Genomic DNA, 72,089 nt, shown 5'->3' with positions numbered 1-72,089 from the left:
CAGTATTATTCAACATACAGTAGTTGAACTCCTACACTCTGTGCTAAAAAATGTGGTGGGCACTGAATATAAAATATACTGTGTACATGTCATCTGTTGTTCTGTTTACTGAATTGATTACTCAGTGTCATCATTATGAACCTAGATTCCTATTCTAGGCTATAATAAAGGGATGACTTTAAAATTGAATGAGACAAGAAGCTCCTTACATTTTGAATTCTTGATCTCTGCTTTTTGTGGTTTCCTGTATTTCTCTGTGTTGTCTCGCTTGTATCAGTGCGGATATCAAGAACCTCTCTCCCTACCTTTTATTTCTGCTTTTTCTTCCCAAAGTCTAGAGCAACACATTTATAATGAAAATAGCACATAAAGAGTAAATAGGCTGAGAATTTTATCCTATCCTTTTAAGGTGGTAGGAGTTCACCACAAAAATAAGATGTGGAAATTTAGTAGTTGCACTTGGGATGCTGAATTTTATCTCCTCACATGCATGTTTTGCTTATGCCATGGTGTTCTATACTTCTGCATGACTGTTGGATACACAGGTTCAAAATAAAGATGTTTTTAAATCTGTCCGTGAGGTAGCTAGGGTATGCTAAGAATTTACTCATCTCTAAAATGCATGTGCCATGGTCACTCATTGAGGTGAAGAGAATGACATGAAGCCTTTTAGGAATGACGATGCTTTATGTCAGAAAAGCTATTTTTGAATTTTAAAAATGTATAGTTATTTGTAGTCTTGTTTTTCCTTTTCAAGTAAAGTTTTTTAGGTCATGTGTCAAGAGATTGCATTTTCTGTAGATTAGTGCAGCATGAAGAAATAAACTTAAAATGAATTTTGTGTGTATTTAACCTTATAAACTTGTGACTCTCATTTGTCTTTGGAAGCAATTAGATGTAGATCTGGAGACAGAGCATGGGAAGGAACCTGACTGTATAAATGGAAGAGACATCTGAAATGCTGAAGAACAAGGACTTCCAAGCTATGAAGTGTTTGCAACGATTTTCTGATCCCTCTTCACCCTGGGAAAAGTGAGCTTGAATGTAAGTGGTTGGATATAAACTGAATTGTGTGTTTGTTTGTTTGTTTTAATGTGTAACATTGAGCAGTGAGAAACTTTCTATCATTATTTTTAACAAACTCTGCTCTGCCTGCCCTGCTCCTCCAATATAAGCAAGACATTGACAGAAAGTTCAGTCCAAGGCCTTTGGGTGAAAAATTCATGAAAAGTCCTCTTATGTTGGTTGGTAATTATATGTAACTCTCGCCACCATTCGTCTGAGACAAGGAACAGACAGGAAAGGAAGAAAGAGGAGAGTGGTCTGCGGCCTCCACAAGCCCCAGCAGTTATTTGCCAGGGGTGGCTAGTCCTGGAGAAGGCAGGAGGGTCACTGGGGGGGAGTCTGAGATAAAGTCTTCCTCCAAGAATAAAATCAGGAAGATGCAAAATGTAATGGATGAGATTAGTTATCTGTGGAAGTGACATACCCTAAGGAACAGCCAAAAAGATTATGTGGAGAAATTCAGAGACACCCTGAGGAATCTGACCGTGGTGGCAGCTTGATGGTATCCCTCTATTTCCAGTAAGAATCTAATCAGGGTAAATGGATGAAGCTGTAACACAATCAAGCAAGAACTTAATCTGTGATAGTGAATAGATTAAGTATTCCAATCACAATCAATTGTACTGTAACCCACCTGAAGAGAGAACATACCAGCAGATGGTGGGGGTGGTGGGGGCGTCTGTGAGAAAGTGGGGAGACCAGGGAGCCAGGATTTGTCTGTGACTCCTGCTCCCTCCAGCGTGAGAAGGGCAGCCTCAGCACTCCACTTCCAAACTCAAACCTCTGTTTCCATAGTAATTTGTATTTCAAAGGCTTTATTCACTTGTGGATTTGCCTACAGGGGCAAGAGCATGCTTATTAGCAAAGCAGCGTTCCCTATCAGTTTGGAGGCCAAAGGACTGCATTTTAGAATTAAAATAAGAGCCAAAGAGCAGTCAGCAAAATGAATAAAGTAATAGGATCCCGTTAATTCAACAGCTTCTATGGAACAACTACTATATTTAAGCCACTGGCCTAGGAGGTGGGGATCCTGTGACAGTAAGAGAAAAGCCGTGCCCACATGGAGCGTTCGTTTTAAAAAGAAAGACAGACATTAAACAATTAGGTACCCAATATATTATTTTGTTGCGATTATGATTATTCATAGGCAGAAAATTCACAGGATTTATTTGAACAGAAACAAACAAACAAACAAAAAAACTGCAAAGGCCCCTGAATTGATCTGAGCTTTAAAGAAAGCTCTTAGGAGATGCTCCCTTTGGTTGATTTATGCTTACAAAGGGGACACTCACCGAGTCGGAAACAACTGAGCAGCTATCACTTGCACTTACAAAGGGGAAAGGGATGGAGGAAAATGAGAATAAATACAAGTGATAGGGACAGAGTGAAGGGACAAAGTAGGTGTTTAAATAGTTAATCCCACTAGGAGATTATAAGTAGAAAAAATATAGGAGACCCCTGTAAGTTAGTGATCACTTGAGAGAGCAGGTTTGCTTAACTACAAAACCAAGCAGGCTTGCTTAGCAACAAAACCGTGCAGCAGAGGAACGAGGCATGGCTCAAAACTGTAAAACAACGGCGGCATGAGACCCACATCTGCCCAGTGAGCTCAGTGAGTCAATGACCCCCAGGACATGCTCTCTGCACACATGATAAACAATAATTTGTGGACGTAGCTTGACCATGAAGGGACAAAAGTACTCCCGTGCTCAACCTGGAGGAGGAGCTGATGATGGAAGCATTTCCACTTAAGAAAGACAAAGAATATCTTCTTCCCCTGCCCCACTTTTCCTTTGATTATAAAACTGTAGCCAGTAAGTTCTCAGGGCATGGCATTTCTCACCCGCCTGCTTGTAAACCTCACAAGGGTCCTATTCTAATAAATCACCTCTTATCTATCACTTTGCTCTCGCTGCATTCTTGTCTGCACTGAGACATAAAGGACTATGCCACCAGGGCTCTTTGGAGTCCCTTTAAGGACACGAAACTATTTCACAAGTTGAGGGAGTAAAATTAGATGAATACTGTGTATATAGTGATGTCAGTAAGTAGCTCAAAAATGACCTGTAACAAAACAATTATCCACAGAGAAACGATTTAGAAAGACTTGCTAATATTTAAGATTGGCTCCAAGAGAGACTTAGATAGTGACCCACATTCCAGAGATAATGTGCTCTCCAGAAATGAATACCTTCCAGTATTTTTAGAACAGATAGCCTTCACAATTTTATATCCCTGGAGTTGACCAGGGATCAGAATTATCTATGCTCACTCCCAAAACAAAAACGAAGATTTCTGGAGACAGCTTCTTTTTGTGTTATTGATGCAGTCCCTCTTAATAGCCGGACAATCAGCTAACAGGAGGTAAGACCCATCTAGGGATTCAAGAGTGGCCGGCATAAAGGTGAGATGACTGCCTGGCGGGCTACAGTCCAAAGGGTCATGGAGTCAGACACGACTGAAGTGACTTAGCATGCACACCCGACTGCAAATAAATGCTGAAAACAGAGCGTTCTGCTCTAATTTCCTGTTCGAGACAGAGAAGGGTTATTGAAGTTTTAGAGCGAGCAAGTGCATGCTTTGAGTGGGTCTCAAGGGCGCTCGAGCAGAAGCTGCATCACCCAGACACGTGTTAGGAGTGGGGGAATTGCCAAACCCTGCTCCATGGAAAAGAAGGGAGAGCCACATGTCAGCTCCCCAGTCAGAAATCACATCAGAAAGGGAGTGAGAGCAGGTGAAGCAGCAAATCTAAACGTGAATCAGAAGCTGCACCTCCTTCCGTGTAGTTGCTAAGTTGTGTCTGACTCTTTGCATCCCCATGGACTGTAGCCTGCCAGGCTCCCCTGTCCGTGGGTTTCTCTAGGCAAGAATACTGGAGTGGGTTGCCATTTCCTCCTCCAGGCACCTCCTTACAGAAATACAGAGAAAATATTTTGGAGAGAAGCTCCAAAAATTGTGAAGAAAACCAGTTTACTGACTGGGGCTAAGACTATACTGAGACAGAATTTAAAATTGTATACCTTAAGCATAAAACCTTATAATAATTGAGAAATTATTTTGTTTGGAGTGTTATGCTAAACATTATGGGGGCTTAACAAATTCTGCTTTTTAGAAGTCTGCACTTTCATAAATGCAAGATTTGGTGCCAAAGCTGCTCAGCAGAAAGAAAATCAGCACAAGAGAAGATGGATAGGTGGAAGGAGACATGGTTGGATGGATGGATGGAAGGAAAGAAAGAAGGAAGGAAAGGATATTCTAAAGCACCATATACATAGGGAAGGGTTAAATTTTTTCCCTGGGTCTCTAGCTTGTGAAATCTTAAGTGAAACATTATTTTCTTCTTATTTTCTACCCCCTGTGAATTGTTTGCTTGACATTCAAGACAGAATATTTCACACTCTTAGATGAAGGCTATTTGTTTTGTTTTCTTCTGAAAGTCTATTGGGTAGTTTTCATCAAGGAGTCTTCATGGAAGTTTTAATATGTATAAAAGAGGATCTTACTTTAAATAACTGTGGAGTGAACCAACCACTGACCCAAAAGCAGGAAAGAAGAAAGAAAAGGTTTAAAAATGATGGGCCAGAAATAGCAGACAGCAAGGGCTGCACTACTTTCAAAAGACATAAGAGGAGAAAACAGTTTAAAACCATCTGCAAAGAGACTGACATGATTAAATTTTTTAATAATGCAAATCTGTTGTTGTTGTTGTTTACTCACTGAGTCATGTCCGATTCTTTGCAACCCCATGGACTATAGTCCACCAGGCTCCTCTGTCCATGGGACTCTCCAGGCAAGAATACTGGAGCGGGTTGCCCTTTCCTTCTGGTGATCTTCCAATCCAGGGATTGAACCCACATCTCCTGCATTGGCAGGCAGATTCTTTATCTCTAAGTCACCAGAGAAGCCCAATAATGCAAATAACAAATGTTAACACTCCTTCAGAACTACATTTTAGACTTGCAAAGGGGTTTTAGAAATATTCCTGTATAACCTCCTTGTTTTTATGGCTGAAAAACCCTGAGGTTCAAGATAAGTCCATAATCTTGGCAGGGTTGAACATTACTTGGTGGTGATTATTGTTACCATTTAGTGGCAGGGCTGGAATTAGTAACCAGTTGGCCTGACTCCCAGTCCATTCATTGTTTTTTTCAACCTTACATCCTCATTCCACTTCAAATTAATTTACCTGTTACAACACACTTTAAAAAAAAAGTTTTACATGTTTATTCTAATTCATTTAGATTAATAAAAATTTTCTGAAACACATGCAGATACTCTGCTCAACAGTGGTTCCCAAACTTAACGTTATAGACAGGTTACCTGGAGCACTGTTAAAGCAGAACTAGCTGGGCCTCCATCCGGGAGAGTTTACTAAGTTCTAACATGATGCTGAGGTTGTAGTACATTTTTGTTTTAAATAAAGTTTTTAAAATTATTTATTTATTTGGCTACTCTGGGTATCAGTTGCAGCACACATCCACATTTTTATTAGCACTTTCCTGAGCACTGGTCCTAGGAGACAGACAATGGTTAAGCAAACCATTCTGAAAAGTTGGATGAGAACAACTGACAATTTTCAATGAGAGAACAACATGGGACTAATTACCAGTTAGTAAAGAATCTTCCAGCAATGCAGGAGACCTGGGTTCGATCCCTGGGTTGAGAAGATCCCCTGGAGAAGGGAACAGCTACCCACTCCAGTATTCTTGCCTGGAGAACCCCATGGACAGAGGAGCCTGGTGGACTACAGTCCATGGGGTCACAAAGAGTTGGACACAACCGAGCGACTAAGCACAGCACAGCTTAGCAGGTGTTAGCTCTATCACCATTCAGAGGTGTAATCAGTAGCCTCTTTCCAGGTCAAATAGGCCTTTACAAACACTTCTCTCTGCCCACAGCCTCTTCCTACGCCCTGCCTGGCACACTCCCCATCCCCAGCCTTACTCCTGGTCTTTCAGATTGTCATGGGAATTCCTTCCCCATCTTCTCCTTGTACCCTGTATCTCTGTCTCACTGAACTGTAATTGTGAGTGATGCTTTGAAGGCTCACTTCCCTCCAAAGACTTTAAACATCTTGAGGCAATATTCTTCATCTACATTTTCAGCACTTTGAGCCTAACACAGCAACAGGTACGGAAATAACATCTGTTGAATGAATGCTTTTATCAATGAGGATAACTCGAGAGAAAATAAATATAATATCCATATGATAGAACTAATTCTCTGTGAGTGAAATGCATGGTTCTCAGTTATATGTTTATTATCTATCCATCCATCCATCCATTTTATCCTTAGCAGGCCTAAAGCATGTGAACATGTGTAAATGTAATTTCACATGATACAAAACATTTCATGCAAGTATTCATCAAGTACTACCCAAAAGTTTAGCACCATTGATGATAATACATTTATTTATTGCTGTACGATCTCCTCTAGAGATGGGATTTTACAATGTACCATCTCCTCTAGTGTCTAGGATTTTACAATGGGAGAAAAAAAACCTTTGATAAAACCTGAGGTCCTTCTAACCACATCCACTCTGGTAGGAATCAGATGCTGAATTTATTTGATGATACTCCTGGCTGGACCTAAGAACCTTACAGTTTACTCACTTCCATTTTAAGAATTCTAATTTTTGAAATTTTGTCTTTATTAAATATATGTCTCTTAGTTATGTTTTCTGGACTTGTATGGAATAAATATGATATTCTTTTTCATATCAGTACCTCAAATTCCTAAAGATAGTCATCATGGTCCATCCAGCATGTTTTCTTTAGTCAGAAAATGGATTTAAAAAAAAAAAGAAAGAAACTGTGTTTTTTGCATTTTTTAAGAAAGAAATACTTATCCAGTACCTTTACTAATTCAAATACAACTATATGTTTACATGGTATATATGGTATATATCACCATCTAGATACATATCAGAATATAATCTCATCCAGAAGGGATATATGGGAATGTGCAAATCAACTTTGAACTAAAAATACAAACAAGTACAAATGATATACACTCATTAAGAGAACTTAACAACCAGATTTCTGTGTTATCCTATTTCAATTTCCAATTTTACAAGAGCTTTTTGGTCACTGGTAGTGTCCCTGCTTCCATTTCTCACTTACAGACTATATTCACTCGAACATTAGGAGCAGCAGCAGAAGAAAATCTGAAGTGGCCATCTGCTATCCAGCCTTAGAATCGTCCTTAATTTTGTTTCATGGTGACACTCCTGCCTGGTTCAAGACATAGCTGACAGACCTCCCTTTCACTTGAAGTCTCCATGTCCGATAAAAAATGGGATACTTGAGTTTATGCAGCTGTTCACCAGCTAATTATCTGCAATCATTTCTGATTACTTAATAGGCCATGGTAGGATGTGTGTTTGCTGCTATGCAGAGTTTACACATTAGGTTTTAATGCGCTGATATAGTTAATTGTTTTGCTCACTGCTGCCTGTTAATAGACCATTCCTGAAAATGAGACCATATCTCAGTGGAATTTGGTTATTTATTTTAAATAAGTAATAACTACAAACTCAGATCCTAGATCCAGTGTTTACCATTTTAAGAACACACTTTTTAAAAATGCTGTATCATTACTAATGTGTTCAAATTATTCAAGTTTGGAGAAAACGAGTTATTAAACTAATGAGTCCATAACTGACTCAAATACTTAGATTTAACATTTTTCCTGCTCTGTTCAGTTTCCTAAATTGTTTTCTGCCATTGATAGCAAAATAAATTCTTTTTAAATGGAGCCAAAAACTGAGTGTAATAATATGAGAAAGATATATGCATATTAAAAGCAGATGAATATTTATTAATATGTAAATGAAGATACCAAGGCTAAGGATTGGAATGAAAGAGACGTGCATTAGGTATGGAATTGTTCTAATGAGACTGCTCCTTTGTTTTTCAGTTTTGCATTTTATGATAGCATTTAGTACAAAAAGCTAGTGCTCAGCTTTAAAAATTTACAAGGCTCTTCTTTTGTTAACTGTCTATATATTTGTGTTTCTGAAAGCTAAAAATGGAGGCTTAGTGTCCACATAGATGCTTTGGGCCTTCTGTTTGTCTTTTCCTTTCTGTTGACAAGATTCTTTTCCTACCATCATTGTTTCATCTCTTTTAACTTCCTGTTATTTTTTCCCTCCTTCAGCCAATAGTATTTGAATAATAAACAGAAAAATTTTCAATCCTAAAACCCTTGGACTCTTGGAGTTTTTCAACCCTAAAACTCTTGGAGGAGGTCGTTATTAGCCCTACCATAAGCCCCACTAAGCAGATGACCCACAAACTGGGAAACAATTAAACCAAAGAAGTTTTCACACTGTTACGAAAGTTCTAGGAACAACAAAAGATTTCTCAACCTGGGGATCCAGCAAAGGGACTGAAAACACCCAGGGAATTTGACTTTGAAGTCCAGGGGACTTAATTAGAGAACTTGCACAGGACTGGGCAAACAGACTCTTGGAGGGCACAAACAAAACTTTGAATGCACCAGGACCCAGGAGAAAGGAGGAGTGATCCCACGAGGGACTGAGCCAGACTTGCCTGTGAGTGTCCAGGAGTCTCCAGCAGCCTGCTGTGGGGTCGGGGCACTGAATGCAACAGTCCTGGGAGTGGAGTGCTGGCATAAGTCCTTTTCAGGGATGTTGCCATTACCCCTAGGTCCTTTAGCCTGAGGCCAAACTACAGGGAGAGAACACAGCCCCACCCATCAACAGAAACTTGGATTAAAAATTTACTGAGTAAACTTAAAAATATCTGGAGTAACAGGCAAATTTGGCCTTGGAGTACAGAATGAAAAAGCTAACAGAGTTTTGTCAAGAGAACGCACTGGTCATAGCAAACACCCTCTTCCAACAACACAAGAGAAGACTCTACACATGGACTTCACCAGATGGTTAATACTGAAATCAGATTGATTATATTGTTTGCAGCCTAAGATGGAGAAGCTCTATACAATCAGCAAAAATAAGACTGGTAGCTGATTGTGGCTCAGATCATAAACTCCTTACTGCCAAATTCAAACTTAAATTGAAGAAAGTAGGGAAAACCATTATACCATTCAGGTATGACCTAAATCAAATCCCTTGTGATTATACAGAGTAAGTGACAAATAGACTCAAGGGATTAGATCTGATAGAGTGCCTGAAGAACTATGGAGGGAGGCTCGTAACAGTGTATAGGAGGCTATGATAAAAAATATCCCCAAGGGAAAAAAAAAAAAGGCAAAATGGTTGTATGAGGAGGTCTTACAAATAGCTGAAAAAAGAAGAGAAAGGCAAAGGAGAAAAGGAAAGATATATCCATCTGAATTCAGAGTTCTGAAGAATAGCAAGGAGAAATAAGAACGCCTTCCTCAATGATCAGTGCAAAAAAATAGAGGAAATCAATAGAATGGGAAAGACTAGAGATCTCTTCAAGAAAATTAGAGATACCTAGGGAACATTTAATGCAAAGATGGGCACAATAAAGGATAGAAACTGTATGGACCTAACAGAAGCAGAAGCTATTAAGAAGAGGTGGCAAGAATACACAGAACTATACAAAAGACATCTCAGTGACCCAGATAACCATAACAGTGTGATCACTCACCTAGAGCTGGACAGGCTGGAGTATGAAGTCAAGTGGACCTTAGGAATATTACTAGGAACAAAGCTATTGGAGATGATGGAATTCCAGTTGAGCTATTTTAAACCCTAAAATATGATGCTGTGAAAGTGCTGCACTCAATATGCCAGCAAATTTGGAAAACTCAGCAGTGGCCACAGGACTGGAAAAGGTCAGTTTTCATTCGAATTCCAAAGAAGGGCAATGCCAAAGAATGCTCAAACTACCACACAACTGCACTCATCTCACACGTTAGCAAAGGAATGCTCAAAATTCTCCAAGCCAGGCTTCAGCGATATACGAACTTCAGATGTTCAGATGAGAACTTCAGATGCTAAAGCCGGATTTAGAAAAGGCAGAGCAACTGGAGATCAAACTGTGAACACCCATTGGATCACAGAAAAAGCAAGAGAATTCCAGAAAAACATCTACTTCTTCTTCATTGACTATGCTAAAGCCTTTGATGACATGGATCACAACAAACTGTGGAAAATTCTGAAAGAGATTGGAATACCAGATGACCTTACTTGCCTCCTGAGAAATCTGTATGCAGGTCAAGAAGCAACAGTTAGAATGGACATGGAGCAATGGATTGGTTCCAAATCAGGAAAGGAGTACGTCAAGGCTGTATATTGTTACACTGCTTATTTAACGTCTATGCAGAATACATCATGAGAAATGACAGACTGGATAAAGGACAAGCTGGAATCAAGATTGCCAAGGGAAATATCAATAACCTCACATACAAAGATGACACTACCCTTATGGCAGAAAGCAAAGAGGAATTAAAGAGCCTCTTGATGAAAGTGAAAGAGGAGAGTGAAAAAAGTTGGCTTAAAATTCAACATTCGAAAAACCAAGATCATGGAATCTGGTCCCATTCCTTCATGGCAAATAGATGGAGAAACAATTGAAACATTGAGAGACTTTATTTTCTTAGACCCCAAAATCACTGCAGATGGTGACTGCAGCCATGAAATCAAAAGACACTTGCTCCTTGGAAGAAAAGCTATGACCAACCTAGATAGCATATTAAAAAGCAGAGACATTACTTTGCCAACACAGGTATGTCTAGTCAAAGTTATGGTTTTTCCAGTAGTCATGAATGGATGTGAGACTTGAACCATAAAGAAAGCTGTGTGCTAAAGATTTGATGCTTTTGAACTGTGGTGTGGAGAAGACTCTTGAGAATCCCTTGGCAAGCCAGGACTTCATACCAGTCAACCCTAAAGGAGATCAGTCCTGAGTTTCACTGGAAGCACTGATGCTGAAGCTGAAGCTCCAATACTTTGGCTACCTGATGTGAAGAGCTGACTCATTTCAAAAGACCCTGATGCTGGGAAAGATTGAGGGGAGGAGGAGAAGGGACGACAAAGAATAAGATGGTTGGATGGTATCACTGACTCAATGCATATGAGTTTGAGTAAGCTCCGGGAGTTGGTGGTGGACAGGGAAGCCTGGGGTGCTGCAGTCCATGGGGTTGCATAGCATCACACAGGACTGAGTAACTGAAATGCTCTGAACTGAAAACCCTTGGCTTTTATTCTGCGACTTCCAAGGACAATAGTGTTGACCCACTTTCTGTGTTTGGGGGCCTTGTTCTGTCTTGTGAAGCATTGGATTCACCTGTTTAAAAATGGATTTCTGCAACTGGGACCCTCTGTACTGCTTGGATTCATCACTCTGGTTGACCTGTAACCCTTGGCTGTCTCTATTCTTCATGAATGATGGCTTTTCATAGTTCTTTCACACATTTTAATCCTAAATATCTGACGTGTAATTGAAAACATAAAACTCAGCCCAGCACCTTCTTCCTGAAACCTTATGAGGTTCCAGACTCCAGCACACCTCCTCCTGCTCCCACACTTCCCTCACCCATCTCCCCTCCATCTGGAGTCCTGCTCTGCCAGTGAAACCCACATCCTTCTCTGAGGCTACTACCCCTGCTACATCCTTCCTCTCTGGGACCTCCCTCAATAATAGCTGTGATGGGAGCAGGAGGGGGAAGATTAATGAAGATAATAAAATGAACTCTCCTGTTCTGATGGCCAGGGACTGTGCTCAGCCCTTCACAGGGATATAGCACTTTACCCTTAAAACAGTGTTGGAGACAGCACCATCATCACCACCACCACCTAACAGGTAAGGTAAGGTAAGACTCAGTACACAGCATCCCAATCCTAATCTTACCAGTTTAGTTCACTCACTCAGTCATTTCCGATTCTTTGTGACCCCATGGACTGCAGCACACCATGCCTCCCTGTCCATTACCAACTCCCTGAGCTTGCTCAAACTCATGTCCATTGAGTCTGTGATGCTATCTAACCATCTCTTCCTCTGTCGCCCCCTTCTCCTCCCGCCTTCAACCTTTCCCAGCATCGGGGTCTTTTCCAACGAATCAGCTCTTTGCATCAGGTGACCAAAGTATTGGAGTTTCAGCTTCAGCCATCAGTCCTTCCAAAGAATATTCTGGACTGATTTCCTTTAGGATTGACTAGTCTGATCTCCTTGCAGCCCAAGGGACTTTCAAGAGTCTTCTCCAACATCATAGTTCAAAAGCATCAATTGTTTAGCACTCAGCTTTCTTTATGGTCCAACTCTTCACATCCATACTTGACTACTGGAAAAACCATAGCTTTGACCATACAGACCTTTGTTGGCAAAGTAACATCTTTGCTTTTTAATATGCTGCTTAGGTTTGTCATAGCTCTTCTTCCAAGGAGGCAGGGTCAGGGATATGACAGGCCTTTGAACTAGCAGTCTGACTTAAGAACTCAATTGTTTTCTAGCATCTAGCAATTAAACACTGTAACTACCATATTGCACAACACTGGCAGAATAGACTCCTTTTCTCCTTTGCTTAGAAGGCCCTCTGATTGGATCATTAACCCAGCTGGGTCCTGATGCACACTGGCTTCTCCTCTGCCATGGGCTCCCTAAGGGGAGAGAGTGACATTTACATCTTTGGAACAAAGACCTGGCCCATCTTAGAAACTCCATTTGTAGCAGCAAAATGGAGTGAATTCACCCTTTACAGATTTTCCCCGTTTTTGCCTTCATAGTCCCTATAATCTAGCCAAACGGGATTCTTTGCTATTCCCCACACTTTCCCTGTATTCTGGGCTATATTTACTGAGATGCATTTGTACATATGCAGATCTGCACCCAAGTGAAATTCCAGTAGCCCTCTGTCCTGAGGCTTATCCACTCGTCAGTCAGGACTGGGCTCCCTGCCTGCTCCCATCTGTCCACACTTTGCTTGAAGAACTACATCCTTCATCATTTCTACTTCACTTAGGTGTTGGTGAGATCTACTTTAAAAATATGTATCATTGAAGTTTTCACATAATGGGTGCTCAGTAGGGATTAACTGAATTAAAAGCTAAGAAATAATTTAAACTGGTTGTCTTGGTTTCCTGTAAAAGGAAGAAGTTCAAACATATGGGCACTGTGAGGAGTACTCACATTTTTTTTCATCTCTATATGTTGTGAAGGATGGGATAGCAATAATGAAACCTTATTTTGATGGCTTCTTTACTTTTTAACAAATATATGCTCTTTGGTTTTTTTTAAATATAGATTTATTTTAATTAGAGGCTAATTACTTTACAATATTGTATTGCTTTTGCCATACATCAACATGAATCCACCACAGGTGTACACGTGTTCCCCATCCTGAACCCCCCTCCCACCTCCCTCCCTGTACCATCCCTCTGGGTCATCGCAGTGCACCAGCCCCAAGCATCCTGTATCATGCATCGAATCTGGACTGGCAATTCATTTTATATATGATATTATACATGCTTCAATGCCAGTCTCCCAAATCATCCCACCCTCTCCCTCTCTCACAGAGTTCAAAAGACTGTTCTATACATCAGTGTCTCTTTTGCTGTCTCGCATACAGGGTTATCATTACCATCTTTCTAAATTCCATATATATGCGTTAGTATAATGTATTGGTGTTTTTCTTTCTGGCTTACTTCACTCTGTATAATAGGCTCCAGTTTCATCCACCTCACTAGAACGGATTCAAATGTATTCTTCTTGATGGCTGAGCAATACTCCATTGTGTTTATGTACCACAGCTTTCTTATCCATTCATCTGCTGATGGAAATCTAGGTTGCTTCCATGTCCTGGCTATTATAAACAGTGCTCCGATGAACACTGGGGTACATGTGTCTTTTTCCATTCTGGTTTCCTCGGTGTGTATGCCCAGTAGTGGGATTGCTGGGTCAGAAGGCAGTTCTATTTCCAGTTTTTTAAGGAATCTCCACACTGTTCTCCATAGTGGCTGTACTAGTTTGCATTCCCACCAACAGTGTAAGAGGGTTCCCTTTTCTCCACACTCTCTCCAGCATTTATTGCTTGTAGACTTTTGGATCGCAGCCATTCTGACTGGCGTGAAATGGTACCTCATAATGGTTTGGATTTGCATTTCTCTGATAATGAGTGATGTTGAGCATCTTTTCATGTGTTTGTTAGCCATCTGTATGTCTTCTTTGGAGAAATGTCTGTTTAGTTCTTTGGCCCATTTTTTGATTGGGTTGTTTATTTTTCTGGGATTGAGCTGCAGGAGTTGCTTGTATATTTTTGAGATTAGTTCTTTGTCAGTTGCTTCATTTGCTATTATTTTCTCCCATTCTGAAGGCTGTCTTTTCACCTTGCTTATAGTTTCCTTTGTTGTACAGAAGCTTTTAAGTTTAATTAGATCCCATTTGTTTTTTTTTGCTTTTATTTCCAATATTATGGGAGGTGAGTCATAGAGGATCCTGCTGTAAATCCCTGGGATAAATCATCCCAGGGATGCAAGGATTCTTCAATATCCACAAATCAATCAATGTAATACACCACATTAACAAATTGAAAAATAAAAGCCATATGATCATCTCGATAGATGCAGAGAAAGCCTTTGACAAAATCCAATATCCATTTATGATAAAAACTCTCCAGAAAACAGGAATAGAAGGAACATACCTCAACATAATAAAAGCTATATATGACAAACCCGCAGCAAACATTATCCTCAATTGTGAAAAATGGAAAGCATTTCCCCTAAAGTCAGGAACAAGACAAGGGTGTCCACTTTCACCACTACTATTCAACATAGTTTTGGAAGTTTTGGCCACAGCAATCAGAGCAGAAAAAGAAATCCAAATTGGAAAAGAAGAAGTAAAACTCTCACTGTTTGCAGATGACATGATCCTCTACATAGAAAACCCTAAAGACTCCACCAGAAAACTACTAGAGCTAATCAATGACTATAGTAAAGTTTCAGGATATAAAATCAACACACAGAAATCCCTTGCATTCCTATACACTAATAATGAGAAAATAGAAAGAGAAATTAAGGAAACAATTCCATTCACCATTGCAATGAAAAGAATAAAATACTTAGGAATATATCTACTTAAAGAAACTAAAGACCTATACATAGAAAACTATAAAACACTGGTGAAAGAAATCAAAGAGGACACTAATAGATGGAGATATATACCGTGTTCATGGATCGGAAGAATAAATATAGTGAAAATGAATATACTACCCAAAGCAATCTATAGATTCAATGCAATCCCTATGAAGCTACCAATGCTATTTTTTCACAGAGCTAGAACAAATAATTTCACAATTTGTATGTAAATACAAAAAACCTGAAATAGCCAAAGCAATCTTGAGAAAGAAGAATAGTACTGGAGGAATCAACCTGCCTGACTTCAGTTTTCTACTACAAAGCCACAGTCATCAAGACAGTATGGTACTGGCACAAAGACAGAAATATAGATCAATGGAACAAAATAGAAAGCCCAGAGATAAATCCATGCACCTATGGACACCTTATCTTTGACCAAAGAGGCAAGAATATACAATGGAGAAAAGACAATCTCTTTAACAAGTGGTGCTGGGAAAACTGGTCAACCACTTGTAAAAGAATGAAACTAGAAAACTTTCTAACACCATACACAAAAATAAACTCAAAATGGATTAAAGATCTAAACGTAAGACCAGAAACTATAAAACTCCTAGAGGAGAACATAGGCAAAACACTCTCTGACATGAATACATGCTCTTTGATCTCATTAGTTTTTGCCTGTCTATGTGTAAGCAAATTTCTATCAAATGCCAATTTTTTTTTCCATTTAAATTACTAGAAAGATTTAACAGCTTTTAGACACTAAGGAATTTCTCTTTTATGATAAACCAGTGAAACTCTTTTCAATGACATTTAAGTGCATTATGTTTGAATAGTGGTAACAAGGTTAAAAATGTTCCAACAGCATGACATGATATTAAACCTTCATCTATTAGGTTCAACAAATGTTTACCAAGCTTCTACTGTGTACAGGCACAATCCTTGGTAAGATTCTGTGAAGAACAAAGAAGGATTACACTCAGTCCTTTAGGTGAACATCAGTAAATGCAGACAAGACAAGTTATACGACACAAGGGAAACCCTAGCATATGTTCCAGAAGAAATGCAAAGTGCTGAAAAGATATACAAAGAAAAAGGAGGTTAATTTTTTTGAAAACTCATTAGAACATTTATTCTTTCATTCCACACACCAACTTGCTAATAATGGTAGTCTAGAATATGTGATTGTGGGTACAAATAATGGATTAAAAAATTAATATAAATTAAAATTTTAAAGTAATGGAAAGTAATACGCTTAAAATCAATCTATAGAAATTTTTAACACGACAAATTTAGTGAAAAAAATGACCATAATTTTATTATCACCTCACAATTATTTTCATTTGTATATGTTAGATATTTGTATATACTAATGACACACAATTCTGGATACAGCCACTTTAATTCATGGACAGGAAAGAAGCATATCCGCATGTTTTAGCAGTAAGCAAACTTCAAACCACAGCCTGTGTGACACACATTTCTGAGTTAGCCTATAGCAAGCCAGCTTTCTTAAACTGGAAAACTAGAAATAATAGGAACAGATTTCATGGGGCAGTTAAGAGGATTAGATAAAATAATCTATGGAAAGTGACAACTGCTGTCACCACATAAAAGTTCAGAAACAGCAGCTCTTAAAATCATCATTTTACCTTCTATCTCATTTTTGGCTTTCCCTGAATTATGAAAAGCCTTTGTATTCACAGTATAGTGGTTTGAAATATCAAGAAAAAGGCAGATAAACTCCAAAGGGATGAACAGTAGCAGACCACACAGCAGCTTCCAAAGATTCAGCACAACGATACACCAGTGTAGGACCTGAAGGCTGACTGTCTGGTTCTGGCTTGGGTGATGTGGGAACCCATGCTGTTGATGGGGACAACAAAAACAACAGTTCCCTTCACCCGGTGACATGAGGAGATGCAGGGGCAGTGGCTCCTGCCCTCTCCCCTCTGAACAAGATGTCCCAGAAACACCAGACAGCCCAGGGATCACCTTTTCTGCCTACAGATAGCACCAGAGGGCTTGATGAGGACTCAGCAAATCCAGAATAAAGCAGGCCAAAACTGGACTGAAAGGGCTCTGAAAGTTCATCTGCCTCTGGGAATAAAGCCCAAAATTTAAGTCAGAAACTACACACTCAGCTAAACAAAATGACTGCATGTCCTATTTACAGAGGACCAAGTCTCCTAACATAATAACCGAACATTAAAGAGTCTCCAAACATTAATAACCAAATACTTTTTATACAATTGAAAAATCATCTGTCCTGTTCTGAACTGAAAAACACACATCTGAAGGAGAAAAGATGCTCAGCTGATGGACATTTTAGGATAAATCAAGTATTGGGATTATCTGACAAAGATTTTAGAGCAGATACCATAAATGTGCTTCTGGAATCAATTATAAATTATCTTGAAACAAATGGAAAAAAATGGAAAAACCTCAGTAAAGAAACAAAAATCATAAAAAGAGAACCAGGTAGAAATACAGGAATGAAAAGAAAAAAAAAACTGAAACAAAAATTTTAGCTGGACGATCTCAACAATAGAGTGATGACCAAAAACAATAGTCAGTGAACTGGAAGACAGATATGTAGGGTTTACCCAGTTTGAATTAGTGGAAGAAAGAAATAAACAGAGCCCAGGAGTCTGCGGGATAATAATAATGCAATGATCTAATATTTGAATCATCAGAATCTCAGAAAGAAGAGTGTGAACTAAAAAAGTACTCAGAAACAGTGGTTGAATATTTCCTAAGTCTGATAATAGGTATCACACACACACAAACATACACTTTTCGTAATTAGAATTAATATGGAACCATTCCACACAAAATGTAGAAAACTCACAACTGAATAGCTCCTTTGATCTCTTTGGGCTATCATCATGTCTACATACATTATAAATCTTACAAGATTATATTTTTGCTTTAAAAAATCCCATATATTATAATGAAATTAAGAGACAAAGGAATACTTTTTTATTCAGATATTTGCCATTTCAGAGTTTCTCTATTGCTTCTTGAAGATTTGAATTTCTACTTGGCATCATATCCATTTAGCATTTACTTCACTGAGCAGAGTTGTAATAGCTGCTGTAAGATCTTTGGTGGGTAGTTTCAACATCTTGGTCATCTTGGAGTAGGTCTTGGGTGCTAAATCTTTTCTCTGAATCTGGGTCACATTATTCTGTATCTTCTTATGCTGTATAATTTCTATGGAATAGTGAATGTGAATAAGAAGTGGTGGAATCTGGATTTGGTATATTCCTCTGGAGAATGTTGACTCTTGTCTAAGGCAATTGATTTTATTGGATTCAAATTGCAAATTCTCCTGGGCGGTAGATAAAATCTTGGTTCAGTTGGTGTATCTTTAGCTGCTCTATACATGAATGTTGTTCAGGGATCATTCAAGGTCATGGGCAGTTTAAACACAGAACTTAGGGCTCCTCATCTCAAAGTGTCTTCTGAGATTTCGCCTTCTCAGGAGTTGTTGTTGCCCAGACTGCCTGCTGGCTCTTCAAGACAGAAAGATAGTGGGTTGAAACTGACTTTGTCCCACTCTCAGGATAAAAACTGTTTACCTCCAGCTAGTCTCTTCCTCCAAATTTCACAGCCTTCTAGAAGCTGTCTTCTTTTGTTCATTCTCCAGAATGTTTTATTCCAGAATCTAGAGCTGGGTTCAGTTGGAGCTTACGCCTCAATGGAAGCAGAAACCTCCCTGAGGTTTTCATGGGAAATTTCTTTAAAACTCAAAATTAAGTTTGGAAGAATGACCTTTTTTAAACACCCATCCTTTTCAATCAAGATGCTGTCTTGTCTAGACATGTTTCTTTGATGTGTCAGTAAAATTTTCTTCATATAAATCTTGCACATTTCTTACTAGATAATCTCTAAAATTACTATTTCATTTGCCTATATTTCCTCATAATTAGTTGCTTTGGGGGACTAGAATTTATGGAATCCTGGTTTGCAATAGGCCTTACCCCTTGTTGTTGTACAATTAACATGTAGTTACTTTCTGAATGCACACCTTGTGTCCTTCACATCAGTCACTAACACCATCCATGGCCCAATTGAGCTCTAAAATTACCCTGTTACACGATTAAGATGAAGATCACTGATCTTAGGTTGGTTCTGTGTCTCTTCAGTGTAAAGTTTAAAGCACATGGTGATGAAATATGCTCTTTCCTTGTTGGTAATTTTGTATGCTGTTAACTTCCAGAGTGCTGCAGGGACTATTTGGTTTTAGAAGGGGCGTGAGGTTCCAGCCATCTTCCACGCTATCCTTTAAAATAGATTGAACCAGCTCTGAATGGAATTTTCCATAAACATGCAGAAATGCATTGAGATTAATATTTTTCTTTTCTTTTGGGAAGTAATTATACCTAGACTAAATATTTTAAAAAGAGGGGAGTTAAAACTAGAAATTAAAAAAATAATAGCACATTAAGCTTTTGAAATGAACTTAAGCAATTAACAGGTATTAAATCACGAGCAGAAAAGTTTAAACCAACTTCTCTTTTAAAGATATACAGATGACTTCTTTTCTTAAATGTTACTTTTATATTCTGAATCCCCATAGCTTTTCACGAAAATGTGTTTGAAGTTATACATGTGTTCGGCATGTCTTTAGCATCTTGAGGAACTTGATGTTTGTTGAATAGAATAAAAAGAAAGAAAATATTTTCTATAAAGAAGATCCCATTTCTTACATTTCACTTAGGAAAACAAGAAGTTCCTTTAATCATATATTATGAATAGTGGTGATACATGAGAAATTATTCATCACAGACAGAATACCACATTATTTTATTGAACTGCACACTCCTCTCCTGAAAGAAAAAAAAAAAAAAATTACTGCTTCCCTAAAGAAGTTAAAACAGACCAAGAGCATATTAAAAATACTTTATTGTCATAACTAAATAGGTTAAACATACATTATAAATGGAATATATTGTATATTTGATGAAACATATAGCATTCATCAAGCAAAAAAAGAAATATACACAGCTTTTGAATGGAAAGATGACACACTTAAATGAATAGCTCTCAAATACTAGAAAATTAGCAACCTGGAATAATGTTTATTCCTGGCCCATTTTGTGCCCACTGGAAAAAATTGCACTGTTTTTCCTTCCCAAGAGGGCATACAAAAAAATTCTTTCCATTATTTGGTCCAATCTTCAACACTGTTCTCATGATGGAGCGTTTGCCATGGATGCAGAATGGGAAGGACAAATCCGCCCACTAGAGAGAAACAGATTGTAAAGTTTAGATGCAGGTAGACTGATGAGATGTACTTGATTAGTACTTTGTTGTTTCCACTCCTTTTCCTACTAATCTGACATTGTAAGATACATGTAAGTCATCAGTTATTGCCCTTTAAAAGCTTTATATCCTATAAGTAGCTTCTCTAACAAATTTGCCTGAACCACACGAGAAATTCTCATAATTCCAAGTCTCCTTCTTCCAAAGGCTTACTTACAGAAGTTCCTTCACTTTTTTGAAAATCTCACTGTAAAGCAAATCAGCAATGTTCCTGCTATAGATCTGTTTCAGTTCAAGCTATTAAGATCAAAGATTTATTATGACTTTAATACTAAACTTTCTTACTCTCTTAGGAAAAGAATCCAATACAGAATTACCCAGACTAATTACTACCAGATTCCACTGTATTATTCTTATCGTTATTAATTTTGGCCTCAAGAGAGTTACCAAGAAGACTGTGATGAATATTGTTAATATTTTCTCCAGTAAGTCTATACAAGCTTCTAGGGGAGATGTGTACATTGAGTAGGATGGAGTCACATCTCCGGCAGGAGCTAGGCTCTGAAATCATGATCACATCTTCCCTGGGGAATTCCTTAGGAAGGCACCACACTGAAGACAGATAACTCCTCTCTCAGTAAGCCCAACCAGCAAACTTCTGCTCCAGCACTGAAACAGATTCGTCTTTTCTTTCTCCAGTTTTTCATCAGATAAAGCAGTTGGGGAGAATACGTATCTTTAAACCTTAAGATGACAGTCAGCAGCATGAGGCTCACAATGAGGAAGGAAGCAAGACTGACCTAAGGGACCCAGGTTCCTGGCTTCTGTCTCATAGTCATTCGGAGGGACAAACTCATAGACTGAAAGGCTGGGGAACCACCTACATCTAAACTGTTACTGTGTCATCACTTTTTTTGGCTAAGCCTGTGTAGTAGGAGTCGCCAAGCTTATTGTAAACCCAGGGCGTGTAAATTTGTTTCCCAGGTACCTCTACTCAATGCATAAACCAAAGGTCTGGATGTCACTCTGCAGTCAGGAAAAGCAAATACCTATCTTGGATTATCAGTCCCTGGCGACTCCATTACTTTTCTCTCTGTAAACCAAGGGATACTTCTTCCTGTACTGGTGGTTACAAATATACTCTAATAATGGAATAGCTGTCATTGAATTAATTTTTCCTTTTGGGATGAACACCTTTGAATTTTAACACCAGTATAGCTTTTATATTTAAAGATAAAACCATAAATGGACAGATATTTGCTACATATTAGTGGCCTAAGTATTCAGTGACACAATCATTGAGCTTGATGAATCATACACGTACTTCAAAAAATCCACATTGTGCTTCTCTTGCTAGAGGACAAGCATAGAAGTGCCTGCCCTTGTTTTCTCCACTCTTCCTCACCACTCGGAGAGCGCAGGGGCGGCCGTGTTTACTGCAGCGGGGACTGCCGGCATTTAACAAGCAAGGACCATCTGTCATACTGCTTTGAAGTTCACTGTAATGACAAGTTAAAAAATAACTGCAGCACGACAGGGCTAAAAGGGATCATTCACACCACCTCACCTCCACATTAGAATCCCGCCTGTACAGAGAAATGGTGCCAAAAAGGGACCGTGGTCAACTTCACTTAATTACATACACTCCTGCTGCTGCCGCTGCTAAGTCGCTTCAGTCACGTCCGACTCTGTGCGACCCCATAGACGGCAGCCCATCAGGCTTCCCCATCCCTGGGATTCTCCAGGCAAGAACACTGGAGTGGGTTGCCATTTCCTTCTCCAATGCATGAAAGTAAAAAGTGAAAGGGAAGTCACTCAGTTGTGTCTGACTCTTACGTCATTCTAATTCTTGGTTTTCCCAGGTAATTCTAATTTACTTCCAAAGGTACCTATTTATGCAAATTTAATTTAAATTAGACATATAATTCACATTTCTCAAGAATAACAACAGCTGACTTGCACATCCAATCTTCTTAGTTTTCATTTGTGACATTTGTTTATTTTCTTACCCAACATGACTGGGTGGCCACTTTTATTTCCCCTAAAATATTCTCAAGTCCAATAGCCCCCTGACCTACAAACGAGCAAGAGTCACAATTTTCTCTAATTATTTTCTCATGGGTAGCAGACTGTCATCAATGGCTCTGACAAGGCCAAAGAGATCACTCTTTCTACTGCCCACTCTAAAGATAATTTTCTATGCTTTGCTTTGATCAAGGCTACATAATAGTTGCAATCATATTTCAGCAGGCTGCTGCCAGAGCAGAAACGTGTATTCTGTAAAGCTAGCAAGGAAGCTTTATTCTTCCCCATGATTAGATCACGAGCAGCTGGAGGTTATCCCAGCATACAGTGTATAAAGGTCAGAAGCTGGCCTTCCACTGTATGTGGAATTTTCTCTTCAAAAAGGAGCTTCATGATTTAATTTTTATACTTTGCATATTTTTAATAATGCCTGTATAACAGTCTTTTTAATAAACCAATTGAAGAGAAAAAGAGCCCTTATTAAAACCAGAAGCCCTTTCCCTAATAGCCCAATTTTTAATTTTTAAATGATATAGTTCTTCCTTTAGTTAATTTCTGAACAAAATACCATTCTCAGGTGATTTTTTAAAAAATACTTATAAATCCTAAACTATATGCTTCACATACTCGTTCCTATAATATCTCAAGGCATCATATCTAATCAAAATGTTCAGAGTGTGAGATATTTTTTCCAGTTTCAAGTGAGATATAATTGACATACAAGGGATCTTTAATTTGTGATGAAGTTGGTCTACACTTGTTTATAAAAGACATTTAACTATATTGCTTTAAATGGACTCAAACATCCTGAGGGTAGTTTCTGAAGCTGTTTGTGCAGCGGCATCTATGAGATGAAAGCAGCTGTGGGCATTGTGAAGAAACTGTTATTATGAAATATTCCTCCAGCAGGTATTTTGTTGGTAGCACTTTCAGTGTGGGGGATGGTGGCTTATCATTTAGAATCACAGGGAACACTAACCAGAAATAAAGAAGGCGAGGGCAAAAGACTTCTCTTTTCCACCTCCTTTGGTTTCATCAGTGCCTCCCAAAGAGTAAATATTAAAATGTTAACTCCAAGAGAAGCTAAACATTTGGATAGTGGTAGAGACGTTGAGTAAATCAAAGCAAGAGGGCAATAAACAATGCTCACAAAAAATTTAGAGGAGGAGAAAATAAAGTTAAAAATCTTAACAGAAGGAAATAAACTGATGCTTTCTTTAAAAAAGTACACACATGCAAACGTAATTTTATTATTTGGAAGGCTGGGGTTAACAATCAAGCATTTTTGAACCTATTTGCTTCAACCTAGAAATCTCCAGCTTCACAAATCCAGGGAGAGGTTTAGATTCCCTTTCTTAAAGCTATTTTGGAGAGGAGCATGGTGGAAGATAGGATCAAGGTAGGAAGGAAAGACTCCAGTGTCTCCTGTAAGTTCCTCATTTCTGTCTTCCATTCCCTTTCTTCCTTAGTACAAAGATAAATTAAAAAACACCATATGCTATCTTATCCCGGCCCTCTGAGTGTGGTCCATTGACCAGAAGCATCAGGATTACTAGGCAGCTCCTCAGAATCATCGGCCTCTACTCCAGATGGCTTGTAGAATCAGAACCCCAGAGACTGAATATACACACACTACATGTCAGAGTACCGAGTTACTGCGACCAAGAACACACAGGCTCCAAAGACACATGACAAATCTTCATTTCATGATAACAAACATTACCCAGAATAATTAAATGTTCTGATTAATTGAAGATATTTCAGTTTATTGAGACAATTAAACGTTTCCATTAACTGAGGACATTCTGGTTCCTCTTTCTTTCCATGAATCATTACTTTAAAAAGTCTCAATAATGTAGCAAAGCGTTTTCTTGGGTAAACAGCATATGGAATAGTTTAACTTGTTTTGATAACTAGGACTGTTATCTTAAATATTAATATTGGATTACAAATGGTCAGTGGAGGAGGGCATGGCAACCCACTCCATTATTCTTACCTTGAGAATCCCCAAGGACAGAGGAACCTGGAGAGCTACAGTCCTTGTGGTCGCAAAGAGTCGGACACAACTCTACGCCTAAGCACGGCATAAATGGTCAATATAATAGATCAGGGTTGGTGAATTTTTTCAGAAGGGACATACTTTTAGGCTCATGGGTTTTTTGGTTTCTGTTGCAAAATATTCAAGTCTGCTGTTTTATCATGAAAAGTAGCCAGAGAGAATATGTAAACCAACCAGAAACGGGATTGTCTCCATAAAACTTTACTTATTAAAACTGGGGGTGGGCTGTCTTTAGCTCTGCTCATTGTAGTTTGCTGAGGTAAAAGTCATTAAATCAAGTGTAATGCTTATAATGCACAGTAGGTTCTCAATAAATACTTAATAATAAACACTGAACATGTTCAATAAGCATTGTTCAAATAATATTAAACAGATCAGAGAAAAACTATTATCAAGAAGGAGGACATTACCAAGCACAGGTTTTAATTTTAAAGTGGGTATTTTTTTCAATGACCAATTTATCAAGATTTAACTTATTATACAGATCAGGTGATTATAATAAAAATATTATCTAATTTTTTTAAATTAATCAGCCTCACTGAATGTATATTTTGTAGTTCAGTAGTATTTCAAGGCAGAGAAGGCAATGGCACCCGACTCCAGTACTCTTGCCTGGAAAATCCCATGGATGGAGGAGCCTGGTGGGCTGCAGTCCATGGGGTCGCTAAGAGTTGGACACGACTGAGCAACTTCACTTTCACTTTTCACTTGCACGCCTTGGAGAAGGAAATGGCAACCCACTCCAGTGTTCTTGCCTGGAGAATCCCAGGGACGGGGGAGCCTGGTAGGCTGCCGTCTATGGGGTTGCACAGTCGGACACGAGTGAAGCGACTTAGCAGCAGCATTTCAAGGATCACAACAAACAAACAGAGGTTAAAGGACTCATCCTGGATGTTCCCAGGTGACTCTGACATTCTTGGGGACTGAAAACCCCAAAAGGTGACCCAGATGCATGTATAAGGTGTCAGTGCTTCACTGGTGATTAGAGGTAGAATTTGGCAACGCTGATGGCAGCAGACTGATTTTATTCCATTTCTCTCATCTACATGAGCCTTTGTATCAGCTCAGGAAAAACTTCAACCTAAAACACATGTATGATTTCTTTGAAGTGGTATCACTGTGTTTTGCTCTGTATTTACAATAATTGGATCAAAGACTTAAAACTGTCTAACAATCATTCTTAACTGCTTAAAAATTGGTTCAACTATCTAATTTATAATCCAGTAGCTGGATTCAATTCAAATCTGTCTAAAGACCAATTTGAAATCTGAAAATATGCCCTGTCAACATAGCATGTATCATGTGGTGATGAGATCAGTAATTAAAAGAACAAAAGGCAAATTAATTACCATATAATTATTAAAGAAAAAATGAACTGGCTATCACTTCTCTGAGTGGACCACCTGCTTTAATCCTATTATGTTGTGAGCTTCTGCTCAGCATCTTGTCCACAAGATGAACACTGTAGCTGTCAGACAAGGAGAAAAATGAAATAAATGACAGTAATTTGCAATTTATTCCTTGTAAAGTAGCTGGGTGCAGAAGGGCTGCTGGGTGAATGTATTTCATCACTTGACATTTATTCTGCTAGTTGATCTTGATTGATTTTAGAGTCGCATTCCTAGGGTTCTTATATTCAACACATTCGCATGCAGCAGTGTTTCTAAGTAATGCTGTGTGCGTGTGATTAATCATATGACCCTATTACTAATGGCTTATGAAGAAATCATTTAAATTTAAGGTTACATTAATGTTTTTTAAATCCCTAATTCATTAGTTAAATTGTCTGAGATTTTCTACAAAGCACTAAGGAAATAAAAATATGCCAAGATACTTCATCTGAGTATAAAAACAGCCACAATATTTTTAAACAATCACATCTGCTTCTTTCCACTTATGGGACACAACAAAAAAGGCTATTCAAAAATTATTTTCTTTCAGGAAAGCCTCCCAACTCGGACCCTCTTAACTAGCTCCTTCATGAACTTTCATCATGAAACGTTAATTAGCGTTAAGTGAAGAGATGGTGTACTGAATGAGCAGTTAAAAGTTTCCCCTCCATAACTTAACTCAAATGTCTCTATTTTATGAGTATTACAGACAAAAGTCAAACAAGTTATAATAAGTGGTTAGGAAGAACAACAAAAAATTAGCTAAGAATAATTTATCAAGATGAACTGGTGGTAAATTTAGAACCAGTATGGGGAACTGGCGATTAAAGCATCTATTGAGCAAAAGTCATCTCAGAATTCTGTTATGAAATAAGTTACAAGGACTCCCGCAGGTTACTCTAGGTGTGTGCACCGGTGGTCCTTCGCCTCACTACCCAGAGGAAGAATCTTTCCATCGGCAAAGACACAGCTAATCAGAGGAGAGGGTGGAAACCAGAATCCCTCCTGAGATTACTTCAGAGCCCACCCACAGCAGCTCTTCCCCTGCTCATCTCCCACTGGCAAGAAGACCAGTGGGAGATGAGCTTCACTTCATTTAAAATACTCTTCCCTTCATGCAAAGATGCTGGATACACAATGTCTGCTTTCTGAAGGAAAAGAAAATTGTGGAGAAAAGTCTCTCCCTGACGGAGTTATGGTCATCAGGAGCCCCAGACAAAATATTAAATAAGGCTGGAGAAGAACAGTAGGAGGAGCTGCCAATAATCATTAAGGAACAAGGATGACATTGTTAAAGTCACTGTATCTCTGGTGACAGCAATTGGTGTCTTCTCCTGAATGTAGAGCTAGTAGTCTCTTAAAAACATATGTGGTCTGGTAGTATTCATTAACTGGAATTACAACCTTTTAATTTCATGTCCAAAAGTAGTACACATGCTCTTCAAGCCTTTTTGGTTGAAACAATGACTGCCACTCTCCTTGGCTGTTTGAAATACAGCCACTTTCTTTAGCAGAAATGTCACTAAAAATGTCTCAGAGCCCTCTCCTTTAGAACAGAGGACATTTACTAAATGAACAGTTTCCCTTTTAGAAGAACTATCTTTCATTGGAAGAAAAGTTAAAAAAAATAAAATAAAACACTGCTAACAGTGGAGACTGATAACCAGTATGACTGGGGGGGATTTAATTATTTGTATTCATACTTTCCAATATTTCCAAACATTCTGTATTAAGCATGTATATAGTTAAGTCAGAAAAACCAAAACCAAATTTCCTATGGATGGAGGAAATTCTGTTTTTCATTCCCTTCCCTTCTGTAGTATTACAAGCTAGAGGAAGAAAGGGATGCAAATTATTGAATACTGTAAAAGTCTTTCTGGGTTTGATTTACATTTCCAAGATCAATTAGGCTTCCTTAGCAACGGATGATTCTTCTTCATCCTTAAGACTTAATGCAAATACCTTAAAGACCAAGGTGAGAAGCATCATACCTGTTAGAAAATCCAGGGTTGCAACTTTTAAGATCCGGTGATGAGTAGTGGGTTGTTTTTAATTTTTTATGTGCTGGACTAAATAATTTATACTGAGAGCAGACTACAGGTGATATATTTACTTTGTCAGATGGTTGACTTCTACAGTTTGTTCTCTCCTTGGAGGTGTTCAGTGTATCACTACCACACACGTTAGGAGGAGGGCTTGGAAACTCCCCGTCCGGTATATGACTGTGGCTTTCTTCTCTTTCCAAAGCACTGTGTTTATTGCTGAAATCTGTCAAAACAAGAGCTGTAGTTCCAAATGCAGTTTTCCTGTTGATCTTCACTTTTGCCTTTGATTTTCCAAAGCTATTACAAGGGTATTTCATTAAGTTGTTAAAGACAATAGGATTTCCTTCATTCCTGAGTACTGAATCTGGAAAAAGAGACAAGTAATTCTATAGTATTCCTTTAAATACACTGACTATTTGAAACATCTTTTCATCTGATTAAAACATTCAGTTCATTTATTACAGTGACTTAATGTATATAACTAATAATACAAAGTTAGCTTGAGCAATCCAGAATTAGCCATCTTCTGATTAGGAAATAAAGTATTACATGAAGTGCAAAATTTCAACAACTTCCAGGGACTCAGAGGTGGGTTTAATAAAGATTTATATTTATTATGCTTTATTTTGTGTTTTAGCATTTAAAGGTTATTGAGCTATCAATTTTGCAACTATCAGACCAAATATTAATGCAGTGTAATTAAGAGGGGACATCCCACAAAGCTTTAGATCAGCAGTTAGAGCCTGTATCTAGATCATCAGGAATGTGTCTGTGAATGACAAGAACAAGTGAAAGGCTCATTACAAAAAAGTAAAGATGAATTACAAAGATTTACATTTATTAAATATGTTTCAAGAAAGCATCTTAAAATTTTAGAATATGTACTGTAATTTGTTCTAAATTGCTCTTGAGATATATGCCTTTCATATTCAGAAAAAATAACAAGAAAATAATTAAGATGTGTAAAGGCATTTCAGAATGTCAAAATAAATGTGAAAATCTAAGACTGTGATTTTCTGAGGGCTCTCTGTTGAATGATACTGAAGAAGGGAGGGCCAGAAATAGGAGACACAGTTCCTTCTGCTCCCAGTGAAGCTCTGTAAGGGGTGATGCCTGCCTCTCTGGCCCAGAGAACAAAACACAATATGACAGCTCACACAATGTGGGGTCCAGAAGTCAAGAATGAACTTTCTCCTCTCTAATTGAAGAAAGAAAGAACACAATAGAAGCCACATCAATGAGATGGTTCTTAATCACAGGTTTCCTCTGAGGTTTTACATTCTCTGAACGCATGAAATTGTGAGCTATGAAGAGTTATTTTGAAGGATTTGAATGAAATCAGTACAATTGTCTGGGTAAAGATTTTAATAACAAGGGGTAGGAGGGATAAAGAAAGAGGAGAAAATTCAGCATTTTTCTATTCCACCTGCAAAGATATTCTTACAGAAATCCTCCCTTTCAATTTATGAACCACTTGGACTGAATAACAAATTCAAAAGTTGCTGAAATCTGCATAAAACAAAGCTTTATTGAATAATTCATTAGAAACAGAGAACAGATGTGATCGTCTCAGTTTTTTGAGATACAAAGTCACATACCATGTCTTCCCTCCCTGTTTAAAAAAAAAAAAAAAGCGCTCAACAGAATATTAGCATGGTTTACATGCAAAGGCTGGCAATTCTTTTAAACCTTTCAGAAAGAAGGCATTTTAGTTAGTTGTGAAATATCAAAATGGAACAAGATATATACTTGACTTTGTGTAATTTATCCTCTTTGAAATGGCAGGAACTCAGAATCAAAATTCAGTCTTACCTGCAGGCCTTGAAGTCAGGCAAGCATCACATGTCTTAGAAGATGGCTTATTTATTAGAGTACAGACCTCACATGTCCACTGCTCTTCAGATTTCTGGGCCACACAGTCCATAAGATGACGCTCTCTACTAGAAGGCCAATTGACTGTGGTGTTTCTAACTGGCAGCATGCTGGAAGAGAATTTGTCCTAAAGTTAATCATTAACACTTTTATTACGGCCTTGTTCTTATACATTCTGAGTACCCGAAACAATTACAGAACCACTAATACCCAAATGCTACACGCTTACTATTGGTTAGAAGTTCTATGTCTCAGAATGTTTTCACTTGGGTCCTGAAGATTGCTGTTAAAGACAGAACTAACAAAAGACTTACAGTCAAAGAACTGTATGTGTGTATGTGTGCTTTTAAACCAACTAAAAGCAGTTGACCTAACCACTAGGGAGCATTTCTGAACTAATTTTTAAAGTAAGTGGGACTCTTCCTGAAGCAAAACTATCTTTATCCAACCAAATTAGGGAGGGAAAAAGTTATGTAGAAATTAAAGCAATGACGGTTAAGATGAGAAAAGCTTCACATTTACTTTGTGTGCCTCTGGAATTTCTCAACAATGTCTACTCAGCACTGTGGCAATTAGTTGATCTACAATCTATTATGATGGGAAAGATATCTATACTTAACGTTATTTCCCTTCACATAAAACTCTCTCATGTTGATATCTAAGAGATTAGTAAGCAAACAGTAAAACCAACCCCGATTTTTGCCCACAGACGTAAACTATGACTCTCTACCCTGAATTCCTAATTGACTCTGTATCGTTAAAGGAAGGGCCTTTCTAAGCTCTGATATAGTCCTGCTCTGTAGCACGTTTCTGGGTCTACAGAGCACATCACATGGCTTAGCAACCAAGGCAGTGGCATGGATTCCTTTCATGTGTCCAAACATTAATATTGAACAAAAACTCTTCCAGTAAAGGCTTTGTACCTTACATTTCACAACATGACTTCTTTGACTTTCAAAGGTAGCCAGCCTTGTCTCCTGTAATATATTGCTCCCTACATATAATTATAACAGGTTTTAAATTCAGACTTGTCTGGTAAAATCATAAATAGCATAAGAAAATCTGAAAGTGAGACACATCTCATTATGGTTCTTTTATCTTTACTTACCTTGACTTTTAATGCTATTCAATATTTCTTATCCCTCTAAATCAACTATAGTTTAATAAATTTAAAAAATATTTCTTATTCCTATACTATATCAGACCTTCTAAAGAATTTACTTGACCTAATCCCTGCCCTCTACTGACTATGAGAGGCAGCAGCATCATGCATTTATTCATAATTAAGTAAAGCACAAAAAATTTAAATAACCTTCAGATTTTTAATGTGCTCCAACTTTTCACCATTTTCATTTTCTATCCTATAAATTTACCATAAGAGGATATTTATTGTTACATACAGAAGCTTTGGAAGCATTTTCTCCTAACTGCTCCATGTCTTAATAATCTAGTAATAAATTATTTTCAGTCTCCAGTTGGACAGTTCACCAGAACTTCAACCTTAACATGTCTGCAGTAGGCTGAATAATGACCTCCAAAAGATTATCAGAGTGATCTCTTAATCCAAACACAAGTGTCCTTAAGAGAGAGTGAGGCAGAGGGAGATTTGATATATGCAGAACCGTCTAGTCAAGGCTACGGTTTTTCCAGTGGTCATGTATGGATGTGAAAGTTGGACTGTGAAGAAAACTGAGCGGCGAAAAATTGATGCTTTTGAACTGTGGTGTTGGAGAAGACTTTTGAGAGTCCCTTGGACTGCAAGGAGATCCAGCCAGTCCATTCTAAAGGAGATCAGTCCTGGGTATTCTTTGGAAGGAATGATGCTAAAGCTGAAACTCCAGTACTTTGGCCACCTCATGCGAAGAGTTGACTCACTGGAAAAGACTCTGATGCTGGGAGGGATTGGGGGCAGGAGGAGAAGGGGACAACAGAGGATGAGATGGCTAGATGGCATCACGGACTCAATGGACGTGAGTTTGGGTGAACTCCAGGAGTTGGTGATGGACAGGGAGGCCTGGCATGCTGCGATTCATGGGGTCGCAAGGAGTTGGACACGACTGAGCGACTGGACTGAACTGAACTGAAGGGAAAGATAGAGACTGGGATCATGTAGTCACAAGTGAAGGAAATTAGAATTACCAGAAGCTGGAAAAGGCAAGGAATGGATTCCCCGCTAGAGCCGCTGGGCTAGGGGTGCACAGCCTGCCCACATTGTGACTCTGGCCCAGTGAGAATAATGCTAAACTGCTGGCACTCAGAACCATGAGAGAATAAACTGCTGCTGCTTTAAGCTATCCGGTTACTGGTAACCTATTACAGCAGCCACAGGAAACTTATACAGATAAAAGTCCAGACCCCCGCCCCCAATCTGCAATCCTGCTGGTTTGTCACATCTCGGTAAATGGCATCACCATGCACTCAGCTGATGAGGCAAGAAACCTGGGAGCCGTCTGTAGCACTTTCCCTCATACCCAGTGTGTCAACACATCCTGTAGGCCCTGCTGCAGAGGCAAATCTGCCAGACACTCAGAAAGCTTCCGTGGCTTGCTGTGTGGTCCTCTGTGGAGGGGGGAGGGGAGCGTGGAGGATGGAGGCAGTCATTCCAGCGGCACGAGGTGGAGGGCACTGTCTGTGGAGTCAGGCCTGGGGTTCTCTCTGGGCAAGGCCCACGTGCTGCCAGCACCACCGTGTATCTGCTCAGTGCCCAGGGACCACATGCCCTGGTGATGTCAGGGAGCAGGTGGACTGTCTCAAACGTCCAATTCAAGAGATGCCGCTCCATTCTTTGCTTAGGGGATGTCATGACCGGGGCTCCAAGTCCATTCAAACATGAACCATTCACCAGTTACCCAGGAACAGCCTGGTAGAGGGGCAGCTGAGGGAGACCTAAGGGCTGGTGGTCCTCAGAGAAAGGAGCAGCAGCACCATGTGGGAACGTATTAGTCACAGAGTTACTATTCTATTTTCTCTGTGCTATCCCAGCACCTGATGTATGGCAGACCCTAATAAAGTCAACAGCAGAAAAATGAAAAAGTGAGAAAGAAATTATAAAGACTCCAGTAAAGTCAAAGAATAATGCAGTTTCCCTTCATGGAAACAATACTCACATACACAGGTTTTGCTAGTTAGTATGTAAAGAAGAGCCAACAATACACGCGTACAGGTATGCAAAGTACGGTGTGACCAACAGACTAGAAAATCTGGGTAGGACTTCAGGAAGGACTGAAGTAAATTTTTAGTGACTGAAGGAACACAAGAATTTAGATCATTATGGTGGGGACTTTTAATATTTCATTTGAATTTGAAATGACTTTGAAACAAAAAAAGTTTCGTCAATATAAAATGTGCTCAAATGCTCATCCAGACAATGACTAGAATATACTTACTTGTAGAAATCTCTAAGAGTGGGGCAAATATTACTTGTTTTCAAATGCTTTATTATGTACACACTTATTCTGCAATAAGTCTTCAGCTGGCTGCCAACATATAAAACAGAACCAGGTTAGGAGGAAGGGACTTGAGAGCCCAGGACATGTCCAGTGCACCATGCCTCTACAGCTCACAGGTGACTTCCAAGACTCTTTCAGGGAACCCTTGAGGCTTTGAATCCTAGTTTCAAAAGGCCTTTGCTTATTTGACAATCTGGAAAAATGTGAATTTTTAAAAATTTCAAAAGCTATCAGTTCATAGAAAACAAATACATACGGAATATTAATCACTTATTCAGTAGACGAATATATATTGAACGTCTTCTGCCAGAAACTCTTATACGTTTTTGATCGAATAAATGTAATATTAAAAATAAGAAACCCCTATATTTGTGTAATAAAACATTATCTAACCATATTTCAGATCTCTGATAGTAAAATGGGGTGAGGAAGCTGAAAAAAAGGGAATATAGCATGGTTTAGAGAAAAGTAATTGTTAACAAAAGGTGATGAAGAAAATGAAACATAGGAACAAGGAAGAAAAAACAAAAGACAGCTGGAGACATACTGATGGAGACGTAATGGGGACCTGGACCACATCACTCCCGTCCCAGGGCCCTGAGCTCCCCAGACAAAACGGTGCCTCCGCCCTCCCAGGCCTCCTCACAGACGTGTATTTCCCTGCTTACCCTCCTGTCTCCAACCACCGCATCCTGTTCCCTCTCTGCCCCTTTCCCTCCTACTGTGTAGTTAGGGATACCTCCAAAGCTCAGACCTTGCTTCTTTTCTCTATACTTTTCCAGGGAATCAATCCTGTGTTAATACTTCCAGCAACAACACAGGTGTAACCATCAAGCCTTCATCATCTACCATATATGGATCTGGTCCACATATCCAAAACTTGATTTATCTCTTCCATTCCACCCATCTTTCCCAGTGCTGTAAAGTGAAAATTTCTGTTTGGGGGCTTGGAACTTTTTGCATTACCCCACATATCAAATCTGTCATAATTCTTGCTGGCTTTAGGTGACTATTTTTTCCTCCATTTCCAGTGTCTTGACCTCAGGCCTAGTAACCATCTCTTGCCCATTATACTACACAAGCTTTATGTGTGTTTCTTCATTTTCTATCCTAACATTGCTATAATCAATTAAAAAGTCTTTAATCTACTGATTTAAGTGAGACATGAACCATTCCTAGTACTACTGGTTCCGACCGGTTATCCCCACCCTAACAGTAAAACTAGCTTTTCCTATTTAACAGCGTACAGTCTTCACGTGGCTTGGTCAACGTTACCATCAATGATTTGAGGTTTGTGGCAATGCTTTTCCAATTAAATAATGTCTGCTTGCTCATTTACTTAGCCAAAATTATATCTCTATAAGAAATATCAAATTACACTTTTTCTACGAGATTTTCCCAAGCTTTTGTGTACCTATAAACAGCTAACGTCCCTGCACTCTTGTAGCACTTAATGTGCTTCATGTCTGTACTGATTATTCTGACTTAAAATCACAAATCCTGCAGCTCCTTTATATGGTTAATATTTCACCCAGCCTTCCCCAAAGAGACCTAAGGTGTCTTACCAGGGTAAGTGTACATTGGGGAAGAACTCAGCAAACGTTTTGCAGACTACAGGACCCTAATTCTGAACTGACACCTACTTCAGGAGGCCCTAAGTACCACTGTGCTCCACGGGTCAGAGCAGGGGCTTTTGCAGGTCAGGAGATCAACACAGTTTTAGCTCAATTCTCTCAGTGGAGCCAGCGGGTCCTTGAACCCACCCAGTGGTGAGTTCCCTGCTCTGGAATGCAGAATGGGAACAGACTGACTCAGCCACTGGCTGAATCACTGCGTCTATGTTTAATAAGTAGTTGGTTGCTTCACCAGGAAGACAGCAATTCTGTAAAGAGAGTTTGCTAATGTTTTCTACTATTAATTAAGAACTCTGGAAAGTAGTTGCATTTTTCCAATTATTGACAAAACTACACTTCCCGGTAATCATTTTATAAATGAGACAAAAGCCAAAGCCTGGATATTAACATCAAACTTACAGCTTTTCTGCAGAATCAGAGAAGGCTCATAAGTCATCTCCAGCTCATTCTGGTTTTTGGATGATATTATTTACTATTTTCTTCCAAGCCTTCACATACTTGTGAGTTCTGTTCTGTTCTTAATAGCCTGATAGCTCTTCAGCCGTGTTCTCTTATTAATAGCCCTTTTGTTAAGAGAAGTGGGGCAAACAGTACACTTTAAATTAGATTTCTCACCGTATGTCAACATGCTGAGGATTTTCCTTCTGACAGTGAGGACAGAAATATGTCATTCTGTTATTCTCCCCTAAGCGACACACAGTTATTTTGCAGCAACACTGACCACAATTAGGACGCTTGTAAACCTTATAGTGTTTAGAGAGAGCAGATCCCACTTTGCAGCACTAAAAACAAACAAACAAAAAAACATTATGTTATATACAAAACAGTGTTGATATATTCTTGAAAGTCATTTCTAAAAATGATTTGTTAAAAATTTACATATGTTTATACATATGTCCTCATAATCTTTCTTTCATCTGAGAAAAAGATATTGACAAGATTCGGCAACATTTGTCAAATAAGATTTGTTTGAAGTAATTAAGCCATTATTTTATAACTTATTAGTATTTAAAATTGCTCTTTGCATGGCTTTTTACCCTCTTATCTAAATAGGATACAAAAGTACTATAATTTAAAATGTCTTTCATGCTTTTAAGGTTTTTATAATTAAAAATAATTATGTGGTTATAAGAAAAAGACTAGATTAGCTTTAAATCTGATTATTTTTAGAACACTGAAGCTGCTCACTTTGTTTCAATAGCCAAAAAATTTATTTCTACAGGGTAAAGCTTAATAAGATCATCTTCTTCGCTGACGTGAAAAGGGGCAGTTGTTTTTAATCTTACAGGTTCAATTAAAAAGAAGAAAAATTCAAATGCCATTCTAGCAGCAAACATGTTCCATTTGGCATAAATTCTATTTCAAAAGACATTGATTATTCTCTGTCACAGTTTTATTCTACTCACATACACATAAAGCTCCTCTAAAGACAATGTTTGGGATTTATATCAGCAGTGTGAAAATTTAAAAGCTCAGAAATACAGCAAATAATAGTACAAGCTGAAAATTAAAAAAACAACCCATAATAATTTAAGCCAAGTATTGAAATACACATCTTAACCTGGGCAGAAAATGGGTAGTTATTTGGAATCATCTTTCCCTAAAAGCACAAGTGGGCATATATAATATTAAAACAGCCACGGATACTTAGGACAGGTATATAAAGCTAAAGACTCATTAACACTTTAGGCCAACTAATGAAGAATCCTAAAATACCTGACTTTGTAACAATAGCAAAAATAAACATTTTCAACATAGAAAATGGAATGTAGAGAAAAAGGGACATATTTATGATAATTTGTTTAAAGATAAAATATGTTTCTGTTTAGTTGCTCAGTCATGTCTGACTCTTTGCAACCCCACGGACTGTAGCCCGCCAGGTTCCTCTGTTCATGGGATTTCCCAGGCACTGGGATTGCCATTGCAAAGGGTTGCTATTTCCTTCTCCAGGGGATCTTCCTGACCCATGTCTTCTGCATTGTCAGGCAAATTCTTGATGGGTGAGCTACCAGGGAAGCCCATGCCTATATACACAACTTTCAAAATTTACAGTTTAGTTAGGACTTATTCTCAAAACAGCCTCTGTGTTAAGACAAATATTATCCTATTTTATAGATAAACTAAACCTAAATTAAGTAACCTAAATAATATTAACCACACAAATGGTAAGTGGCAAAATGTGATTGAACCAAAGTCTATATTTATCCCAAAGTATTGACTCTCTCTCTAGACTACCTACCTTTTACTTTTATATGCCCAAAATTAGAACATGAGTCTAAGTAACATGCCAACATACCTGTTCCCCAACTTAGTATAAACATAATTTAATGTAATTATAGTTAGTTGGGACTAACCTTTGACCTAAAATCTTAAGATGTTAATTATGCCCACAACATGTCACTTCTTCCCACTGTGCTCCTACGCTCTTACCCTTAGACGGCTACATAGAGCCTTAACATTTTTGGTGTAATTAAAGGGAAATAAGCAACATTTTGAATCGTTGAAAAATGTTTGCTCTTACCCTGTAAAAAAGGATGCTGAAATTACGTATCATTTTCACAAGGTGATGGATCTGTTCATCTGTTAACTGACAAACCTTAAAACAGAAAAACTGCTCAGGACGGTTTCATAATTTGTTCATTACTGTAGACAGTAGTACGACTTGCCAGTTCTAAGAGTACTATACATAGATTTGAAATATATGCATCTCTTCTAAAACTCATGTATCTATTTAGTGTTCTTAACAGCATTGACCATTTCAAGCACAGATAAATAAACACCATTCTAGAACTTTTTTACAAAACAGAAATGAACTCAGAGACATAGAAAACAAACCGAAGGGGTATAGCAGCAGGGGTGAAAGTGAGTGTTAGTCACTCAGCTGTGTCCGACTCTCTGTGATCCCATGGACTGTATCCCGCCAGGCTCCTCTGTCTGTGGGATTTCCCAAGCAGGATACTGCAGTGGGTTGCCATTACTTTCTCCAGGGGATCTTCCTGACCCAGTGATCGAACTAGGGTCTCTTGCACCGCAGGCACAAAGGAAGCTGCCAGTGGTGGGGTGGGGGAGATAAATTAGGAGTTTAGGATTAGCAGATACACGCTGCTATATGTACAATAGACAATAAGGTCCTACTGTATAGCACACAGAACTATATTCAGTATCCTGTAATAATATATAGTGGAAAAGATGTTGAAAAAGAATATGTACATATACGTGTGTATAACTGGACATGGTCAAGCAGGAGATGGTAAGAATAAACATCGACATCCTGGGAATCAGCAAACTAAAAAGGACAGGAATGGGCGAATTTAATTCAGATGACCATTATATCTATTACTCTGGGCAAGAATCCCATAGAAGAAATGGAGTAACCATCATAATCAACAAAAGAGTCTGAAATACAGTACTTAGGTGCAACCTCAAAAATGACAGAATGATTTTGGTTCATTTCCAAGGCAAACCATTCAACATCACAGTAATCCAGGTGCCAAAGAAGCTGAAGCTGATCACTGCTATGAAGACATAGAAGACCTCCTAGAAGTAAAACCTAAGAAAGATGTTTTATTCATCATCAGGGATTGGAATCCAAAAGTAGGAAGTCAAGATATACCTAGAGTAACAGGCAAATTTGGCCTTGGAAAACAAAACGAAACAGGGCAAAGGCTAACTGAATTCCGCCAAGAGAATGCACTAGTCATAGCAAATATCCTTTTTTTAACAACACAAGAGACAACGTTACACATGGACATCACCAAATGATCAATACCGAAATCAGATTTATTACATTCTTTGCAGTCGAAGATGGAGAAACTGTATACAGTTAGCGAAAACACGACCTGGAGTTGACTGTGGCTCAGATCATCAGCTTCTCATAGCAAAATTCAGGCTTAAACTAAAGGAAACCAGGAAAAACACTAGGTCAGCCAGGTATGACTTAAATCAAATCCCATATGCATTCACAGTAGAGGTAACAAATAGATTTAGGGGACTAGATCTAGAAGAACTATGGACACAGTTCTGTAATATTGTACAGGAGACGGCAAACAAAACCATCCCAAAGAAAAAGAAAAGCAAGAAGGCAAAGTGGTTATCTGAGGAGACTACAAATAGCAGAAGGACGAAGAGACGTGAAAAGCAAGGGAGAGAGGGACAGGTACATCCAATTAAATGCAGAGTTTCAAAGAATAGCTAGAAGAGACAAGAAGGCCTTCTTCAAGGAACAGTGCTCAGTAACAGAAGAAAACAACAAAAGGGGAAAGACCAGAGACCTCTCCAGGAAAACTGGAGACTTCAAGGGAACATTCCGCCCAGAGATGGGCACAATAAAGGAAAACAATGCTAAAGACCTAGTAGATGCTGAAGAGATCAAGAAGAGATGGAAAGAATACATGGAAGAACTGTATAAAAAAGATCTTAAAGAACTGAAGTACTGCGATGATGTGGTTAGTCACCCAAAGTCAGATGTTCTAGAGTGCGAAGTCAAGTGGGCCTTAAGAAGCACTGGTGCAATAAAGCTACTAAATGCAATGAAACTCTAGCAGAACTATTCAAATCCCTAAAGGACGATGCCATCAAGGTTTTGCATTCATTATGTCAGCAAATCTGGAAGACTCAGTAGTGGCCACAGGACTGGAAAAGGTCAATCCTCATCCCAATTCCTAAGAAGGGTAGTAACAAAGAATGTGCCAGCCATCGAACAATTGCACTCATCTCCCATGATAGTAAGGTCATGCTTAAAATCTTGCATGCTGGGCTTCAGCATTATGTGAACCAAGAGCTTCCAGATGTCCAAGCTGCGTTTAGAAAAGGAAGAGGAACTAGAGACCAAATTGCCAACATAGCTGGATTATAGAGAAAGCAAGGGAATTTCAGAAAAACATCTATGTATCATTGATTATGCTAAAGCCTTTGACTGTGTGGACCATGACAAACCATGGAAAGCTCTTGCTGCTGCTGCTTCTGCTAAGTCGCTTCAGTCATGTCCGACTCTGTGCAACCCCATAGACGGCAGCCCACCAGGCTCCTCTGTCCCTGGGATTCTCCAAGCAAGAATAAATGGAGTGGGTTGCCATTTCTTTCTCCAATGCAGGAAAGTGAAAAGTGAAAGTGAAGTCGCTCAGTCGTGCCTGACTCTCAGCGACCCCATGGACTGCAGCCTACCAGGCTCCTCCATCCATGGGATTTTCCAGGCAAGAGTGCTGGAGTGGGTGCCACTGCCTTCTCCAATGGGAAGCTCTTAAAGAGATGGTAATAGCAGACCATCTTACCTGCCTCCTGAGAAACCTGTATGCAGGTCAAGAAGCAATGGTTAGAACCTGTATGGAACAACTGATTGGTTCAAGATTGAGAAAGGACTACAACAGGGCTGTCTGCTCTCACCTGCTTCTTTAATCTGTATGCTGAGCACATTATGAGACATGCCAGGCTGGATGAGTTACAAGCTGGAATCAAGTTAGGAAGGAGAAACATCAACAACGTCACATGTGCAGATGACACCACTCTAAAGGTAGAAAGCAAAGAGGAACTAAAGAGCCTCTTGATGAGGGTGAAGGAAGAGAGTGAAAGAGCCGGCTTAAGACTAAATACTAAAAAAAACTAAGATCAGGGCTTCAAGCCCCATTACTGCATGGCAAATAGGGAACAGGTGGAAGTAGTGACAAATTTCTTCTTCTTGGGCTCCAAAATCACTGCGGACAGTGACTGCAGCCATGAAATCAGGAGATAACTGCTTCTTGGCAGGAAAGTGAAGATAAACCTAGACAGAGTGTTGAAAAGCAGAGACGTTACTCCACCCGACAAAGGTCCGTATAGTCAAGGCTACGGTCTTCCCAGTGGTCATGTACTGTTGTGAAATCTGAACCATAAAGAAAGCAGAATGCCAAAGAATTGATGCCTTTGAACTGTGGTGTTGAAGAAGACTCCTGAAAGTCCCTTGGACAGCAAGGATATCACACCAATCAATACTAAAGGAAATCAACTCTGAATATTCACTGGAAGGACTAATGCTGAAGCTGAAGCTTCAGTATTTTGGTCATCTGATGTGAACTGATGACTCATTGGAAAAATCCCTGATGCTGGGAAAGATCGAGGGTAGAAGGAGAAGAGGGTGTCAGAGGATGAGATGGCTGAACGGCATCACCGATGCAATGGATATGAACTTGGGCAAACCCCAGGAGGTGGTGAGGGACAGGGAGATCTGGTTACTGCAGTCCACGGGGTCGCAAAGAGTCGGGCATGACTGGGCGACTGAATAACAACATAACTGAATCACTTTGCTGTACACATGAGACTAACACAACATTGTAAATTAACTATACCTCAACTTTAGAAAAAGTGAAAATTAAAAGAAAAAGAAAAAATACCATTCTTATTTATAAACTTTAATCCTAAGTTCAAGTATTTATTGAATATCTACTTTGTATGGACATCTTCAAAGCCCCAACATTGCCTATCACAGCCACCTTGAAAAGTTTTGCGGGGGATAAAGAGGAAAAGAAAAAAAAAAAAGACCACAAAGAAAGAGGGGAGGGAAAAACAAGCAGAGGAGTAGATGACCACCAAAGTCACTGTCAAGTTTTAAAAAGATATGAATTTATAGACATGCATTAATACTAAAGTACTTGTTAATACATGGAAGAACTCAGAAACAGACTTTACTGAAGATTTTTTTTGTGCATAGCCTAGTATAAATCTCCGGGTTCCCCTTGTAGAATTAGTTATCATTTGGCACATGTAGTTTCAACAGCAATTCCAGAACAAATTCTTCCTGATGACTAACTTTTGTTGTGTGTAATGAATACATTTTTACACAATGGAAATAGATTTATCAGTGCCTAAAATCTAAAACTGTTTAATCAACAAAATCCTTCTAAAAGTAAATATCTATTTTTTCATTTATTTAAAGCTTAAAACATATGTATTATACTTCTCAAACTCATTTATTTTTTACCACATCTTATGTACTATGTTCAGTCATATCTTAAAATGCTAAACTATACTTTTTCAATCATTATACATATACTTTTAGGGAACTAATAGCTTACCATTAATTTTTAACCTACAGGCATTATGGGCAAATGATCTCCTACTAGATGAATAGCTGGCTAGATATAGTGATAAAAAATAAATTGCCAGTTTATCAAAGATAATAACAATGCTCTGGATAAAAACACTCAGTTCTTTTTTCAAAAATATTTTCCATAGAGGTCAAGGTGATTTTAAAAAACTCATAAACTCATTCCTGTTATAATTCTGTTTTGTTATTCTGAATTACAGAAATTTGACTAGCTTGTTCCAAGGGTCAAAAAACAAACTGAATCTATAACAATTATTAACTAGTTTCTCTGAAAACTTATTTCCTACTTATTTGGATTGCATAAAACCTACCTGGGAAGAAATCACCTAAAATAAATAGTTATCTTGGGAAATATGTAAAAGATGGTTTAGTTAATAGATACTACTTGGGTCTGGATAAAAGCTCTAATGTAACTTTCTTCCCTGGAAACTAAAATGTATGTATCCTTCCACCTGGATTTGAGTTCTAACCTCTCTGACCTTCTTACAACTTGGCCTATTAATCACCATTTTATTTTTTTTAACCTCTCCCGCTCTGCCAGTTTCACCCCTTGCCAACATATAAATAAGTTCACATCACTTCAGTTGAAGAACAAGGAAAAAAAAACACCTAAAGACCCAGTTCTTATCCTAACATCTCCCTCTGGCAGTCAAATATTTTCCCTTTGCTCCAATCTAAGCAGAAGGCAGTGGCACCCCACGCCAGTACTCTTGCCTGGAAAATCCCATGGACGGAAGAGCCTGATAGGCTGCAGTCCATGGGGTAGCTAGGAGTCGGACATGACTGAGTGACTTCACTTTCACTTTTCACTTTCATGCATTGGAGAAGGAAATGGCAACCCACTCCAGTGTTCTTGCCTGGAGAATCCCAGGGATGGGGGAGCCTGGTGGGCTGCCGTCTCTGGGGTCCCACATAGTCGGACACGACTGAAGTGACTTAGCAGCAGCAGCAGCAAGTTACCTTAACAATTACTCTAAATTTTGCTTCCATTTCCTCACCAATCACTTATTCTTAGTCTTTGCATCCTGACTTCCAGTCTTACCATTCCATCAAAACAGCATTTTCTAATGTCACAAATAGCTATACTGAGTGAGTGCAGAGTATGAATTTAAAATGCCAGATACTAAGAGAAATTGGTGACCTTAGTTCCTTTATACATTCACCAGATATTTCTTTAATGCCTTCCATGTGCCAAACACTGTATCTAGACACTCAGATATGTCATTGAACCAAACGGACACTTTCCTCCTAAGAGACTGTATTCTAGCAGAGAACAGATCTTACACACTATATATGTAACAAGTAAACATCAGGCTGTATTTGAAAGTGATCAGTCATATGGAGAAACAAAAATGCAAAGCAAGTTATAGAAGACTCGGGGGATGAAGTGGGCACAGCCAACTTTAAAAAGAGTGGCCAGGGTTGGCCTCACAGAGAAGCTGACAATGGGCAAACATGCCCTGACGTCTGTTGGGGAGAGTGTGCTACTGACATTCTCTCCAAACATGTCAGGCCAAATTTAAGTGTTCCTCGTCGAGCCCTTCACAATATTTAAAAATATAAAATTATTTAAAAAATACTTAAAACCTACTTTGACAGAGGGATGGAAACCACTGTCAAAGAGAGCTTCATTTTTGATGATGTTTCCCACCCCAGGCAACACTTTCTGATCCATTAGCACGTCACATAGCATCCGTCCTTTCTGCTTTTTCACTTCACTTTCTGCTCTGGAGAAACTAAATCTAGGTGAACACACATCTAATTCTTCCATCACTCTTATTCTCTGTTGGCTTTCTGTTGAGTTTCTAAAGAAAGGAATAGACAACACATTAATCATGGGCCTGGTTACAATCCACAGAGTGTCATTTTAAATGAGCTTGATATAAACCCTTCACATTAACCAGCATAGAAAAGTTCTATAGCCAAACAATGAAGATCCTATCAAACTATGTTATTTGAAGACTCTTTTAAATAACTTTTTAAAGTTATAAACCACTTTTTAAAAATTTGTGTTTATTTTTTTCATTTCCACATGTGACATCCCAAACCCAACTGCAGAGCCAACTTTGCAGTTTTGCAGCAGAAGCATTTTCTAACTTAATTTTTTACCTGATTTCTACTGATGAGTCAAAGAAACAAATCAGATCTTTGGTGAGCTGTACTTCAAAAACAGGAGAAACTCCATTCTTATTTTTAGACTCAAGTGGATTAATCACGAGGGAGCCTTTCATTCCAAAATGAATCCTGGAACAAAATCAAACCCATTTTTGAGCAGCAGGAAGTATATTGTGCATTAAATTTTTGTTTCTTCATTTATTGAAATATAAGCAAATACCAGTCACAATAAACACTCAAGGGCACAAAATGATAGCTAATAGCACATATTTTTGTTGTTGTTGTTAATGGTTTTGCATCCTTATAAAACAAGATATGGCAATCATTTTTTCAACCCACAAATAAAATAACTTCCTAGAGAAATAATAAGACCCTGACAATAATCCCAAGAAAACATCCCCCCGTTCTCTTTTCTTGTCAGATGAAGTATCTTTTTTATTCACACAACAGTCTACTGTTTTCTCAGCCTTTTCTGAGATTCAAAGGCTTGGGGTGAGATAAGGCTAAATTTAAATTGCCTACAGTTGGTGTTTTTATGAATTCTACAAAGCCATGAACACTCACATTTCTTAGTTCTAGCCACAGTGGATTGGAAATGTTCCCACTCCAAAATGAGATCTATAGCTTAAGACACTTATTCTTTTTTAACCCCCTCCCCTGCTTTGGGATAACACAATGAAACAATTTTTTACAAAATCTTTCAGATCAAAAGAAAAGAGAACAAGTCAAAATACCATTGTCTTAAATTCTTTTAGATTCCTTCTACCTTCATATGTATTGGGAAGAGGGGATTTATAAATATTTACAGTTAACTTGAAAGCCATAGTGCAGTGATGAAAAATTCATAGTCTTTCAGTTTTTATAGGATTGATTAGTATGTCCAGTTAAAAAATAAAGAAAAAAAGTGGTTCTATGAGACTTCTGATGATGAAGATCAGAAATGATTCTCAAGATGAAATATTGTGTCCTGCCTTTCAAATCCTTCTCCTTATAGCTTTGTTGAGTTAATAAATATGGCTTTTTTGGCAGCAAATGTTACCACTCTATGCTTCTAATTCCAAAGCACCATGTTACAGTATTGTACAAGGTTAACCAATCTAACTTTAAAAATGTGGGTTTTAAACTCTGTGTGCCCTACTATCAATCATATATGCATTTTACATGCCCCATAGTTCTTGACAGGAAAAATGTGTGCCTGTAAGTACTCTATAATTTAGCTTATGGAGGTTCAACCCCAGTGAAAGGTGTACAACTGTCATGCCCAGAAGCCATCATACCTAAAATCTTTTCAGCTGCATGGCTCATAAAGTGGATTCTAAATCATTTTCTATAATGAAACTGCATCCACATATAAAATCTCAAAGGTTAAGACCCAATTCAAAGGCAGGAGTAGTCTCAGTAAGAACCCTGGATCAAATACACATACGTATACCTTTTTTTGGTCTTACGAATCTATTTAGGGAGAAATGTGCATAAAAATAACTTCTTATAAACAAATTTTAGTTAATTTTTATGAAATAGCAAACTGTTGTGATAACCACACCCCAAGAAAACAAGTTTTGTTTATTGTTACATACCCTTTGTCTAAAACTAAGAAAAACTTAATAGTATCATGAAAATTTTCAAGGCATAGTAAATACCTGTACTGTTACTACAATCGTCATACTGATGTCTTATAAACTAGGACATATATCCTTATTGTATTTGCATTCAAGAGTCAGATTCGTTTTCAAGATTCCTCATTGTTATCAACCCAGTTTAGGAAAATTTGATTAGATCGTTATTTCTTGACATCTCAAGTTCCCTCCACCCCAATCCAACTGGTTTCTTGAGCTCATTCACTGTGCATAACATGACTGCCTGCCCACAGTGGGCTCCAGGCCCCACCAGGGGCAGTCTCTGTCCCTTCCTCTGATCCCACACTTTTGACACAGTTGATTCAGGAATGGACACCTGAGTCAAGCTGGATTCATCAGAGTTCTCCTGACAAACTTATTTGGGACAGAGAGAGATCAGTTTCTTGTTAGGACTGGGAGACCTGGGAGACGGGAGCTGTCTGTGATATTACTGACAGGGCACTGGGCACCAGAAAAGCCAAAGGAGGCCTGTCTGCACAGACACAGACTGTAGAGAATTTCAGAGGAAGAGAATCACGGAATGCAGAGTCCTCATAGCATTTAGTCTTTGCTTCCAGTTCTACCTCAAGGCTGACTCCATTATCTTCAGGTATTAAAAGACACTCATATTCTGATAACAGATAATGATTAAAATTGTTTAAATTGACCTGCTGCAACTTACAACCAACATTTTAATATGAAAATTGTGTCCAAACTAAAAGCTGAAGTGATAGTAAGAAAATTGTATATTTTCTGCAGTTACACATAAAACCATTACGGTAACTAAAATAGAAAATAAGTTACTGCTTCAAAACCTTATTTTTCACGAATTAAGAACTTGCCGATGTACAAGCTGGATTTAGAAAAGGCAGAAGAGCTAGAGATCAAATTGCCAACATTTGTTAGATTATAGAAAAAGAAAGATAATTTCAGAAAAACATCTACTTCTGCTTCATTGACTATGTTAAAGCCTCTGACTGTGTGGATCACAACAAACTATGGAAAATTCTTAAAGAGATAAGAATACAAGACGACCTGATCTGCCTCTTGTGAAACCTGTATGCAGGTCAAGAAGCAAGTTAGAATCAGACATGGAACAACTGACTGGTTCAAAATGGAGAAAGGGGTACCTCAAGGCTGTATACTGTCATCCTGCTTATTTAACTTACATTCAGAGTACATCATGAGAAATGCTGGGCTGTATGACTCACAAGCTGGAATCAAGATTGCTGGGAGAAATATCACCAACTTCAGATATGCAGATGATACCACCCTAATGGCAGAAAGTGAAGAGGAACTAAGAGGCTCCTGATGAAGGTTAAAGAGGAGAGTGAAAAGGCTGGCTTAAAACTCAACAATCAAAAAACTAAGATCATGGAATCTAGTTCTATCCCTTCATGGCAAATAGAAAGGGGAATAATGGAAACAGTGGAAAATTTTATTTTGGGGGGTTCTTAAATCACTGCAGACAGTGATTGCACCATGAAATCAAAAGATGCTTAAACCTACGCAGCATATTAAAAACCAGAGACATCATTTTGCCATCAAAGGTCCGTACAGTCAAAGCGACGGTTCTTCCAGTAATTATGTGTATGGATGTGAGAACTGGACCATAAAGAAGGCTGAGCACCGAAGAATTAAGGCTTTCGAACTGCAGTGTTGGAGAAAACTCTTGAGAGTCCCGTGGACTGCAAGGAGATCAAACCAGTCAATCCTAAAGGAAATCAACCCTGAATATTCACTGGAAGGACTGATCCTAAAGCTCAAACTCCAATACTTTGACCACCTGATGGGAACAGCTGACTCACTGGAAAAGATCTTGATGCTGGGGAATACTGAGGGCAGGAGGAGAAGGGGATTAACAGAGGATGAGATGGTTGGATGGCATCACTGACTCAATGCACATGAATTTGAGCAAACTTTGGGAGATAGTGAAGGACAGGGAAGCTTGGCTTGCTGTAAGTCCACGGGATCACAGAGCCGGACACAACTTGGCAACTGAACAACAACCCATAGATACTTTAATGATCAGGTTTCTTAGATTGCAAGTGACAGAGACTCAGCTCAAAAAGTTTAGGCATTAAGGGATATTTGGTAGCTCATGGGTCTTCCCAGGTGGCTTAGACGGTAAAGCGTCTGCCTACAATGCGGGAGACCTGGTTTCAATCCCTGGGTTGGGAAGATCTCCTGGAGAAGGAAATGTCAACCCACTCCAGTACTCTTGCCTGGAAAATCCCATGGATGGAGGAGCCTGGTAGGCTACAGTCCATGGGGTCACAGAGTCGGACACAACTGAGCAACTTTCTTTCACTTTTTACTTTCATGGCTCTTAGGAAGGCTGAAGAATCAAAGTGCAGGAAAGCTGGATCTTAGGGACAGAGGGAATAAGGGATGAAGATGCCTTGGGGACTCTCTGTTTTACAGAGACTGGCTGTATCTTCCATCACCTTGTCTTTCTGGACAAGCTAGTGGCCACATACAAGTCCTAAGACCTCGCATCCCAGCTTCCCTCCATCACAGAAGCTAACTCTCCTCAGCTCCACTGGAGAAAGTTCACAAAAGAACTCAGATTGACCCAATCAATTGTGATACGAAAGAAATGCTAAATTCAACTTGAACTCTCTAGTTATTGTGACCAGATAACCAGTTTCCAGAAGAAATGCTGTCCCCAAAAGTTAAGAGGGCAGACTGGACAAACAGAAGGTATTTACTACTCTAAAGTGTAAAATCTGGAGTCGTCCTATCACACTCCAACTTTTCCTAACATGTTATGTAACAGATTACAAAGCTACATTTAAGATGTAAAACCCTCTTATATGCAGCATATCATGGATTCCTTAAAGATTTTCCAGCAAGCTAAAAAAACTATCACATTATCTTTTGCATTTCTCCAATAAATTACTAAATTACAAAACTGATAATGCATAATGCTTCACTAAAATGGCAAAACATCCAAAGTATTTCAGATACAGGTTTTGGTCTCTGAGTATGTATGTAACTATTATTGTATGTATGTATGTATGTAATAATTATTCATATAAACCACAAGTTAGAAATAGCAAATTCTTTTTGGAAAAGATACCCATTTAAAAATATATTTACATACAGGTTAATCCACAATATAAGCTGTATCATTTTGATTGAAAATAGCGGCCTGAAGGGTGGGTGAATAGATTTACAGATACACACACACACAGCATCGGCAATATATGCACCCACGGTTAGTAGATATTCTATTCAGTAGTGGGATTGTGAAAGTATACATTTATTCTTATTTGTTCATTATCCTTAGTTTGCTCTAATGAGTATTTGATACATTATTTAACAAAAAGTTAAACATGACTTTTTTTGTTACCTATTAAAAGCTTCTAAAAAGTGTTTAGAAAGAGTATATGTATTAATCACACATAACACAACTGTGCTCCTAAAATGAATGTATGTTAAATCATTTTTATTATTTTCTGGTACTGTTCCAAGTGCTTGAGCACTTAGATACATCTTTTAGCAACAGAAATAGTATCTAATTTGTACCTTTCTGAAGGTACAGAGGCCTAGGCCTGTATTTTACTTTGATAACAAATGACTCCCAGGAAGACTCACAGCCTGACCTATAAGATGCATCAAAATCCAAGGGCAGTTTTAATTGTGAGATGCTGCCTATGGAGGGAATACTGTAAGTGGTCATTAAGCACGTTTCTAGCTATGGGCTTTCGAAAGAGCAGACCAGCCTGGTGAGGAGAAAACAGGTCAGAAGTGAAGACAATGTTCCTATCTCACACTCACAGACGTGCAGCCTCACACAGGATCCCATTTCTCTGACACAGTCATCCATCCTCCTGAGCAGCTTAAGTCAGGAGAGCATTTCTGTAACTTGTGTTAAACTGTGAAAGGGAATACAGTTGAATTTAGGTTGCTTACTTCATATTCAAATAGCTGATCTGCCAATGACCTTGAATTGTCACATTAAATAGTATTTGAGGCTACAGAAACTGCAAAGAAATAGGGACCATGCTGCTCCTCATTCATAAGCTGAGACGCATACCTGCCAGGGATGGTACTATGTCACTGAATTTGAGGAAACAACTGCACTGGTTGAGAACTTCAGTGGACACCTACGGACAGCCTTTCACTGAGAAATGATTCCCCTTATCAGTCTAGGGGAGAAGACATGATAAAAACCTCCCTCTCATTCTACAGAAATAAATCTGCACCTCACACCAGAGAATCAATAACATACCAATGTTTTCAACTATCTCACATGGATCCCATTGCGTCCTTCTCTGTTCACAACAAAGAATTTTCAATCACATCAATCAATCTACTACCACAACAATGCAGCCTGCTCCTACATGAACTGAGGGGTTATGTGATGTTATCAACTCCAGACGAAGAAAAACCATGAAGGGACAGTGCTCTCTAAGGACAGCAGCTGCTGACAATGCGAGAACAACACGTCAAAGGAAAAGCAACTAGGTAAACTCTGAGGTACTCAAAACAAGCAAAAGATGAGATGCAATAAGTAACAATCATGTAGTCATATTATCTATGACACTATTCATCTTCACGGGGTCCAACAGCAGAACTTTCAAGAAGGTGAAAACTGTTTAACATCGAAAAGAAAAATGTTTTAAAGTTTAAAGTTTACAGTTTGTGATAGCTTAGGCTAAACTCCAAGAAGACAAAATTGACAGACGTATTATTTCATAGGACTTTTTCATATTTTTTGCAAAAAACCAGGTAGGTGACTACATACATTTCAACACCTTTATCACTAAGTCAACCTGTAAGTTAGCAACTAATTTCCATAAGCACTGTAAAACAGCAGAGAACCAGTTACTTCTGTGGAAAGTTTTTGAAATGTATAAGTAAGCTTCCATTTCTGTACAAGCCTTTGGAGAAAGAAGGAAGAGAGAAAAATATACAAATCTGGAGAGACATTCAAATCAAACTAGGAGGTGTCATAAAGAAAATGATGTCACTAATGCAACAAACATTTGGTAAAAACAGAGGGGGAAAGGGCACCACAGGGAGTTTGGAGATGAGCAAAACAGAGATGCGTTGTTCTAACAACCTTTGGGAAACCTTGCCAGACTTTTTTTTTTTTAAGAAATAAATTGACTAGCTCTCCAAGTAATGATGACATCACACTTTATTCTACTTGCTGCTTTCCACGATAATTTCAAAAATTTCAACCTCTTGTAGTAGAGCTCTCTTAAAAGTGGAGTACTTTCTCTGTGATTAAATGTGACATGTAGCAAACCGCAAGAAAGCCTTCTGCAGATCTTTAAACATAGAGAGGTCAGAGGTATTGTACAGGTTTATCTTACCGTAAAGCGTTTGGCCCAAAGTACATGAAGAGCTCCTTCCCCAAAGTTTCCACACCACTGTAACCATGTCCATTAAACAGTCTCAAGAAATCATGACTGGAATTTTTATTATTATTCAGTGCAGCAGCCTAGGAGAAAATACACATGTGTAAACACATAAACTTGAAACAAAAATCGTAATTTAAATCTTAACATTTTTATATTACTCCATGCTCAGGTGCATCCCAATGAGAAGAATCATCTCCAATAAGTCGAGTAATGTAAATAGCTGTTTACATATATTTTGTTAAATTACTAGGCAGTTATTTACAGAGAGAGAGGCCAAAAGAAAAAAAAAATTAAGTGGAAAAAAAAGTCATTAGCACAGAATCAAAATGAATTTCTCCCAGGACTATACTGCTCTGTGCATGTGAAAATAAGGCACAGGGAAATGACATGAATGTTTTAAAGTTAAAAACTAGGGCACAGAGTCTTTCATTTCCAAAGTACAGCCAAGGTCCTTGGAAAAGCATTCAGATAAAAACATCTAAATGTGGTAAAGAATACAGGTAAATAGTATATTTTGGTAAAGAATAAATTTTGACCTGTGATGATGGACTCATAAACCAGTAAGGAAGAAAAAGAGGGCAAAAGCCAAGTAAAAGTGAGAGAGAACCCCAAAAGTAAGGAGCCAGATTTTACCAGAAAGGCATTTACTGGACATTAAGACATGAGACCTCTGGTTTTCATGGCTCTGTGGGACACAGAGGGTCAGAAGTGGAGTCCAGATCACCCTGGGGAGGGGACTCTGACTGCAGAGCTGCTCCTCTCCTGCTCCCCAACTGTAATGTTCAGAATAAAGGAAAAAGAAACCTAGTACACCTTCCCCCATCAGCATGGAAACCAAACAACATATTGGTAGAATTACAACATATATACTGAACATTATAAAAAGGACCAAGGTAATTACAGATGTAAAATATCAGGACTCCTGTGGGTGAAGGGAAGGAATGCATTGAGTTTACATATACCTGAGAAGCCATGTCAACTAACCATTTTATTTTTTAAAGAAATAAATTGACTAGCCTTCAAAGTAAAAATGCATAATGACAGAGAAAGTGATGACAGATATAAAGCTTTTTTCAGAAGCTGAGCAGTATGTATGCTGTGATTATAAAACTATAAAACAGTTCAGATACTGTCTATGAACAAAAGGAGACAGTATGTCACTAGAGAAGAGTGGAGAAATAACTCCAGAAACAATGAAGAGACAGAGTCAAAACAAAAACAACGCCCAGTTGTGGATGTGACCGGTGATGGAAGTAAAGTCTGATGTCGTAAAGAACAATGTTGCATAGAATCTGGAATGTTAGGTCCATGAATCAAGGTAAATGGAAGTGATCAAACAGAAGATGGCAAGCGTGAACCTGGACATTTTAGGAATCAGTGAACTGAAATGAACTTGAATGGGTGAATTTAATTCAGATGACCAGTATATCTATTATGGTAGGCAAGAATCCCTCAGAAGAAATAGAGTAGCCCTCAAAGTCAACAAGAGTCCAAAAGGCAGAACTTGGGTGCACTCTCAAAAAACAACAAAATGATCTGCTTGTTTTCCAAGTCAAACCACTCAATAACACAGTAATCCAAGGCTATGCCCCAACCAGTAATGCTGAAGAAGCTGAAGCTGAACGGTTCTATGATGATCGACAAGGCCTTCTAGAATTAACACCAAAAGAAGATGACCTTTTTATTATAGGGGACTGGAATGCAAAAGTACAAAGTCAAGAGATACCTGGAGTAACAGATAAGTTTGGGCTTGGAGTACAAAATGAAGTAGGGTAAAGACTGCTAGAGTTTTGCCAAGAGAACACACTGATCATAGCAAACACCATCTTCCAACAAAACAAGAGACAACTCTACACATGGACATCATTGACCAGATGGTCAATACCCAAATCAAACTGATTACATTCTTTGCAGCCAAAGATGGAGAAGCTCTACACAGTCAGTAAAAATAAGACTGAGAGCCGACTGTAGCTCAGATCATGAACTCCTTATTGCCAAATTCAGACTTAAATTGAAGAAAGTAGGGGGAACCACTAGACCATTCAGGTATGACCTAAATCAAATCCCTTAGGATTATACAGTGCAAGTGACAAATAGATTCAAGAGATTAGATCTGATAGACAGCGTCTGAAGAACTATGGACAGAGATTCATGACATTGTACAGAAGGCAGGGATCAAGACCATCCCTAAGAAAAGGAAATGAAAAAAGGCAAAATGGTTGACTGAGGAGGCCTTACAAATATCTGAGAAAAGAAGAGAAGCTAAAGACAAAGGAGCAAAGGAAAGATACACCCATCTGAATGCAGAGTTCCAAAGAATAGCAAGGAGAGATAAGACAGCCTTCCTCAGTGATTAATGCAAAGAAATAGAGGAAAACAATAGAATGGGAAAAACTAGAGATCTTTTCAAGAAAATTTGAGATATCAAGGGAACACTTCATGCAAAGATGGGAACAATAAAGAACAGAAGCAGTATGGACCTAACAGAAGCGGAAGATATTAAGGAATGGTATCAAGAATACACAGAAGAACTATACAAAAAAGATCTTAATGACCTATATAACCACAATGGTGTGATCACTCACCTAGAGCCAGACATCCTGGAGTCTCACGTCAAGTGGCCCTTAGGAAGCATCACCATAAACAAAGCTAGTAGAGGTGATGGAATTCCAGCTGAGCTATTTCAAATCCTAAAAGATGATGCCGTCAAAGTGCTGCACTCAATATGCCAGCAAATTTGGAAAACTCAGCAGTGGCCACAGGACTGGAAAAAGTCAGTTTTCATTCCAATCCCAAAGAAACGCAATGCCAAAGAATGCTCAAAGTACCACACAATTGCACTCATCTCACTCGCTAGTAAAGTAATGCTCAAAATTCTCCAAGCCAGGTTTCAGCAACACATGAACTGAGAACTTCCAGATGTTCTGCTGCTGCTACGTCGCTTTAGTCGTGTCCGACTCTGTGCGACCCCAGAGACAGCAGCCCACCAGGCTCCACCGTCCCTGGGATTCTCCAGGCAAGAACACTGGAGTGGGTTGCCATTTCCTTCTCCAATGCATAAAAGTGAAAAGTGAAAGTGAAGTTGCTCAGTCGTGTCTGACTCTAGCGACCCCATGGACTTCAGCCTACCAGGCTCCTCCGTCCATGGGATTTTCTAGGCAAAAGTACTGGAGCGGAGTGACATTGCTTTCTCCGTCCAGATGTTCAAACCTCCTTAGAAAAGGAAGAGGAACAAGAGATCAAATTGCCGGCCAACATCCTTTGGATCATAGAAAAACCAAGAGAGTTCCAGAAAAACATCTACTTCTGCTTCATTGACTATGCCAAAGCCTCTGACTGTGTGGATCACGACAAACTGTGCAAATTCTTAAAGAGATGGTGATACCAAACCACTTTACCTGACTCCTGAGAAATCTGTAGTAGGTCAAGAAACAAGTTAGAACTGGACATGGAACAAGAGACTAATTCCAAATTGGGAAAGGAGTACCTCAAGGTTGTATACTGTCACCCTGCTTATTTAACTTCTATGCAGAGTACATCATGTGAAATGCTGGGCTGGATGAAGTATAAGCTGGAATCAAGACTATGGGAGAAATATCAATAACCTCAGATATGCAGATGATACCACTCTAGTGGCAGAAAGCGAAGAGGAACTGAAGAGCCTCTTGATGAAAGTGAAAGAGGAGAGTGGAAAAGTTGGCTTAAAGCTCAACATTCACAAAACTAAGATTATGGCATCCAGTTCCATCACTTCATGGCAAATCGATTGGGAAACAGTGGAAACAGTGACAGACTTTATTTTCTTGGGCTCCAAAATCATTGCAGATGGTGACTGCAGCAATGAAATTAAAAGACGCCTGCTCCTTGGAAGAAAAGTTATGAGCAACCTAGATAGCATATTAAAAAGCAGAGACATTACTTTGCAACAAAGGTCATCTAGTCAAACTTATGGTTTTTCCAGTAATCATGTATGGATGTGAGACCCGGACCAAAAAGAAAGCTGAGCGCTAAAGAACTGATGCTTTTGAAGTGTGGTGTTGGAGAAGACTCTTGAGAGTCCCTTGGACTGCAAGGAGATCCAACCAGTCCATCCTAAAGGAAATCAGTCCTGTGGAAGGACTGATGTTGAAGCTGAAACTCCAATACTTTGGCCACCTGATGGGAAGAACTGACTCATTTGAAAAGACCCCGATGCTGGCAAAGATTGAAGGCAGGAGGAAAAGGGGACGACAGGATGAGATGTTTGGATGGCATCACTAACTCAATGGACATGAGTCTGACCAAGTTCCAGGAGTTGGTGATGGACAGGGAAGCCTGGGGTGTTGCATTCCATGGGATCACAAAGAGTTGGATAAACTCTAGCACCAGTCAGTGGTTATGAAGTACTGGCACAGCAAGCCTGAGTACTCAGTGAGGGAAAAACATTGTTTCACATTTGCCTTATTTTTATAAATAAATCACTTAGAACCCTAAACTGAGAAGCACCAAGAATTTGATATTTTTCTACTGAATAAGACTTTTTGCTGTCTCTTGCATACACTTCAAACCAAGTGTAGATTACAACAGTAGTTTTGAGGTGGGTTTCCATGACAACCAATTAGTATTTAAAAATTCTCATAAATTAGCCCAGAGACTTTGAAGATGATGATTAATAGAGCAGATATAGATCAGTTTTGAATAACCTTTGCCTCAACATAGACTAGGTTTTATATTTTTCAGGATTTTGGCCATAACGTCTTATGACCTTTTAAACCTTCCTTTTCTAAATTAATGGTTCAGGGGCCTGTGTGTCTGTCACTCTAGAGCCAACAGCCTCTTATCTCTCCCAGTATCCTTTACTAGCAACTGGTTTTACCCATGTCCTCTGAAGTCCTCTGACTTTTGTTCGGGTTCCCAGTGAAGAAGGCTGGTGGGAATCTGGCCCTGGTTCACACGCACAGCCCTGGACACCACAGCAGCATCCCCCACTTTTTGGTTAGGAGATAATGTGCTATGACTGTCACCCCAGTGTTTGCATCTTCCTTTAAGCTTTACAAGTTAAATCTAAAACCCATCATCTATCCCATATGCAGGAAAAGGTCACCATGCCAGTCCGCACACCCTTCGCCCTGCCTTGAACCTAGGATACTTCCTTTCTGGGACATACAGAACCCTCACAGCCTGCGCTTGATTCCCTTGTGAGGGAGTCTCTCCCTGTTCCAGGTTGAGTGCACATCCCTATGTTTCCCTAAGCACCTGTGTGCACCATGACCCCAGTGTTCAGACCTCCTGTTCTCTCCTTGATCTGGCTTTACCAAGTTCTGTAATGGCTCCTGGCAGAGACAGAGACGATAACCTTGAAATAGACAGTGGTGTTACCATATCTAATAAAATAGTAAATGGGTCCCTAATGTCTCCCTGGACGGAGAAGGCAATGGCACCCCACTCCAGTACTCTTGCCTGGAAAATCCCATGGACGGAGGAGCCTGGTAGGCTGCAGTCCAGGGGGTCGCTAAGAGTTGGACATAACTGAGCGACTTCACTTTCACTTTTCACTTTCATGCATTGGAGAAGGAAATGGCAACCCACTCCAGTGTTCTTGCCTGGAGAATCCCAGGGACAACGGAGCCTGGTGGGCTGCCGTCTATGGGGTCACACAGAGTCAGACATGACTGAAGTGACTTAGCAGCAGCAATGTCTCCCTGGAAGTCTGCTCACAGAACTAAATTAACCATTTTGCAAGAACTTAACACCATTTAGTTTAAAATTATCAGCCAACAGCTACCACAGTTCATGTCACTCACTTGGCTATCTACAACTTTGACATCCTCTAAGGATAAAGATGGCAGGTGGCATCTGGACACACACCCTCCACATAAAAAATGTACCATTCAGGGCTGTTGAACTGGATTTATTCATTTTAGAAAAGCTTGTTGACTTTCTACTATGTGTGAGGCCTTGCAAGGCCTTATTCTAGATATCTGAAAACCAGATCATATTCTGGGGAAGTTTCCCACTCTGTAAGGATAACTAACTGCTCACTGTTCAATGACTAGACTGGGCCATCTAAAACCTTCCCATTATCAAAACACCCAGATGTAATTCAACAGTAACACATCATTGGGTTTTGTTATAATTAGCTAAACAAAATCTCTGAGTACAATTCATATCAAAAAATTTTGTGCCACATATTCTTAAACCACTGTAACGTCCATTTCAGAAGGTATAAATTAAAAGAAACCATAAAACCCTGGGGAAGGGGGAAATATGGGTTCTTAATGAAAACCTCTACTTTTTCTTGCTCAAAGTTAAATGCCAGGGTTCCTAATAATGTCTATTAGGAAGAAATCCAAATCTAGCTTATCCTGATTTTTATCCTAGATTTTCCCTGGGAAATTTCTAACTCTGTGCTAGATATTCCTATTAGTTCCTACAGTCCTGAGGGAGTTTGGTTCCATGTGTAGCTAACGGAAAGCACGGCTGAAATGCCCTCTAGATGAAGATTGAGGGGCAGATTAAAAAAAGAGCTTTTCCATATAGTATTAATCTGCTAAGACATCACAGGCTGTCCTGGAGTATGCATCTACATGCTGTCCAATTACTGCCAACCATCAGAGGTTTTAGGAAGTCTAATGGATCTGACCATGGGAAATGTCTCTCCAGCCAAAGGAGGATTCAGCAGAAGGCCCTCCCAAATGTTAGGGTTCCTGGACCACTTACTAACAAGATAAAGAGGAGCATGTGCCCTTAGACATACATTGCTTGTACATAGGAGGATGAGTCAAAAAACACAAATGCCAATATACTTAAAATGCATGACACCAGTAAGTCTCTTCACACAACTGTCCACGAGAAGTGAACCATGGTGTCCTGATGGACAGAGCCGCAAGGAACCAGAAGCCAAATCTTCACAGGTGTGCTGGTTTGTACTCTAGTCTCTATAATCAAAAATAACACAGAATAGGACACCAAAAACAGAATGTGGAAAGGGATGATATTAAAGTCTCTACAAATACTGAAAAAAGATGTTTTGGGCCTGATGAAGGTGAAGGTGACTATGACAATACAGATGTCAGCAGAGGGCAGGTGGGGAATGATCACAGGTGGAGAGGGTGGAGCTGTGGAAACACACAGACCTGACACCGTCCGGTGCCTTCTGTGGCACAGCCTGCTCCAGCTCCAGACGCCGCGAGCCCTTGGCTCAACTGTGTGTCAGAATTAGTTTTTTAATACTTGATGAGGTGCTTGGGAATTAAAAAGACATGTTAGCACAACCTCTTCCCTGCTCACATACACGGTTTGTCACTCGCTATACACTCCAGTACACTCGCTGGGACTAGAATTTCCCTGTCTGGGAAGCAGAATCATCTTGAGGCTTTCTACCTGCCAAACCCAGCACAGGGCTTTCTACAACCACTGCGCTGGCACTTACCGACTGAACAAGTGTCTGAGACTCGTGTTTCTCCCTTATTTGTCTGCGAGCTCCTTGTGGACAGCAGCTATGGTGTTTCCTTATCCCTGGGCGCTTCACACGATGCCTGGAGCTCAGGAAACATCTGTGAACCAGATCCCTCCCTCCTGCCCTCTTGGTATTCCCCACCCATCATCCCCATCTTGCTATACCTTTCCCAAGGTTTCTTGGCAAAAACTTCTGTTCCACCAACTGTTTTAGCTCCTTTGAGAATTATTAAATCCTAGTCTCTTATTTTCTAATTATCTTCAAAGAAATGAGGCTTAAATATAGGAGTACCAAGTTACTACCAAAAGCTAGGTGGATGTAAAATATTATAGTTAATCAGAATTTCCCATTAAGTAAAAAGAAATTTACGGGAAGGTTTAGGATTTCAGCAAGCAGTCCCAGCCTGCCCTGGTTTTTACTTAAGATGTTTACTTAGCATTTAAATGACTGCTTTGAAAACATCTATTCTAATACCTTATTTGGGTTCTGAGGGAGATGATACAAACTGTCTATCATGTGGGCACTTGACCCAAATCATCTGATCCCCAGTACACTATCATTTCTAAAATAATCTGCTCTAGAGAATATACTCCAGGCAAAATAAAAATTTCAACTTATAACTGACCATCTCAAACACCTGCATACATTTTTAACTATTTTTTTTTCTTTTAAAACACCATTTGAGGGATAAATTCTTATGTACCAGTGATGGTTTGTTCCATTTATTTTGAGAGCTCTTATGTACAAATGGGGCAAGGCTTTTGCAATAAACCTAAGAATTACAAGAGATTCACTTACCCTACTGTAGAACCTGGGGTTATCACCTCTTCAGACAACATTCAACAGCCCATGCAAATTCAAAAATTAATCCCCACAAGCCTATTATCTTTGCTGTAACTGTACACAATTGTCCAATATATACCTGACTTTCTCATTTTGACCGTTATAAACTTGTTACTGTATTATCTGAACATTTCATTCTTTTTTTTCCCCCTGAAATAAGAGAAGAAAATATCCTTTGCCATAATTTTAAGTATGATTGAGAAGGGTTCACCTTCCCATTTTCAAGTGGCTTAATAATAGGAAATCATCAAAACAACATATATCTTTGGAGACAGCACATGATTTATTGTGCTGATTACCATTTATCCTGCCTATCCATGGGTGAACAAGGAAGATGAACTTTTCAGAACAGAATAAGACTTCCACAGATAAACGGTTCAACTCTAGCACAGTTACATATTTCCCCTAGAGAGGAAAAATATATCATATTTATAATCACAGTCTCTCCTTTTTGTCCCCCACATGCTTTTTACCCCCAATACAACAATACTTTTAGTAATCACAAGCCACTTATCTAACCATTTGAACTATCAAAAAAACCTAACTTTAAAATGGTCTCTAAGCCCCCCAAAAGAGGTCTTTACGTAAAAATCTGTTCTACAATTGTGTAAGAGCAGAGGCTGTTATGCTTACTTACACTAAGCACTAACTCTGAGGCTAAATGTTTTATACACAATATGATTACACCAAAAGATTCAGATCAGATCAGTCATGTCCGACTCTTTGTGACCCCATGAATCGCAGCACGCCAGGCCTCCCTGTCCATCACCAATTCCTGGAGTTCACTCAGACTCACGTCCATCGAGTCAGTGATGCCATCCAGCCATCTTATCCTCTGTCATCCCCTTCTCCTCCTGCCCCCAATCCCTCCCAGCATCAGAGTCTTTCCCAATGAGTCAACTCTTCGCATGAGGTGGGCCAAAGTACTGGAGTTTCAGCTTTAGCATCAGTCCTTCCAAAGAAATCCCAGGGCTGATCTTCAGAATGGACTGATTGGATCTCCTTGCAGTCCAAGGGACTCTCAAGAGTCTTCTCCAACATCACAGTTCAAAAGCATCAATTCTTTGATGCTCAGCCTTCTTCACAGTCCAACTGTCACGTCCATACATGACCACAGGAAAAACCATAGCCTTGACTAGACGGACCTTTGTTGGCAAAGTAATGTCTCTGCTTTTGAATATGCTATCTAGGTTGCTCATAACTTTCCTTCCAAGGAGTAAGCATCTTTTAATTTCATGGCTGCAGTCACCATCTGCAGTGATTTCGGAGCCCAGAAAAATAAAGTCTGACACTGTTTCCACTGTTTCCCCATCTATTTCCCATGAAGTGGTGGGACCGGATGCCATGATCTTCGTTTTCTGAATGTTGAGCTTTAAGCCAACTTTTTCACTCTCCTCTTTTACTTCCATCAAGAGGCTTTTTAGTTCCTCTCCACTTTCTGCCATAAGGGTGGTGTCATCTGCATATCTGAGGTTATTGATATTTCTCCCGGCAATCTTGATTCCAGCTTGTGTTTCTTCCAGTCCAGCGTTTCTCATGATGTACTCTGCATATAAGTTAAATAAACAGGGTGACAATATACAGCCTTGACGAACTCCTTTTCCTATTTGGAACCAGTCTGTTGTTCCATGTCCACTTCTAACTGTTGCTTCCTGACCTGCATACAAATTTCTCAAGAGGCAGATCAAGTGGTCTGGTATTCCCATCTCTTTCAGAATTTTCCACAGTTTATTGTGATCCACACAGTCAAAGGCTTTGGCATAGTCAATAAAGGAGAAATAGATGTTTTTCTGGAACTCTCTTGCTTTTTCTATGATCCAGCGGATGTTGGCAATTTGATCTCTGGTTCCTCTGCCTTTTCTAAAATCAGCTTGAACATCAGGAAGTTCATGGTTCACATATTGCTGAAGCCTGGCTTGGAGAATTTTGAGCATTACCCCTTCATAAAGTCATCACCAGATAGGTGGGTCTGGTGAGAAAGCCCTGATCTAGGAGAAAAAGGAACAATTACCAGGACATTTACTGCAGCTCATATAGTAAAGAATCTGCCTGCGATGCAGGAGACCTGGATTCGATCCCTGGGTCAGGAAGATCCCTGGAGAAGGGAATGGCAATGCACTCCAGTACTCTTGTCTGGAGAATCCCATTGACGGAGGAGCCTGGAGGGCAGGCAACAGTCCACGGAGTCACAAAGAGTCGACACAACTGAGTGACTAACACTACTATTACTTCTTATTTTACTAGGCACTAAGCTAAGAGTTTCATGTGTCCTATAATCTGATTCTGACCAAATAGGCAAAGATGTGAGTATAAGCAACATAGGAGCTGGAATTCAAAAATCAAGATGATCAGATGTTTTCTCTACATCATCCCCAACACTTTAGGGTTCACTAAAAGCTCCAATGGCTGTGGAGAATCATCTCCCTGAGCTTCCTTAACCGTTCTCTGTTCACTCTTGCTCTATGACTCCATGTAATGCTGAATGCTGGTAGCAATGATCCTGAGTTATTAAGATGAAACCATTACCCGGATCCATGGAAGAATGTAAGCAAATACTATTATACATGTTATATACAAGTTAAAAAAACCTCTTTCTAGATTTAAACGAATAAGCTTCATTTAGCTAGAAAATTAATCTCTGTGGATAAGCTCATTCCTTCATATAATGGCAATCAAATGAATTATGAATTCCACTTCCTCCACTACAAAGAGAAAGGAGGGAGGAAAACTTTTATTATGTGGCTTCATTACTTTCGTGTAATAGAAATTTCCATTTAACATGCATAACAAAATATACACTCATAGAGAAAGATTCCAAATTGAATTTATTTTAAAATCTTTCATCAAAACTATTTTTGCACTATTTAAAACTTTGCTCTTCTCCATCCATTCAAATGTTTACTAAATAACTCAGACACTGTGAAGAGCATATCAAGATGAGTAAGAATAGCTAGCATATTATATACATATATCAAACCTTAAGGAGAGAGAGAGTAACCAGAGAATCATGTTTCAAATGAAATGAATGCTTATAAACTCTGTTTCATATTCTGTTTTGTGAAAGGAAACTGAAAACATATGCAGATTACACACCGATATCACCAAAATATTGTATGCACCCAACAATTAAAATCGAAGGATTGACTCTTCACAGCTCATTAAGCAGACATGTTCATTTATATTCCAGTGTTGTTTCTTACCATAAGGTTCCAAAAGCTCCAGCAGAGTTTTATGCAATGTGCTTACAGAGTTGCATAATTTTATGCTGACAAGACAGTGGATCAAAACTCAGAAGTGATGTAGTGCATGGACGACTAGCAAACACTGGGCTTCTATGGCTAGGCTTTCTTCTTCAAAATGGGGGTCACCTGTCACAAGGAGACATGCCTTAGAACATGCTCTCCATGAACTTCAAACCTGAGCCAAGAGAACGACTACAGGCCACAGTAGCTAATTCATTACAACAGTAGCTACACAGGTGGGATTCTTCTTTTTGGTACAATGATTATCTGGAGTTTAACTCATTTATTTTAAATGCCCAATTAGTATTTATTTAACTCTCCTTTGTACTTTTTCATGTTTATTGCAATATAAAGAAGACCATATGCAGTTATTATTTTTCAACTGCTGCCTTGTGAAAACTAACGATTTCAAGTCAGTAGCAGAAACCTTTAAATAGTTTTAAGGCTCAGGCATAAAGGTCTAGGAAACATGGGATCACCTATTTAAGTAGTGATCATGCCAGACATCTGTGACAACCTACCACATTTTGATGAAATTTACTATAGGGCTTCCCTGGTGGTTCAATCGGTAAAGAATCTGCCTGCAGTGTGGGGGACCTGGGTTCAATCCCTGGGTCAGGAAGATCCCCTGGAAAAGGGAATGGCTACCCATTCTAGTATTCTTGCCTGGAGAATTCCATGGACAGAGGAGCCTGGCGGGATCTCAAAAAAGTCAGACACGATTGAGCGACTAACACTGTGGATTCAATGCCCCTCTAAAATGCAAAGACCCTTCATGTTTACAAAGATTATTATTTCTTTAGATCAAGGGCCCATAAAGTGAAGCTATGGCAAAACATTTAGAATATTCCCAATGATAAAGAGATTATTAATTCCATATTGATTTTCACAAAGGGGTTATTCATTTCTTATTGATTTTCAAAGCCAGTTCCCATAGAACAAGATTTTTGATTCCAAATCATAAAGACCTATTCCAACTTTTAATACCTCTTTATGTCAAAGTATTAAATATAGTAATGTTCAGTGATTGCTTCCAAGTGATATTATTAATTGCCCAACCACTGACAAAGCATCTACATTATATTATCAGGCTGCACTGTGAATATGGGAATGGAAGCCATTAGTATTACCAAAGTAGGTAAGCCAACTGGCTAAACTGAACAGAAGTAAAAATGGTGGCAGATCAGCCAAAAACTTAACGTCTCACTTCTCTAATTAATAAGTAGTCACCACTATTTGCTGAGCAGTATGGTATTCTTGCCAAAATGAATCAGTCATTTTCCTATTGAACCTTTTATAACTGAGGGGAACTATGGTTGAAAGTGTAGGGTTTGGAGTTTGAAAGAAGGGAGATTAAACCTGGTTCAGCCCTTCCTAGTCATGTGATACTGGGCAACTTAATTGTTTTAAACTCACTTCAAGCTTCACATTCCTTATCTGTAGAATCAGGTTAATCCTTTATCATGGGGTTATTATTTTTTATAATGAAATGATATATAACAGTTCTTCAAAAGCACTTTATGCCTTGGAACTGAAGATAATCATAAATGGAAAGGAAATGTTCATGCTGGTCTGGCCTAAAGACCAATGAGGTAATGTCTATTTAAAACATTAAATGGGATTCTCAAGGAAGTAAGTTTATCTGACTCATCTTGTATCCTCGGGAGCTAGTAATAGCTTAAAACTTAATACAGAATATATTACTGTTTAATGATGTAAATTATAATATCTGTAACATATTCATGCCATATCCATTACCACACCCTATTCCCTTTACTTCCAAAATAGCAATTCTGTTCCCTTCTCTTCATTTCTGTCACCAGCCCCCTCCTCTGTGCTCCAGGCAGCCTTCTCAGATTCCTGTAATCCTCACCTGAGAAGGCAGCATGTACCCTGGCTTTCTGCCAGTCTTATAATTTTCCTTTGCAAGGAGAATGATCTTTCAAAGTGTCACTCGATCTTAACACCCTTCAAAGACCCCCATTATTCCAGAATGAGTCGATTCCCAGGATCCGACTTCGACCAGCAATCTCAATTTTGTCTTATTTCAAATCACGTTCCCTGTATCTCATCATCCCCTTTCCAGCCACACCAGATTTCTTTCAATCTCTCTTCCTTTGCTATTGCCTGCAGTGTTCTGCCTGCCAACCTTCAGTTCAGATCTAGGTATCTCCTCACCCTTCACATCTCAGCTTAATTGTTACTTTCTCAGCAAAGCAATCCCTGAACTTCCTGTAAGTTCTCATGGAACCATGTATCTTTACTTTAGAGAATTTATCAACTTACATTTCTCTCTGTTTTTACCTAATGAATGTCTATGTATCTTCCCAACTAAAGAATAGCCTCCACAAGGGGAAGTGTTACCGACGTTCCTTGAGTATTCAAAATTCTGTTGAATGAGTGATTTTTCTATAAACATTAATACTCTTAAGAGACTACTCAGGATTCATCTCTGTGGTATCCTGAAATGATTTTGAAAGAAACACTATAATAAAGGAACAGGTACAGAGTACTAGCTGACATATAGTCAAAATAAATAAAACACAAGGGCAGTTGGAAGGAGATGCAAAAATTACTCTTTGTCCAAGTTTGAAAATGTATTTTCTCAGACTTAGAACTTCATTTCTTTCAAGCTGTAAGCATATGCTAATTTCATAGCAAGCAACTCTTTCTTCCAAGACCAAAGGCTATGATGAAGCTTTGCAGGAGAAATTGAAGTACAGTGCAATAATGCATGCATTCATGAAATACAATCATCCGTACATCTGAAGGGCTTTTAAGGCACGAGGTTTAATCAGAATATTTTCAGTACAAGTTCTAAGTTCTTACCAAATGAAAATCACACCACCTGCAATGCATGCCTGAGTGGCAAGAAGCTGTGCTACAACTTCCTTTAAAAAGAAATTAATTAGCTTAAGGGATCCAAAATGGCTCTGCCCCTTCATTAGATGGCAATATTGAGTTGAGTGGACAGGGTGGTGCTAAATCTTCTGTGTGAAATGTTAAGATTATATACTAGTTGTAATACATTTTCAGTTGCAGAATATTAGGCAGGCGAGAAGCTAGAATTTTATCCTACAAGCTTACTGTTTTTAAAACGTGAAAAACAAACAGAAAAAAAAAAAACAGAGGTTGCAGGCATCTGATAATATTAACAGCAGATAATATCTGATAATATTAACAGCAGAAAATGCGGCTATGGACAGAAGGAAACCATCTTTTGCTGGGTTGTAAAGAAGCTGCGCAAGGTGGCATGGAATAAAACACCTTCCATCACTTCCCACCTGGGCATCTCCAATGCGGCCTTAACTCGGCGGTCCAGCAACCAACCCTCAACCGCGCAGGCGCACTAGTAAGGCACTTTGGACCCTGGAAACCCGATGGGCTTTTTGTTGTATCTCCCACTGCTGGTCCCCTAGCGAGACACGGAAGCTGCTCACCTGTGAGGAGCCCACAGGCCCGGAGGCGGCGGGCGGCGAGCCGGGCCCCCCCAGGCCCTGCAGCGCGCGGCCCCGCACGTCAGTCACCGCCTGGCCCGGGCGCACACGCGCCCGAATCTTCTCTCCATTTAGAGTACAACCCGGGCCTTCCACCATCGCCCGGGCCCGCGCTGTGCCCCACTAAGCTGCAAAGCCAGCCGAGAAAACTGCCGCGTAACTTCACCTCCGCGGAGGTACTTAGCTCCTCCGAGAAGTTCAAATCTCGCGCGCTCCTGGCCCCGCCCCGGCCCCGCCTCTCCAGCCGCGCCCTCCCCCAACCCTCCCCGAGGGCCCGGCTTCTCGGCGCAGGCGCAGTGGCCCAGCCTTCGGGCCCGGACGCGGGGCTGCAGTAGAAAGGAGAGAATTGTTGCTGCTAGCTCACCACCCTGCCCTGGGGGCCGAACTGTACATCCTCAGAAGCTCCAATTTTGTTTTCTTTGCTTTGAGGTTTTGCCCTTGTCCTTGAGCTGCATGGTACACGCACGTTTTGTGACCTGATTCTCTTATTCTTCCCGAAGTCCGAGGTGGCCTGGCAGGCCTCAGGTTTCTGCAGGCCCTCCTCGGGCTTGGGTGGGTGCAGAGGGACTCAGGGTAAGGTTTTTACAACAAGCAGCTTTTGCTTTTCTCCTATAGGTTTAGCATGTCTTAGAAAACGTGGCCTAATATGCCAAGTATATCTTAGTGTCTATGTTAAAATCCTCTTCATTTTTTGATACCTGAGCTAAGCAAGACTCTACAAAAATTCATGCAAATATTCTGTTTTGGGATGTCCGAGATGAGCACCATTTGAAATTGCTTTGTAAAAAGGCAGCTGTATATAAATTTGAGGCAATGCATAGTTTTTCGAATTTACACAATGTTGCACACATGAAAATATATAATGACTCCATAAACCTTTTTAAATAATGAAAAATCTAATTCTTTTTCAAAATTAAAATATAGCATATTAAAACACAACGTCAATTTATCAATAATTTAGTAAGCATATCACAGCTGTTGTTAAACCAGAAGAATATATATACTAAAGATTTAAATTAAAAAATTGGAAAAGTAATGTCTTTCTCTCTGTAGGGAGAGATTAGTCATCAATAGTTAGCTGGATCAGGCTCAGGATTCTTTGTATTTACTTGTTTAATTACTGTTTACGCTTCTAGGTCAGGTTACAAAATAGTCAAGGAAGAATCCTATTACCTAACAATCCAAATTCAGTCATGATTTCTGCCCTTTGATGGAAGGCAGTCTTCATATGCCCAAGCTCAGGGGCGGTGGCCAAGAGGAGCTACCCCACGCTCAAGCTCAGGGGCCGTGGCCGAGAGGAGCTATCCCATGTCCAAAGTAAGGAACAGCAGCTGCACTTTGCTGGAGCAGCCGTGAAGAGATACCACAGTCAAAGGTAAGAGGAACCTAAGGAAGACTGTAGGCGCTGAGAGAGGGCATCAGAGGGCAGACAGTCTGAAACCACAGCACAGACACCTAGCCAATCTGATCACATGGACCACACCTTGTCTAACTCAAAAAACTAAGCCATGCCGTGTGGGACCACCCAAGATGAACGGGTCATGGTAGAGAGGTCTGACAGAATGTGGTCTACTGGAGAAGGGAATGGCAAACCACTCCAGTATTCTTGCCTTGAGAACCCCATGAACAGTATAAAAAGGCAAAAAGATAGGACACTGAAAGATGAACTCTCCAGGTCAGTAGGTGCCCAATATGCTACTGGAGATCAGTGGAGAAATAATTCCAGAAAGAATGAAGGGATGGAGCCAAAGCAAAAACAGCACCCAGTTCTGGATGGGACTGGTCATAGAAGCAAGGACCGATGCTGTAAAGAGCAATATTGCATAGGAACCTGGAATGTTAGGTCCACAAATCAAGGCAAATTGGAAGTGGTCAAACAGGAGACGGCAAGAGTGAATGCCGACATTCTAGGAATCAGTGAAGTAAGATGGACTGGAATGGGTGAATTTAACTCAGATGACCATTATATCTACTATTATGGGCAGGAATCCCTTAGAAGAAATGGAGTAGCCACCATGGTCAACCAAAGAGTCTGAAATGCAGTACTTGGATGCAATCTCAAAAACCACAGAATGATCTCTCTTCGATTCCAAGGTAAATCATTCAGTATCACGCTAATCCAAGTCTATGCCCTGACCAGTAATGCTAAGAAGCTGGGGTTGAATTGTTCTATGAAGACCTACAAGACCTTTTAGAACTAACATCCCCCAAAAACGTCCTTTTCATTATAGGGGACTGGAGTGCAAAAGTAGGAAGTCAAGAAACACCTGGAGTAACAGGCAAATTTGGCTTTGGAGTACAAAATGAATCAGGGCAAAGGCTAATAGAGTTTTGCCAAGAGAACGCACTGGTCATAGCAAACACCATCTTCCATCAACACAAGAGAAGATTCTACACATGGACATCACAAGATGGTCAACACCAAAATCAGATTGATTATATTCTTTGTAGCCAAAGATGGAGAAGCTCTATACAGTCAACAAAAACAAGCCCGGGAGCTGACTGTGGCTCAGACCATGAACTCCTTATTGCCAAATTCAGACTGAAATTGAAGAAAGAGGAGAAAACCACTAGACCATTCAGGTATGACCTAAATCAAATCCCTTATGATTATACAGTGGAAGTGAGAAATATATTTAAGGGACTAGATCTGATAGAGTGCCTGATAAACTATGGACAGAGGTTCGTGATATTGTACAGGAGACAGGGATCAAGACCATCCCCATGGAAAGAAATGCAAAAAAGCAAAATAGCTGTCTGCAGTGGCCTTACAAATAGCTATGAAAAGAAGAGAAGCAAAAAGCAAGGAAGAAAAGGAAAGATATACCCATTTGAACGCAGAGTTCCAAAGAACAGCAAAGAAGATAACAAAGCCTTCCTCAGCGATCAATACAAAGAAATAGAGGAAAACAATAGAATGGGAAAGATTAGAGATCTCTTCAAGAAAATTAGAGATACCAAGGGGACATTTCATGCAAAGATGGGGTCAATAAAAGACAGAAATGGTATGGACCTAACAGAAGCAGAAGATATTAAGAAGAGGTAAGAAAAATACACAGAAGAACTGTACAAAAAAGATCTTCACAACCCAGATAATCACAATGGTGTGATCACTCACCTAGAGCCAGACATCCTGGAATGTGAAGTCAAGTGGGCCTTAGGAAGCATCACTACGAACAAAGCTGGGGAGGTGATGGAATTCCAGTTGAGCTATTCCAAATCCTGAAAGACGATGCTGTGAAAGTGCCTCATTCAATATGTCAGCAAATTTGGAAAAGTTAGCAGTGGCCACAGGACTGGAAAAGGTCAGTTTTCCTTCCAATCCCAAAGAAAGGCAATGCCAAAGAATGCTCAAACTACCACACAATTGCACTCATCTCACACACTAGTAAAGTAAGGCTCAAAATTCTCCAAGCCAGGCTTAAGCAATATGTGAACTGTGAACTTCCAGATGTTCAAGCTGGTTTTAGAAAAGGCAGAGTAACCAGAGATCAGATTGCCAACATCCACTGGATCATCGAAAAAGCAAGAAAGTTCGAGAAAAACATCTACTTCTGCTTTATTGACTATGCCAAAGCCTTTGACTGTGTGGATCACCATAAATTGTGGAAAATTCTGAAAGACATAGGAATACCAGACCACCTGACCTGCCTCTTGAGAAACCTGTATGCAGGTCAGGAAGCAACAGTTAGAACTGAACATGGAACAACAGACTGGTTCCAAATAGGAAAAGCAGTACGTCAAGACTGTATATTGTCACCCTGCTTATTTAACTTCTATGCAGAGTACATCATGAGAAACGCTGGGCTGGAAGAAGCACAAGCTGGAATCAAGATGCCAGGAGAAATATCAATAACCTCAGATATGCAGATGACACCAGCCTTATGGCAGAAAGTGAAGAGGAACTAAAAAGCCTCTTGATGGAAGTAAAAGAGGAGAGTGAAAAAGTTGGCTTAAAGCTCAACATTCAGAAAACGAAGATCATGGCATCTGGTCCCATCACTTCATGGCAGATGGATGGGGAAACAGTGGAAACAGTGACTAATTTTATTTTGTTGGGCTCCAAAATCACTGCAGATGGTGATTGGAGCCATGAAATTAAAAGATGCTTACTCCTTGGAAGGAAAGTTATGACCAACCTAGATAGCATATTCAAAAGCAGAGACATTACTTTGTCCACAAAGGTCCACTAGTCAAGGCTATGGTTTTTCCAGTGGTCATGAATGGTTGTGAGAGTTGGACTATAAAGAAAGCTGAACGCAGAAGAATTGATGCTTTTAACTGTGGTGTTGGAGAAGACTCTTGAGAGTCCCTTGGACTGCAAGGAGATCCAACCAGTCCATCCTAAAGGAAATCAGTCCTGCGTGTTCTTTGGAAGGACTGATGTTAAAGCTGAAAGTCCAATATTTTGGCCACCTGATAAGAAGAGCTGACTCTTTTGAAAAGACCCTGATGTTGGGAAAGATTGAAGACAGGAGAAGAAGGGGACGACAGAGGATGAGATGGTTAGACAGCATCACTGACTCAATGGACATGAGTTTGGGTAAACTCCAGGATTTGATGATGGACAGGGCAGCCTGGCCTACTGTGGTTCATGGGGTTGCAGAGAGTCGGACATGACTGAGCTACTGAACTGATACTGAGTCTTCATACAGTTTATTCAGGATTACCTTTTTATTCGGTTTTTTTTTTTTTTTTTTTTGCTATCTAACAAATTATTTTGTTTCATATTTTCAAAGTTCTACAGGTCAAGAATTTGTAGGGGTTGGGCTGAGTGGTTCTAGATCAGTGCTTGTCAAGCAGTTTCAGTCTAAAGGCTTGATTGTAGCCAGAAGACCCATATAAGGGATGGCTCTCTTGCACAGCTACTGGCAGGAGGCCTTGGTTTCTCAGTTTATAGGTCTCTCCAGAGGGGTGCTCAGCTGTTTTCCTGACAGCTGAGGCAGGTGACATCCCAGAGTGTGTGATCCAAGCGAGAAGGCAAGGAGAAAGCTGTAATGGTCTTTACTCCTTGTCTCTGCAGTGTCACACCCACACCCTCACTTCTGTTCATTAGAATCCAGTCATTCTGAACAGCCCACAGAAGGTAAGCGAGGAGAATTAAGCTTTATCCCTAGAAGCGAGGAGAATCAAATAATTTGTCAACATATAACCATCACAATTTTCAGTCATCTGACTGATTCGTCATGGACTTATTCTCTTTAGCTGGTGTGTACTGGTGCACATTTGGATCAAATAAAATCTTTAATTAGAATTAGATTTACCATCCTCCAGAGAGCTGAGTTAAGAGCTGGGGAGTAACACTGAAGACATTGCGAGATGTCACTATGTGCCCCTCGAGGCCAAGACAGACTTTGTTTCGCTGTGACTAGCCTTTGAGTCTTTGGATATTTCTCTGTTATCCCTCCTTACATGCAATTAGGAGCAAACTTACATGCACTGTGCGTGTGCAGTGTTTATAAAGAGTCATGTCACCATTGCAAGTAAACCTACTCTGCTTTAGACTCTGTTTCTTCTTAAGCATTATTTATTACTTGATGACTTTATAAAAGTCATTCATTTTCTCTAGAACGCACTTTTTTCTTATGTAAAATAAAACATACTTTTCTTATAAACCTCCACATGATGTTTTTTGCTTTAATTCACAATTAAGGTACGATATAGGAAAGCACTTCAAAAACTGCAAAACACTACAAATTCAAGGAATTAGGATAAATTCTATTTGCTGTTCTCTGTACTTTCTGTTTCTTGGCTCATGCTGTAATTCTCATGTTTTCTTAACCTTTTGTCTTCATCCCAGTTTCCTGAAATTCTCCCAATCTTAAATCCTAGCTGAATGCATATCCTCTAAGAAACTTTAGAGATACATTTTACAAATGTAAGAACTGGGGCTCAAAGAGGTTATGTAACATGCTCAAGGTTACAGACTTGGGATTCAACCAGGCCAGCCAAGGTCTTAGCCAAATGTTTTCAGCAACATCCCTTATACGACACTGCTGCTGCTGCTAAGTCACTTCAGTCATGTCCGACTCTGGGCGACCCTGTGCGACC

The 72,089-nt window shown here is 39.4% G+C and overlaps 1 protein-coding gene across 1 annotated transcript; it reads right to left on the bottom strand.

The window, feature by feature from the left end:
• Positions 1-19,981: 19,981 nt before the first annotated feature.
• On the bottom strand, positions 19,982-66,229 carry NEIL3 (nei like DNA glycosylase 3). The gene is made up of 10 exons (XM_019953634.2): positions 65,982-66,229; positions 50,971-51,098; positions 44,022-44,156; positions 43,504-43,717; positions 37,356-37,430; positions 35,450-35,616; positions 29,692-29,861; positions 27,826-28,243; positions 21,684-21,858; positions 19,982-20,338 (listed from the first exon to the last, which is right to left on the bottom strand). The coding sequence occupies exons 1-10, from the start codon at positions 66,135-66,137 to the stop codon at positions 20,156-20,158; spliced, it is 1,821 nt and encodes a 606-aa protein (XP_019809193.2). The 5' UTR covers positions 66,138-66,229; the 3' UTR covers positions 19,982-20,155.
• Between the last annotated feature and the right edge of the window lie 5,860 nt (positions 66,230-72,089).

Source organism: Bos indicus, chromosome 27 (genome assembly GCF_029378745.1).
Source record: "Bos indicus isolate NIAB-ARS_2022 breed Sahiwal x Tharparkar chromosome 27, NIAB-ARS_B.indTharparkar_mat_pri_1.0, whole genome shotgun sequence".
NCBI lineage: Eukaryota > Metazoa > Chordata > Mammalia > Artiodactyla > Bovidae > Bos > Bos indicus.
The sequence above is the reverse complement of the archived record's forward strand: the minus strand, read 5'-3'. Positions and strand labels throughout refer to the sequence as shown.

Excerpts from the sequence above, each read along its gene's own strand:
- NEIL3 (XM_019953634.2), bottom strand. The coding sequence starts at position 66,137 with ATGGTGGAAGGCCCGGGTTGTACTCTAAATGGAGAGAAGATTCGGGCG. Across the intron at positions 35,617-37,355 it reads TCAGCATCCTTTTTTACAGG|TGCTGCAAAGTGGGATCTGC; the intron begins GTAAGAGCAAAC and ends GTTTGTTTTTAG. Across the intron at positions 29,862-35,449 it reads CCTCAGCATGTTGACATACG|CATGCTGCCAGTTAGAAACA; the intron begins GTGAGAAATCTA and ends ATTCTCTTCCAG.